This window comes from Monodelphis domestica, chromosome 8 (genome assembly GCF_027887165.1).
Source record: "Monodelphis domestica isolate mMonDom1 chromosome 8, mMonDom1.pri, whole genome shotgun sequence".
Taxonomy (NCBI): Eukaryota; Metazoa; Chordata; class Mammalia; order Didelphimorphia; family Didelphidae; genus Monodelphis; species Monodelphis domestica.
The window spans coordinates 19885290-19948160 of record NC_077234.1 but is presented as its reverse complement, the minus strand read 5'-3'; the positions used below and the strand labels follow the sequence as shown (position 1 = coordinate 19948160).

General features: G+C 45.3%; 2 protein-coding genes, 1 non-coding gene and 1 pseudogene across 4 annotated transcripts; 1 reads left to right on the top strand and 3 right to left on the bottom strand.

The window, feature by feature from the left end:
- The first annotated feature begins 3264 nt into the window (after positions 1-3264).
- LOC100019307 (P2Y purinoceptor 3-like) lies at positions 3265-4221 on the top strand. Its single transcript, XM_001372165.4, has one exon. The coding sequence runs from the start codon at positions 3265-3267 to the stop codon at positions 4219-4221; it is 957 nt and encodes a 318-aa protein (XP_001372202.2).
- Positions 4222-7697: 3476 nt separating this feature from the next.
- MFSD1 (major facilitator superfamily domain containing 1) lies at positions 7698-36372 on the bottom strand. Of its 2 annotated transcripts, XM_007502483.3 has the most exons (16): positions 33710-36372; positions 32935-32987; positions 30775-30887; positions 29852-29894; positions 29052-29119; positions 25829-25937; positions 19550-19652; positions 18615-18713; positions 18064-18175; positions 16399-16455; positions 15935-16091; positions 15118-15215; positions 12210-12322; positions 11737-11784; positions 10602-10662; positions 7698-8491 (listed from the first exon to the last, which is right to left on the bottom strand). In XM_007502483.3, exons 1-16 carry the CDS (start codon positions 33900-33902, stop codon positions 8488-8490), a joined length of 1431 nt encoding a protein of 476 aa, XP_007502545.1. In that variant the 5' UTR covers positions 33903-36372; the 3' UTR covers positions 7698-8487. The 2 variants fall into 2 exon arrangements, with proteins under 2 accessions (XP_007502545.1, XP_056664425.1); XM_056808447.1 differs by having other exon boundaries at positions 7698-10662.
- Positions 11219-11277, bottom strand: MIR12388 (microRNA mir-12388). The gene has a single exon (NR_162959.1). It is a non-coding gene; the product is annotated as a microRNA mir-12388 (primary transcript).
- Positions 30904-32807, bottom strand: LOC130455786 (60S ribosomal protein L13-like; annotated as a pseudogene).
- Positions 36373-62871: the final 26499 nt, after the last annotated feature.

Sequence of the window (62871 nt, the reverse complement as noted above, 5' to 3'; positions counted from 1 at the left end):
TATATGTAAAGGAATCACGTTGGTGCCGCTTCTATAATATTAGCGATGGACAGCTGTAACTGTGAACATTTCGAGATCAGGTCCTTCGATAAGAGCCCGTCTCACTTCCTCCTTATTTAGCTCTGTTCTGGTCCTCCTCCTTTGCCCATCTGTGGGCCAGTCCTAATAGAGATCAATCAGTCGTTCCGGACTGGCTCGTGGGGGGGCCTCTCACCAGACATCCCAAATCGGAACAGTATTTGCTTTCAGCCACTTTGTGCTTCCAAAGGAAAAACATGGCAGGGGCCGATGTGGAATGAGGAAGGTGGATGGATGCGGCTCTTTCATGGAGGGAGGCCAGGATCTAAGGAGCACACAGTTACCCGGAGGATGAGGTACGACGGCACTGGGGACATCCTGAAGTAAGCAAGACAGAGAAGGGAAGAAAACGGCAGCTGGGCTGGAGCTCCAACATCGCCCATGGTTCCCAGGGAGTCTTAAGACATGCACGTGGCCTTAGTGTTCCTAGGCGCACATCCACGTGCACAAACACACACACATGTGCACAAACACACGCACACTGGCACACATGTGCACACACACACACACACACACACCTCCCTAGAGCTGTATCCAGTGATGGATGTCCACTATCCCCGCCTTTGTCCGTCTGCTAGAGAGACAAAGTCGACATCTCGCAGAGAGTCGTGCAAATAATGAGTCCTAAGAAGCGGATTCTTCTTCCAGGGATTCCAGTTCACGTTATTTGATGTCCTAACTGTGTGAAATGCTGTCATCAGTGAGAATTTGAATGATACGACTGACCACCGTGTGGGATTCATTGCGTGTACTAACGGGGATGGAGTGACAGTCATGGATTGCTGGCTGAACAAAAAAAAATCATAGCCGATAGATGAGATGGGTAGACTGGTGGATAAACAGAGAGAGACGGGCAGAGAGATAGAGAGATAAAAATAGGTCAAGAAAGAAAGAGATGGACAGGCTGACAGGGATAGCAGCGATAAACAGACACAGAAACGACGGACAGGCACACAGGTGGAGAGATACGAGAGAGACAGAGACACGTTCAGAGATGCCTCTATTCCGTGGGATTTCTAACCCTAATTCTAACGCAAGCCCACCTGCCCGTCAGCTGGTGCTAATGACACTTTCTTCCAGCCTTGCCTCTTGACATATAATTGATCTCCAATCAAGTGGACCAGGAGGAATTGGATATCTAGACGAAGAATTCCTGAACACTGGGGACTCTGGAGCAAGAGCCTTTGAGATTTCTTTTTTTTTTTAACACAATAACCATATATTAAGCACATACTATTCACCAGGCTCTGTGCTAGACTTCAGAGATACAAAGAAAATAATCCACGCCTGCCAGGGGTCCCCATTCTATCGAGGGTCACCAAAGGAAATATAACCCTGACCCTGGCGTGTGCCTAAGATGTCTCGGAAACAAGAGTGAAGGGAAAAGGAGGTGGTGTCTAGCTTTGGCTCTGGGGAGGCCAGAAGGAAGTGCTTTAATTCATGGTTTCTCTCCATTTGAATCTGTTTATTCTGCATCGAGTAGAAACACCTGGGCTCCTGCTCCAATTTGTTTCTTTTCATGCTCCAGATGTTGGAGAACAAGCAAATGCCCGTCATCATTCAAACAAGGCCTTCATAAAGCCCCAAGCAGATACCAGCCACTGTGCCCAGAGATCCAACTGCCCTGGGCAGGGCTCAGCCCTGGGTGTAGGGATGTCTGGCCACCAGAGGACCGAGAAGCAGCCCTTCGGAGCCGGGTTTACCTGTGGGTCAGTACTTTCCCGCCTTGGCAGCCAGTCGTCCAGTCATCCCAGGACTCAAAGGGCAGAGAAACCTTCATGTCCACCTGAAGTGATCTGAAATGTCCAAGCCTCAGTCTCTGATCTGGGAGCTTCCGCCCATCCTGAGGCAAAGAGCAGGCGAGTGAACAGAAGATGAGCTTCAGTCTCAATGCAAAGACTCCTTTGCTCGCTGCCAGCTTCCCTTTCATTGGGGGTCAGAAGTTCTGGATCCAAATCCTTGCTCAGCCATTTAGAGGCCAATTAACATTGGGTCTCTGTTTCTTGTGGGATGAGAGGCCAGATGAGGCCATCTCTCAAGCCCTTCCAGTTCTCAATCAATGAATGCTGGACTTGGGGTCAAACAGGCTTGAATGAGTAGTTGTGGTCTGACCAGTGCCCCTGCCTGGTCTGTGCCTTGTAGAAGATGGGCCAATCGGCTTTGGGAGAGGAAGCTGTCCTGACCAGGAGTTCCCCAAACTGACAAAAACTCAGGTCTCGTATAAAAATAATTTTTTGTTGTTTTTCAGTCGAGCTGACTCTTTGTGACCCCACTGAGGGTGTTTTGGTGAAGCTACTGGAACGGTTGGCCATTTCCTTCTCCAGCTCATTTTACAGATGGAGAAACTGAGGAAAAGGTTGTGACTGGCCCAGGGTCACACAGCTAGTAAATGTCTGAGGCTGTATTTGAACTTGGGAAGATAAGCCTTCCTGACCCCAGGCCCAGTGCTCTCGGCACTGAGCCTCCTAGCAACCTCCCCATAAAAAAAAGAATTACTGGTATCAGTAAAAACTTGGTCTATTCCAGTTTTCACATGAAAAGTAGCAAAGAAGAGGCCTTTAGGAGTTCCTGGGTTCAATGGCAGCCAAGCCCCAAGTCATGGGTATTCCCTATAGAATTCACTTTTTAAATTTCAGATCACCAGCTATGCCATGAAGCAAATGGGGGGGGGGGGTGCATTTAGATAAGCAATACCATAGCAGCACAAAGAAAATAAAATGAGCTAAAAAAAAAAGGTAAGGATCCTACTTCACTTTCACAGACTGGACGCTGGAGTGAATGGTGGAGGGGGTTGTCTTTCCTTAGCATTGTGGCACATAGAAGTGTCAGCAGATCCACTTCTTCACCCCCTGGCAGATAAGAGTTATTAATGTCATTTAAAAAAAAAAAAACCTTTATCTCCTCTCTTAAAACCTTGGGTCCGAGGCAGAAGAGCAGTCAGGGTTAGGCAATGGGGGTTAAGTGACTTCCCCAGGGTCACACAGCTAGGAAGCGCATAAGATCAGATTTGAACCCAGGACCTGCAGTCACTAGGCTTGGCAGCCCACATGAACGTCATCTCTTGAAAAGCTTCTAGGCAAGGCCTTGGAAGCCCTGAGCTACTTGGCAGCCTCCCCCTTGAACAGGTTGGGGCGACCCCGTGGCGTGACTGTTTCCACTTTGCTCTCCCACAGCAGGTAGGATCCCATGGCGGACGGCGCGGGCCTCGAGGCCAACGAGTCCCTGGGAGAAGAGCGGTGCAACATCGCGGAGGACTACAAGAGGGTCTACCTGCCCGTCACCTACAGCGTGGTCTTCGTGCTGGGGCTGCCCCTCAACGCGCTGGTCCTGTGGCTGTCCTGGTGCCGCACCACGCGCTGGACCTGCTCCACCATCTACCTCTCGAACCTGATGGTGGCCGACCTGCTGTACATCGCCAGCCTGCCCTTCCTCATCATCAACTACTCGCTGGCCGACCAGTGGCCCTTCGGGGAGCTGCTGTGCCGGCTGGTGCGCTTCCTCTTCTACACCAACCTGTACGGCAGCGTCCTGCTGCTGACGTGCATCAGCGTGCACCGCTTCCTGGGCGTCTGCTACCCCATCCGCTCCCTGGCCTACCGCACCCGCCGGCTGGCCCGCATCGGCTCGGCCGCCACTTGGGCCCTGGTGGTCCTGCAGGTGCTGCCCACGCTCGTCTTCTCGGAGACGGGCTCCAGCGACGGCCAGACGGTCTGCTACGACCTGAGCAGCCCCGAGAACTTCGGCCGCTTCTTCGTGTACGGGATGGTGCTGACGTTCTCGGGCTTCGCCGTGCCCTCCCTGGTCATCCTGCTGTGCTACTCGCTGATGGTCAAGAGCCTGGCGCGGCGCGAGGAGGCCGGAGCCGGGGTGGGCACGGCCGCCCGCGCCAAGTCCATCCGCACCATCCTGCTGGTGTGCGGCCTCTTCACGCTCTGCTTCGGCCCCTTCCACGTGACCCGCTCCGTCTACTTCTTCATCCGCCTGCAAGCCGTGCAGAACTGCCCGCTGCTCACCGCGGTCAGCGCGGCGTACAAGGTGTGGCGGCCCCTGGTCAGCCTCAACAGCTGCCTGAACCCCGTGCTCTTCTTCCTGTCTGGGGGCAGCAACAGACTCAGGCTGGTCCAGGAGCTGCGGCCCAATTAGCGAGCCCCCGACTGAGGGACAGGCGGACGGTGAAAGTGAAGCGCTCGGCGCGGGCGCATGCGCGATGGCCACGGGGCCCTCTGAGGCAGAGCCAGGGGAAAAGGGCGGGACTGGCCATCCCTCCAGCGCGGGGCAGGCGCCTCGTTCAGGAGAGCCCAGCCTAGTCCCCATCCAACCCCCGGCACAGCCCAAACTTGGATGACAGAAGTCGGAGGATGACAATGGGGGCAGGGAAGCCCTGGGGGACGGAGAGAGGGAAGGCGGCCCCGGGATGCGTCTGAGGGCAGTTACCGCACTTAGAGGGACCCGAGGAATGCCCCGAGGTAAGAGCGCACCCTGCGGTGAAGCCCCGAATTGGGGCTCTGCTCTGATGACTTCACTCCAGGAAAGGTCTTCCTGAGAGAAGTGACCAAAACATTCGGGCCGATCAGATGATGCTCAGCAAAGGAGGGAGAACCCGATCCCAAACCGGAGGAACAGGGGGGAAAGCTGGAGCCGCTGAATCCCATCCATCCCTGCCCCGACTGCTCCGGACTGCTCCGACTAGAAGGGACAGTCGGGGGGGGAAAGGAGAGAACAGCATTAAAGGTTTTCCCAAGAATTCCAAGGGCAGCATCTATTCACATAGCAGCAGAAGCTGGAGGAGTAAATCTCGATGCCCAAAACAGCAAAGGACGAGTCCAATCTGCCTTGGAGAGAGAAGGGGAAAGGAGAGAGGAGTGGGGAAAGACAGAGGGAGAAGGGGAAGGAGAGGGAGAGGATGAGAGGAAAAGAGGGAAGGGTTGAGGGAGGAGGGAAAGGAGGAAGGAAAGGAGGATGAATATCAGGGAGGACAGAGAAGGAAGAAGGGGAGAGGGGGAGCGAATGATGGAGGAGGAGAGAAGAGGAAGAAAGGAAAGGACCATGCCTATTGAGGAAATGGGAGAGGGGAGGAAAGAAAAGGAACTATGACTTGAGTCTGCAGGACAGTTTACTGCTTTCAGAATGCACAGTAGCTTGAAGAATAAATCCTAGATACAGGACTTCTTAGTCTTCTCATGGAGACAACTCTAAGCCTCCAAGTTGCAGGGCGAATACTGATGGGTATGGATAAAATTGACCTTTTTTAAAATCCTGGCTTATTCTCAAATTTCCCTACAAGATGAAATCACCGTTCCACCAAGGTGACCCAGTTCTGTTTTTCACAGAATTAAGATGGGGGAGGCAAAGAGATAAGGAAAAAGACTTGTACAAAAACATTTATAGCTGCACTTTGTGGTGGCAAAAAACTGGAAAATGAGGGGGTGTCCATGGATTGGGGAATGGCTGAACAACTTGTGGTATATGCTGGTGATGGAATACTATTGTGCCCAAAGGAATGATGAACTGGAGGGACTCCATGTGAACTGGAACGACATCCAGGAAATGTGATGCAGAGTGAAAGGAGCAGAACGAGGAGAACATTGTACAGAGACTGATACTCTGGTACTATAGAATGTGATGGTTTTCCAGCTAGCAGCAATGCAATGACCCAGGACAATCCTAAAGGACTTATGAGAAGGGATGCTCTCCACATCCAGAGAAAGAACTGTGGGAGTAGAAACACAGAAGAAAAACAACTGCTTGATCACATGTACAATGGGGACACGAATGGGGATACAAATGGGGATATAGACTCTAAATGATCACCCCAGTGCAATTAGCAATGATATGGAAATAGGTCTTCATCAATGACACATGTAAAACCCAGTGGAATTGCTCATTGGACTTGAGAGGGGGGTAGGAAGAGGGGAGAGAAAGAACATGAATCTTGTAACCATGGGAAAATATTCTAAATTAATTCATTAAATAAACTTTTTAAAAAATCATAATTATACATGAAATTTTATAGGAGGGACTCAATGGTTTTAGGCACTAAATAAAATGCTTGTTGAATGGAAAAAAAGATGGGGAAGGCCTGATCTGACAATTGTTCAGAAGACACTCTGGTGGGGTCGAGGGACCACAAGCTTACTTGGGCGAGCAGCAAGGTAAAACCAGCCTGGCAAACATCAACAACCTTGGGTGCATTCAGAGGATCAGAGCTGCTGCCAAGATGAGGGAAGGGTCCAGCTGATGGGCCTCCAGCCTCTATCAAGCTCAGCTGTACTGAGCACCAGTTTCACAAGGGCATGGACAGCCTGGACAATGTCCAGAGAAGAGTAACCAGGATGATGAAAGGCCTGGAGCCCGTGAAACATCAAAGGATTTTTGGTTAGCCAAGATTACAGACCACTCTGGGAGGACTAAAGAAAACTCTGGGCAGTCTTTGGGAGAAGGCTGAGTGGCTGTCCCAGAGAGCAGGGATTGGACTTCTCTTGTGCAGCCCCAGAGGGCAATGGGGAGAAGCTGAAAATTGAGACTGTCAAGAAACATGTTCTAGGGGGGCAGCTGGGTAGCTCAGTAGATTGAGAGCCAGGCCTAGAGACGGGAGGTCCTGGGTTCAAATCTAGCCTGATACTTCCCAGCTGTGTGACCCTGGGCAAGTCACTTGACCCCCATTGTCTAGCCCTTACCATTCTTCTGCCTTGGAACCAATACACAGTATTGATTCCAAGACTGAAGGTAAGGGTTTAAAAAAAAAAAAGAGAGAGAAGAATCATGATCTAAGCATTAGGGCTGTCCCAAAGCACAACAGTCTTCCCATTTCTAGAGTTTAGCTTGGAGTGGAGATTCTTTTGGGCATGCTTGGACTGGACTGGACAGCCACTTAGATCCTCTCAACTCTCAAATATTATCTAAATTGTAATAGGAGGATGATTAAAGAGGGAACTAGGAAAGTGTAAACCAAGGTACCAGGCATAGCATTAAACATTTTAAATAAATATTTTAAACAACTTGCAAAGTCTGCCTGTTCTAGAACCTGAGTGACATCTCACTGCTGTTAAATATTTGGAGTTACCAGCACCCACATTAAGCTTGTGAAGGTGTCCTGACCTCCCAGAGCAGCTCACACTGCAAGGGGGCTCTGTAATGGGAATTGCCAACAATATGCTCTCATGGCACCAAGGGTTCCATCCCATCACTGTATCTTTTCTTTAAGATGGCTTTGTAGCTTCTTTCTCCAGAAGCTAAACAATTAAAATGTCCAGAGGGAGATTTATTTCCAAAATTAGTTCAGCAGCTGTAATTCGTTCACATTTTCTTTGATCTGGCTCACCTAAGACAAGAAATGCAAGGGGGCAACTAGGTAGCTCAGTGGATTGAGAGCCAGGCTTCGAGCTAGGAGATCCTGGGTTCAAATCAGACATTTTCTAGCTGTGTGACCTTTTTGCAAGTTGCTTAACCGCCATTGCCTAGCCCTTACCTCTCTTTTGCCTTAGAACCAATGTAGAGTATTGATTCTAAGATGGAAGTGTTTAAAAAAAATGTTGAGTGACAACTTAAATTTCTACACGATATAAAGGGAAAAATAAATGCTCATTTGTACATTAAATTAAAAAATTAAATTTAAGAAGTTTTTCCTTTTATAATTTTTTATATACTTGTAATGGTACACAATTGTCATCTTAATCCATCGATATTTTAGTCATTACAGGAAATGTAAAAAATATTTTGCTAACAGGACTGTTCTAAGTTAAAGAGAGCTTAAGAAATTTTAAAATAGCTTTACTTAGTTAAGGAGATAATAGTCATGATTATTAGTGAATTTTCCCTTAGTAACAATAGCTTTTACCTGCACATTTCCCATTATAAAAACAGAAGTAAATATACACATCAGATTATACTCCATTTTATTTGATATAAAACTCTGAGGTGCTTCTGGTGGGTTGGGGGCTGTTGGATTGTTTGGTTTTGGTTTATAAATAGGTAACCTACTAAAATTTCCAGATCTGGAATAACTTTTGACCTTTTACTACACACAGAATTAAAAAAAATAAAAAACGAGAGGACCTAGAGAAAAGGCCCTTCAGCAGAAGAGCCTGTCTTCTCCCCTATTACTCACTCACTGCCCCGGCAAAGTTTAGGGAGGCTTTCCAAAGTACACTGTCAGACTTGGGCACTGAAGAAGTTATTAGCAAGCGGTTCAAGGGAACTCCTCCGCAGAAGACACGATCTAGGAGAATTTGCCCTCTTACACAAAAGACTTTGGGAGGAAGCTGTGAAAGAGGCAGAAGTTTCTTCCTTTAAAGGTCCTTGTGCACATTGCTAGGCCTCTGCTTCCAGACCATTCCTTCCTTCCCAAGTAGCCAGCTCTCCTGGGCACCATGGACAGCTGCCTCACTCGTGGGTGGCTGCTCTTCAAATTCATCTGCAAAAACACATTAAAATGAGTGGAGAAGAGACCAGCAGTCACAAGGACCCCAAGAAGGACCCTAATAAGCATGAGGAGCCTCAGTCGTAGCGGGGTCCAACACTCCCATTTTCTGTCCTCCTCTGCCAAGGCCAAAGCCCGGTGCACACGAAGAGGCTCCCTGCCTGAGCCGGCAGAGTTCGAACAGCATCCTTCTGGGCTTTCCGGCGGTGGCAGATGGAACCCCACACGGCCCTCGGCTCAAATACCTCTAACGCAGGCGACACTATACAAACGTCTCCCCAGGACGAGCTGCCAGCCCCCAGCCCCTCCAGGCAGCCATCGTTGTACTGAGGAGTCGAGGCAGGACTCGGCAAGCTGGCTTACGTCCAATGGCCACGGGGACCCCTTATCCCAGCACGTTAGTCAGAGCAGAGACGCACCCGCCAAAATGGCCTGGAAATGACTCCAAGTTCTGGCACGTTGTTGTGGCTGCCAGAGAGGCTCCCTTCAGGTGTGGGGCCGACAGAAGGACCCAAGGGCCAGCCTTGCTATACCCAGGGAGGCCACCCCCAGCAGGCTGGCCGCCTACAGATGAACTCTCTGGCCAAGACGACCCACCAAACGAAGTTAAAAACGTTAAAGGCTTAAAACACAACGTCTAAAAGCTGCTCACCAAAAGGTCTGAACTGAGTAACACGCTTGGAGCCCTACCCTCGTCTCAGACTAGGGCTGAAAACGAGCTCCTAGATCAGAGCCCTCAGCTGGTCGTTCAACGAAGTCCACATGAAATCAACTTCCAGGCAGACGGGACTTTTCTGATGGGCTCGGCAGGCCCACGTTTATGTCAGGCCATCCTGAGGCATCTCCGCCTTCCCCAAAGGCCCTCTCAGAATAAATGGCTCCTCCGTGCCCTTGAAGAAGGTCCCCGAGGCCCACGAACTAGAAGTGCAAACCTGCACAGACTACTCGGGAATCTGGGAGGGGACAATCCAGCCTGAGCAGGGAGGTAACCTAGACTGTGTTTCATATAAATGCTGTGAATAATTTCTATAAACTACATAAGCATGTAATTGAGCTATTTTGTAGGGATCCCTGTGTTCTCATGTTTTGGTAAAAAAAAAGCCTTCTTTCAAGAAATAAAATATGAAATTTTTAAAATTAAAAAAAAAAGAAGGTCCCTGAACAGCGAGCTGTCTGGGCCGAGCCTTTCCTCTCCTTCGGAAGAAGGCGGGGGTTGGACAGGGCAGAAGACGAAATGAATGATGGCAGGTCTCGGTCCCCCTCCCAGACCAGGGCCCAAACGCAGGAGACTTGAGCCTCCCCATCAGAGCAAGCTCCCTGCCAGAGAGCCCCGGGACGTCGGCCAGACGTCGCAGGCCCTCCGGACCCCCCGGGAAAGGGGCTCAATCCAGGCCGCGGAGGCGAGGGCCGGCAGCCAGGAGGCAGAGCTGGGCCTTCTTAAAAGGGATGCTGGATCATTGCGGGGGACAGAGGCCGAGCTAAGAGCGGGACAGCAGGACAGACAGGCGGGCGGCTCGACGGAGCATCACGTGCCACGAGACGCCTCTGAGGCAGAGCCGGGGAAAGAGGCCTTCCGGAATGGCCTTTCCTCGTAACTGCCCTGAAGTCACTCCAATGGCCTCTGAGGGTCTCGAGCCCTCCTCGGCCCCGCCATCCAGGTCCATCCAGAGAAGTTCCAGAGCAGCGAGAATGGCGGCCGACGACGACTTCGGGGCTCCCGAGGCCGCTCTCACGACGGGGCCTCGGATCAAAGCTCGGCTTGTGCGCGCGTCTTCGAGGGCCATTTTCCAAGAGAACGTACGGCTGAGCCCGGCGGAGGCCGCCTCGGCAGCGAGGGCGCTCGGAGCCAGCACCCGCGGGCACACCGGAGCTTCCCTCCCTTCCTGCAGCTCAGAGCCACGCCACGGGGCGCGCCTGACGTCCACACGTGGGGTCAGAGGCTCTGGGCTTGGTCAGCTGCTCCCCAGGAAAGCTCCAGGCTCGGGGCTCGCCGTAACAACGGGATGTCCGTCCACGGGAAGGAGGGTCTTCGGGGAGTCGGCCCGAAGGGGGAAGCAGCCGCCGCAGGCCCGCCCCCCACTGCCCCTCGCGCCCCGGCACTTACTCGGCATGCGTCGACTTGGACAGATCCGCCCTCTGCTTGACAGAACAGTTCAGGGTTCCTCCTGGAACACGAGAAACAAGGAGTCGGGCAAACGCGGCACCAGAGTGCGCTCATGCACAGCCCGGGCCAATCCCCCGGCACAGCCGCTCCGTCGGATCGGCCCCGATGGCCACCGCGGCCTCGGGGGGGCGCCTGCTGGGCCCCCACCCGGCGATGCCGGAAGGGCGGCCGTCCCCCTCGCCGCGGAGGGGACGGGACCCTGGCGGGACTCGGCCCCGGCCGGGGCGCTCTTCGTTTCCCCCTACGTGCCCATGTGTGTATACAGAACACATGTGTAAGCGTGTTCACTTGGAGTCAATCCCACCAAGGGATGCAGACATGCGTGAGTAAAAAGGGGGTCTGTGGTGGGGGGAGGAGGGAAGGGGCTGGGGGGGACGGGGCAAGCACAGGAGGGGGGCCTCCCAGGGCTGCACTGAAACACAGAGAATCGGGGCGCCCGCACACAAGAAAGGACCTTCGGGGCAAGGACTCGGACTCTGACGGAATTGAGAGGGGCCATTCAGGGTTAAAGCCGGCTCCAAACGCGCCTGCAGGTCAGGTGCTCACGTGGAACAGACGGACACCAAAGAAGAAGGCCACGTTTGACACGTCCACGAGGCCAACGTTCCCCAGATGCCCCTCAGGGCCACTTCTAAGGGACGATGTCTTCCAGGGGCTCATCTGGCCGGCGCTGGGGGGGGGGGGGGGGGAGTCCACGCTAGATGACCCCAAAAATGGGTGACGTGGGGCGACACAGACAGGAGAATCTGGGCGGGGGAAGGGGGGGCCTGATGCCAACCTCCTGGCAGCGCCTCCATTCTTGGCAGAGACACTCAGAATTCCCAGAACAACAAGGGACAAACAGCCAAAAGGGAAGATGCTTCATGCATCGCCTCCTCCTCATCTGGGGTCCCTACTGAGCACGGAGCCAGGCTGAGGCCACAGGGGTTCGGGAGCCTCAGGAGCGCCCAGGCCCGGCTCTCTACGCACTGAGCCCCCGGCTGCCCCAAGTGAACAGATTCAGAAACAAGACTGAATCGGACGTCCTGGAGAGGCCGGCTCCCCCAGAGACGGCCTCAGGGCCTAGCAACGTTACCTCGAGAGCAGTCCACCAAATACAGCAGAACCACGGACAGGAGGGACACTGGGAGGAAGAAAGAGGGAGAAATCTTTTAGAGAAGCGTCTCTACGCGGTCGCGCTGATGCTCCCAGAGCAGCCTGGAGCTGTGGCTCGGCCTCACACCATGAGAGATGGCGAAGCGGGGGGCCCTTCCACAACGGGACAGCCCGGCACCCCCTCCTCCCTTCCCTGCCCCTCTTCGCCGTTTACCACAAGCTCCTGCCGGCCTGTGCTAAGGGCTCTCCGCTCTGGCACCCCCGCTGAAGGGCTGCCCGGAGGACCCCCACCCTAAACCCCAGAGAGAAGGCGCCCAGGGCGGCTCCACCGCCAACTCCCCGGAGGACGCCTGCTCCCCCCTGCCTGTAGCGGCTACTTCTCAGACACGGGGTGGACCCTACAGTCTGGCCCAGGAACAAGAGAAAGCAAAAGTCTGCAGGTCAAGGACTCACCAGAAACGCAGGCGATGAAGAATATCTCCAGGTACAAATAGCCCCAGTGATCCAAGATTTCACCGGCAACGATGGCCATAATGGCCAGGCCCAGGTTCTGGATGGACTGCATGCTGGGAAAGAAAGATTCGAGTGTGTTTGCCACCCGGAGGCCACACACACGACTTACACACAGTTTGTGCCCAGTGTCCTTAAACACAGTTCCTGGAGTGTTTATGGGCTCAAACCCTTTTTCTCGACTACTCTGACGGCTCTGGCACCTCCTGAGTGCGGGCAGGCCAGACCCAACGTGCCCCCAGGCCTTCCCCGACTGCCGGCTGTTTCTGTGGGCACCCCATCTCCAGAGCTCGGCACAGTGCCTGGCACACAGCGAGCCTTCCTGTCTGACTGGCCAACATGCCCTTCCAGGGAGCTGCAGCTGCAACAAGGCAGATGGACGTCGCTGACTTTCTGAGGAGGGAAAGAAGGAACCCTGGAAGGAGCTGCGAGAAGCCGGAAGGAGCAGGTCAGGGTAAGCCCCAGCATAGTCAGAGGCCAAAGGGTTCAAGATTGTGAATTTTAGATTTTCTCCATCCTGCTTAGTCTTAGAATTCTAGCAAACAGGAATGTCTACACCCCTACTTAAGGATTAAGTGTTGAGAAGGATGGCCTATGGCAGACATGTGCTAGCAAATGACAAATCAGAAACAACTGACAAACCCCCTGAGCTATCCTAAGCCAAGACGTGGGGCTCTTTCAGCATTGGGAGCTCGTGGCAGCATTCTTAGAGTGCTTGGTGAGTGGTTTAGGCCGATTCCTCTTTTCCTTTACCTCCTAAAGTGCTATCCTCCTAGAGGGCCCCTCATCTCAGAGACCTCGTGGCTGGAAGCCGAGCTAGATTGAGAAGGCCCCTTGGCCTAGGCCTCTGAATTGCTATCTGGCTTGCCAGAGCAGTCTTATACCCTTTCCTCTCTCTCCTTCTTCTTAATTTCTTCCTTCTATTGTAATTAAACCACCATAAAAACCCCAGACTGACTTGAGTATTTTATCGGGATTGAATTTTAATCCCTGGCGACCACTAGTATAATATATTCAGTCAACGACCCTAATTTTACTCTTTACAAGATGAAAGAAAGTCTTCGGCCTCCTCTCCTGAGCCTCTGAGCAGGAGGGCTGCAGAAAGAGGGAAACTCAGAGGCAACGATATGCCAAGGGATCCCCTCCAGGGCACCCCCCCCCCGCCATCCTAGAGTTGGGGGGTCTCCTAAGGAGACCCTGTGCACCCCCAGGCCCTGCCTGTGGGGAGGAAGGCCCTTGGGCACAGGCCAGGGAACAGGGAGGCCTGTGGGCCTTAGAGGTGCTAGGGCCCAGAAGCATTATCCAACCAAGTCCAAGCTGACCAGGATGGGCAGTGTGAGGAAAGAGCAGCCAGGAGAGCTTCCCTGCTCCAGGTTTGGTCTGGAACGTCATTCAAGACGCCCATTCTGAGGGATCCTAACTGAGGAGGCAGCGAGATGGGCTCCTTTGAAAATGTAAAAAAGAGAAAATGTTTATCAAACCTCACAGAGGAAGAGCCAGATTTGATAGAGGTCTGAAGAAGGGTCATGGGTGAGTAAGGATAGCCCATGCTGGGCTTGGAATCAGGAAGAGCCGAATTCGAATCCACCCTCAGATAATTCCTAGCTGCATGACGCTGGGCAAGGCACAGAAGGCTGCTTGTCTCCGTTTCCTCAGCCGTCAAACAGAGACGTGCTGGAGGGAGACACATTGAATCATTGAATCTTCACCAAGTCTATGCAGTCAGGAAGATCAGACACAAGGGAACACCAAGCCACGATGGCAGCCCTGAAGGCTTCACATCTTTTTCCACGATCCCTTCTGAGAAAGATTTCTACATCCTGCCTTTCTGAAACAGCGCCCCTGACTACAACTGGACTGTTCCTTGATGACTGTCATTAGCGATGCCGGCCTGGGCTGTTATTGGGCGCAGGGGCAGATGGCATGGGACGAGGGGCCCAATGAATGCCACCCCAATGGCAGGTTCTGGAAGATCACAGGACGCCCGCTGGCCGCTGTTCGGCCTGACACCAAAGTCCGATGCGGCAGAGTCGCCACAGGGGAAGTCCGATGCGGCAGAGTCGCCACAGGGGAAGTCCGATGCGGCAGAGTCGCCGAAGGGGAAGTCCGATGCGGCAGAGTCGCCACAGGGGAAGTCCGATGCGGCAGAGTCGCCGAAGGGGAAGTCCGATGCGGCAGTCGCCACAGGGCAAGTCCGATGCGGCAGAGTCGCCAAAGGGGAAGTCCGATGCGGCAGAGTCGCCACAGGGGAAGTCCGATGCGGCAGAGTCGCCGAAGGGGAAGTCCGATGCGGCAGTCGCCACAGGCGAAGTCCGATGCGGCAGTCGCCACAGGGGAAGTCCGATGCGGCAGAGTCGCCACAGGGGAAGTCCGATGTGGCAGAGTCGCCAAAGGGGAAGTCCGATGCGGCAGTCGCCACAGGGCAAGTCAAGTCCGATGTGGCAGAGTCGCCAAAGGGGAAGTCCGATGCGGCAGAATCACTGTAGGACCTCGGAACAGAGACAGCCCAGCCAGGAAACGAGAGGCTGAATCCTCCCCCAAAAGGTCTCAGCGTCCAGGGAAACCGCATCCCGGCTGCCCTCATCAGCCTTCCATACCTCGTGGCAGCAGCCTTGGCCGAGGCGGAGCCACCACACAGGGTGCTGGTCCAGACGGCCTCGTTGGGTGGATTCTCCGGAACCCCCAGGCTCGTCGGGCCTCCCCTCTATCCCTCCGTGGAGTGAGGACCAGAGATGGTTTCCTCCCTCCTAAGTCGGGCCCAGAACCTGAAGAAAGCCCAGCTCCGGCGGGGCAAACTCCGGCCACACCCGTCCCCCAGCACCTGCAAGGACCACCATGCCACGATACTTACAAGCCGTACGCCGTCCCCAGCTGGTGTTCGGGAATGATAAACGCCACCATCGGCCACAGTGCGCAGGCCAGAAGCGAGTAGGAGACGCCGAGCAGACACTGTGGAAAAACAGCCAAGAAAAGAAACCTTTACATGGGGCAGCCGCGGCACTGTCGGGGCCTGGAGCTGAGCACGGACGGGGCAGCCCTTGGGGCCGGCGGAGGGCACGGCGGCGAGGAACAAGCGCCAGGATGAAGGGGAGCCGGGGAGGCCGACAGAGCCAGACCCCGAGGACAGACAGGGAAGGGCCCGCGGGGGACCATGGCGTGGAGCGGCTCCTCAGCCCGGATGCTGCCAGGAGAGGTGAGGGCGAGCGGGGCTGGGGAGACGCTCCTGCGCAGCCAGTGGTCGAGGGCCAAACCCTGGCGGAGGGCAGATGAGGGAGCGGTCAGCTGGGCCTGGGGCAGGCAGAGAAGGCCAGGGATGGATGCAGTGACCAAGGAGAAGGAAGGCCCAGACCGAAGGAAGAAGGGGGTCTAGTGGGAGAGGAACCCCACTCTGGACGGGCCAAGGCTCCACCCAGAGACTGCCCTGAAGGCCTCAAAGTGGGGGACAAGGTAGACCGACAGCAGCAGTGGGCCTGGGACACCGCAAGGAGGGGGGATGTGGATGAGGAAGGAGAAGCAGGCCAAGGGGAAGTTGGGGCGGGCCACCCCGGAGAAGAGGAGGCACCTCCAAAGTCCCAGAGGCCGCCGGCATAAAGAAAGCCTGGCGTCGGAGGAAGCCGTCGGAGTGCAGGGGGAAACGGGGGCCAGGCGCAGGGCCGGGGCGCACGTACCATGGCGATCCACGGATTCCAGAAGGTGAAGGCCAGCATGGCGTGGGAAGCCAGCGTGGCCACCACCGCAAAGAGAACCCACAAGATGTTCCTGCCCGTCTTGTCCACCAGAAACCCGAAGGCGGGAGACATGGGAGCCGAGATGACGTACACAATGCTGGCAAAAACACAACACCCCGAATGACTCAAAGGCAACGAAAAACACTCGGATGAAACAAAGCCCGTCTTGCCCGTCTTCCCTAGACCTGATCCCCGGACCTCCCCGAGCCCCTCCTACACGCACGCACGCACACACGTCTCTCCCCACAGGGCTGCGGTGTGCTGGGGAACCGGATCGTCCTGGTCCCCCCCCACCGCTGGGCCTCACCCCATGCGGTCTGACGTCCCCACATTTTTCCTGCTTCTTTTGCACCCCCCATCGTTGCACCCAACATTGGCAGTGAAGAAGCCTATATATTCAATACCTGTTGATTGCACTTGCGGTGCGTGGGGACAATTTATATTTCTCTATAAAGAAGAGCCTGAAATTCAAAGGGTGGGGAAGAGAAAAGAAACCAAACTCAGCATTTTTTAGAAAAGATTTCACCTGCCCAAAAAGATAAACAACAACCACCAGCGTCCACCCAGGTGCCATAAGGAATAGTTAGACCAGTTGTAGACTGTCCTGAGAGGAAGGCCAAACAGGCACTAGTACAAACTCTGGGCAGGATGGCTCCCTGTGAGAGCTGTTACTTCTGTGGTCCTTATTAAGATGCTCACATCATGTGACCAAAGAATCTCAGAGTCAAGGGACTTCTGGGATCATCTATGTCATGAATGCGAATCCTCTCAACAATTAACCCAAAAAAGTGGACACAGCCTTAGCTTAAAGCTCTCTAGAGGGGAAACCTATTACCTACTTAAGAAGGCCCATTTCCTTTTTGGACAGCACTGTTGGGAAGATTTTCCACCAAGTTTACATTCAATTCCTTTGTTACTTCCAATCCTGGATTTTAATTGTCCCTTTTAGGGCGAGGAGCCAACTCCCTTGTCTACATGACAATATTTTAAATAATACCAGCCCTTTGCTCTTCCAAACTAATTTCAAAAAACTACATAGTAGGAAGAAAGATATTTAGTAACTATCTGAAACTGTTTACATCATTAAAATTCCCATCTGCCGAGGACAAGCAATTAAGTATATTCTGAATAGAAAAATAATGGGTCCTCCTGTTTCCAAGGTGAGAAGGAAGGATGTGGTGCCTCTTCTGCTGGTTGGGTCTTCTGCTCATTTTTGATCTGTGAACTGGATACATACCTCTCCGGACTAGGTTTCCAAAGACTGAGAGTACAGTGGACACTGGCATGAGCAGCCACTTATTTCTGGGCAGGTGAGTCACAATAAGCTCAAGGGGCTTTAGGACTGAGAATTCTGAGCAAAGGTTTTGTAACTCTAAAAATGTGAGATCTTGGCCCTTCCTGGTCTCATAACCTTGAGATTCACAAAAGAGTTAAAGTACCAAAAGAAGAAGCTGCCAACAGCTCAGGAACTGTGATCAATCAGTCAGACTTCCTATGCAGCAAAAAAGTTTTTAACAAATTTTGGTTTAAACCCTTTTTTGGAATTTGCTTGATGACATGGAGACTGCTAGGTCCAAGAATAAAAAAATAGAAACAGAATATCTAATTACTCAAATGGACTCTAAGATGTTCAAAGATCTATTTTCTGTAGTATTCTTAACAGAAAACAAATGTTTTCATAAAAATGATTTCCTGTGCAATCAGAGCTAAGCTGTAAACTATTCTTAAAATATCTAATTATTTTAAGAGGTGAATAAAGTAGTATTCGGTATATATGAATAATAAATATGATAAAATGGGGGGGGGGGCTTAGAATTAAATGGAAATCGAATATGACAATAACCGCTAGAAAGGGTTTTCTCCAAATTAACACACCAAGACTAACCCTCAGGGCTAACAAAATCGCCTAAGCATCCAACAAGAGCTTACGTTTTCTTAGCTTCCTTTTTTCCCCCATATAAGTATATAATCAACATCTAAGAACACGATTTTACTTCTCAAGTATTGTGTGTGTCCGTTCAAGATGCACACACCAGACACTGCTCTCCTGCAAGGAAGTAGATGCTTACTTGCCAAGTCCAATAAAAGGAAATATGGCCACATAATACCATACACAAATTAAAAATATAATCCACAGGGACAATGAGAAGTCCTTCATGTCTCTTATTTTGATAACTTCACCTGGAGGAACAAGAGCAAATAAGAATGGCATAAGTTTCCAAATATTGGAAGTTTTCTTCCACATTAGGATGCTTTTACTTCTTTGAGAATTTAAATGAGTTTCACATGAAGTGAAATAAACGCTGAGCCAAGTAATTACAAACAGAATATTTGTGGACTAATTAAAATGTGTGGAAGCAGATTGGAAGCTGAAATGTTTAAGTGAGGTTAGCCCCTTGGCAATAATTGGGGGGCTGGGGGTGGGGCAGTATTCTATTCCCAAGAAACACAAGGCTTAATAATAATGTTTCCAACTGAATTAGAAAAAAATATATCGAAGTCCAAATTGAGACAAGAGGAAATCGATTTTGGAAGTGAAAACCAAAAACAACATCACTAATTAAGCCCCAAAATGGTGCACTGAGGAACCTCCCTGCAAAAACGGGGTTTCAAAGCTTACCAGTTTTTCCTTCTTCTTTATGAAGGATTTTCTCTGCTCTCCAGTCCATGAATGCCAGAATCAAGCCACATAATAGTGAAAAGACACAGGTTACACCCCCTGAATCAAAAGCCAAGAAATAACACCAATTTAGGGACTAGGCTGGGAAGTGCCTAAAAGCAGGGACAGAAGTTCACCAAGCGGGCCCCACTACTAACAACCCTACACTAGGAAGACTGTCCTTCTAGAAGGGGCTGGACAGACCAAGTGAAGAGTCAGGGAGGCTCAGGTGGGTCAGGCGCTCGCTGGAGCGCGGCAGAAGAGCTGCTACAGAATACGGAACCGAGCTGAGGAGGTGGAAAGCCAACTAGCCCCACAGCGTCACCTTTAGCAATGATGGAGAGCGAGAGAAGGCCGAGGGGGCCAATCCCTGGCCTGGCTGCTCCTCCATAGAAACACCTGCTGCCAGCCCAGGCCTGCCCCCTCCCTGCGATCCGAACCCCCATTTCCTAAGCACTCGGCAGGGGGAGTTATGGACTGAGCTTTAGGAAAGGGATCACCGAAAAGGGAGGAATGAGGGGAGAACAAGATGGTTTGGGAGGCTTCCGCGTCAGCATCTTGCCTCCTTAGGAAACCTTCACCTAAAGAATCAGCATGGCTGTCCTCCCCAAACCCATCCTTGTCTGCCAAAAAGCCTGCAGAGACCTCCTGAGGAGAGAGAGCTCAGCACAGTCGAGCCTGGAAGCTGCTGTTCCCCAGCCAAGCGCTTCACCACCTTCCCCCCACACTGGGCCCTCTGGAAGGACTGAAGCTGATGGAAGGAACAAGCCCCCTAGAAGAGAGGCCAGGCCAGGCTGACGTCCCCCACCCAGAAGGGGGCCTGACGAGACCCCGTGTCCTCTGATGCCCCGAGCAGCCCCCTTGTAGCACGTCCTGTGAGGGACAAAAGCACTAACCTATCATCAGGGTGACCCCAAGGGTCGTGTGGCCCGGGGAGCCAATCAGAGTGGCTATCCTGTGGTACAGCCATCCCATGACGTTCAGGTTGACGGTACTCCCCTAAAGAGGAAAAGGAGAAAAGTGGCGTCTTCAGTCACGCTCGCCTTTAGAAACACAGAGACCCACGTGTGCCAGGAGCGAGCAATCGCTTCAATTTCTCACGTGGTTCGACGGGGATAGGATCGGGGTTTGGGCATTAAAAGATCCCTCGCAGCAAATGTGAATAACATGGAAATAGGTTTGAACAACGATCCATGGATAACGCAGGGGACTTGCTCGCCAGCTGGGGGAGAGGAGAGGGAAAGAGCATGAATCATGTAACCAGGAAAATATCCTGAATTAACTAATTCTGAAATGGGTTCCGTTTCTTTTCCAACCACATATTATAGGGCTAAGTTTGTGGAGGAACAAAAGAAACTCGCTTTATTCTAGGTCTTTTTAAAGGTTATTGAGAAAAGCTTCCCTTGGCCTAGCCAGATAATGGAACAAATAAATAAGAAGCATCCGTATTGCCTGAAGGGGGAAATATTCACACAAGGGAAAAAGCCTCTGGAAGCAGCCAAACAACCATGTGTGCTCCATGATTCGGGTCTTGTTTGGGAAGCCAAGTGTCCAAGGGCCAGGAGGTCGGGCTTCCTTCCACAACCCTGTCTGGAAGCTGCAAAATGGGCTGGAAAAGAAGCGCCAGCACTAATCCCCACTCCGAGGGGCTTCGGGGAACATCGTGTGACCAGCAGTCCGTCTGGACCCCTATTGGAGGCCATGATAACCGGACATTATGACTGAATGCGATCGTTTCCTGGGGCTTCCCCCTCTAAGCTAGGGAAAGAAATGCATTACCAAAGAAGCCGCCCTCCCAACAAGCTTAGCAGGGGTGAAAACACAAATAAAATCTCTTCTTTAAATCACGACAACGCTGAAACATCTGTACTATGACTGGTGCTCTAGAAGGACTGCCGGTTTTCCTTCTAACAATCCTCTTTAAATAAAGAGCCTCCTGGCTCCTGGAGGCCAAGGACAAAGCCTCCACTTCCTCCACTGGCCTGGCCAACACGAGGGCTTCCCCTGCCAATGAAAGAATGCATTCCAGGAGTCCCTGGACATCAGGTCTGCGCTGGCAGTCCTTCCCTCGGGGAGGCTGGCGCTGCCTGCGATGGGGGCCTTTCCCGAGCTGGGTCGCTCCCCCCTCTCCCAGGGGTCCACCACACATTGACCTCAAGGCTGGCGTGGACGCCCGGGACAGCTCACGCGATGCCCGAGCCTCTGACTCAGGCCCTCTCCCTCTCCCGCCTGTCCACAAATCACGGCTCCTGTCATCAATCCTGCACGATAACTGGGTCTTTGGAAGCCCACCGAGGACCGGGACGAGCTGGGACGGCTGACTGACGGATGCTATTCTCAAGAGCCTCTAAAGAAGCAGGAGCCCAACAAGAAAAGTGTTTGGCAAAGAGAGTTTTCCAGGGGAGTTTTCTGGGAGGACCATCTAGAAATCTGAGGCGGAGAAAACTGGGGACGTGACTTCGGGGACACGCGTGTTCCTGCCTGGGGCAGCTGCCAAACACGTCTGTTGAAAGTGGAGGCCGGCCTCCCCGGGAGAAGAGAGAGCCAGAGGGCCCTGGCTGAACCGAGAAATCACGCAGGAAGGCAGGCAGAGAAAAGGATCCGAGGAGAGAGGAGGTCACTAAACGTGATGACCACAGGGAAGAAGGAGGAACCTGACATGGGGGGAGAGAGGGCCCCCCCCATCCCCAGGCCACTGGGCTCTAAGAGGGACCCCTCCTATCTCTGCTTTACTTCACTACTTCAGAGGCAGCTCCTGATCGCTTCTGCTCTGCAGGCTCAGAACCAGCCAAAGAAAGGAGGCTTCCTACAGAGAGGCTGGGAGGTCTCCCCATCACACACAATAGACCCGTGCCCAGATGCACACAAGCAGGCTTCAAGCACAGACCCGCCCCCCCCCCCCCCCCCCTGCACCTTGTTCCCAGCCCCAGGAAGATGCTGCTTGGAGATCCCCTGCTCAAGAGCACAGAAGGCCCAGCCCGGGGTGGTGGTGGAGACATCTCAGGCCTCTCTGACTGGGGGATCCCATCGGGGGTTTTATCTGACTCTGGGGGATCCCATCGGGGGTTTTATCTGACTCTGGGGGATCCCATCAGGGGTTTTCTGGGCAGAGATCCTGGAGTTCTTTACATTTCCTGCTCCAGCTCATTTTATAGATGAGGAGCCCGAGGCAATCAGGGGGACACACTAGTGAGTATCTGAGGCCAGATTTGAACTCAGGTCTTCCTGACTCCAGGGCTGGTCCTCTATTCCCAAGAAGGAAGGCACAAACAAGGTGTGACAGGGTCTGCCAGCTCAAGGCCCATTTCTACTAAAATGGGGCGATCTGGATGGATTCACAAAGGAGGAGACACGGCCAGGAAATGCCTGCAACGTGTCTGTAACAGTTGCGTCTCCTCCCCAGGCCTTCAAAGACTCGATGACTCTCTCAACATTTCTGTCCTCTGGCTTCTCCGGGCCTCAGTTTCCTCCTCTGTAAAGCCGGAGCTCGGCGAGGTCATTTCGGAGGGCTCTTGCAGCTCTGGGCCCTCCTTCCCTGGGATTCCCTCCTCGCACCAGAGGCCGGAACGTCCTAAGAAAGAAAGGCTTGGGGGAGCTGGCTACGGGAATGGGAGGCAGCTGCTGAGACGCTTCACGGTACAAGAAGGAATTCATTTTTGCTTCTGCTTCCAAAAATATCAGGACACTCAATGTGGGGAAGAAAATTATCCGCCTGAACAAGGAGACCAAAAACTTAAACTTTAAGGGAAAGGGGGAAAGTCCAGATGAGATTACACAACTGCGGAGGGAAATAAGTGTGATGTCAAAGGTGCCAATAATTAAGGAGAAACTAACCTGATCTCAAACCTACCGCTGAAGCTGGACTAAAATGAAGGGCAGAGAGGGGCCAGGGAACAAGATCGAGCTCTGGAGGACAAGGAGCCGAATTCAAATCCTCAGCCGCAGCGACCCGTGTTGCCTCATGCTACAGGTGGCGGTTTTCTCAATCAAAGAGGACGAGGCCGACCCAGAGGACTTCCATGGTCCCTCCCAGCTCTCCATGGAGGGTCCTCGGGAATGAATCCTCGAATAGCAGAAGAGGAAGCCACTCCCCACATCGCAGGGACGTGAGGCAGAGTAAAGACGATCCTCTCCCGACACTCAGCCCAGGCCGCTGCAAGTCACTCCAATTGTCAGCACAGTTTTCCTCACCTGGACCTTCAATCTGGCCCTGAAATTAGAGGCAGGGCCCAAGGCTCGGCCCAGAGGGGTCAAGTGGAACAAGGCACAGGCCGCTTCCCGGAGAGGGTCCTTCTGAAGCCTTCGCAGGGCCAGGCCTCCAGCGCCTCTCTTTTCCAGGCTCTTCCTTCGGTGCGTAATTGTAGATCATGCCTCGGCCATCATCCCAAGATCATCACGATGATCCCGCTGCCTTCCTCTGCAGCGAGTGGCTTATCCGAGCCCCTCCTAACGCGGGGCCCCAGAGCTGCGCCTGGGAACCACACGTGGTCTGGCCAGCGTCCGAGCCCAGGACAGTCCCCTCCCTGCACCTGGCCGCGTCCCGCTGCTGGCTCACACTGGTCTTGGGTCTGGCCAAGCTGCTGCGCGGCCACACCGAGGAGCTGCCTCTTGTAAGCCAAGGGCAGAAGACGGCGTGGAACTCCTCCGCTGTGTTTCATCTTCTTAAACTAGGTCCAAGGGTCTAGCCCAGCAAGACCTCTGGGGACCTGCCCTCGATGTCACGGCTGCGTCTGTGCCACACACATCTCCTAAGCTCGAGAGAACATAACGCGCTCTTGCCTTTCTCGGGAACCCCAGACCCTGGGCCACTCCGTTCAACCTCTCCTGCCCCATCAATAGGAAACCATTAAAAACGCTCTCGGGGCTGGTCATCCGGTGAGTCCCCAAAGTGCTCTTTCTCCCATCCAGCCCGTCTCCTTTCTATCTTTCCACAAGAGCAGCACAACAGGTTCTGCCAAAGGCTTTGCTAAAATCTTGGCCAACGACATCCATGCCATCCCCTGATCTGCTCTTCCAGTAGCCTTGTCAAAAATGAAATGAGGAGGGACAGCTCCATGGCTCCATGGATAAAGAGCCAGGCCTGGAGATGGGAGGGCCAGGGTTCAAATCTGACCTCAGACACTTCCTAGCTCTATGACCCTGGGTAAGTCACTTAATCTCAATGACCTAGCCCTCACTCCTCTTCTGCATGGGAACCAAAACTCCTAGTATCAATTGTAAGACAGAAAATAAGAGTTAAAAAGAGCCAATAAGGCCTCTCTTATTAGCTGGCTTATCTTGAGTTTTGACTCTCCTTTATTCATTAGTTTCTCTTCTTTCCAATCCAAGGACCATCCTTTTTGGCAAAGCAAACAGAAGGGACGTAGAAGGTGAGCACCTCCTAACATGGTCCCATGAGCAGTGGTCTGAGTCTCGCCTCTGGATTCTCCTCTTTTCCCCAGGGCAGCAGTTATTGGAGCCTTCCTTGCAAGCCTCAGCATATTGCAAGCTTGGAAAATGGGTAACCCTTGTGAAATGTGTCCTCCATCACCTTCCTGACATATCTTCTATCTGGCTCTTTTTCTTAACCTCCTACTTCTATCTTATTAGTTCTAAGACAGAAGAATGGTAAGGGCTAGGCAATGAGAGTGAAGTAACTTGTCAAGGGTCCCACAGCTAGGAAGTGCCTAAGGCCAGATTTGAGCCCAGGTCCTCCCAACTCCATGCCTAACGTTCTATCCACTGGGACTACCTACCTGCCCCCTTTCTGTGACTTTTTATTTGTTATTGTTTTTGTTTTTTAAACCCTTACCTTCCATCTTGGAATCAATACTAAGTATTGGTTCTAAGGCAGAAGAGTGGTAAGGGCTAGGCAATGGGGGGAAGTGACTTTCCCAGGGTCACACAGCTGAGAAGTGTCTACGGCCAGATTTGAACCTAGGACCTCCCATCATCTCTAGGTCTAACTCTCAATCCACTAAGCCACCCAGCTGCCCCAATCTGTGACTTTTTAAAAGTTAAGGTGGCAAGTTTCAGCTCAGGTACTTTATCTAATTATTTATAAACTCTGGGCCCATCTCTTTTCTTCTACTAGTGCTTTTAGCGGGGAACAAATAAACAAGTTTGGGGGGTTTGTTTCATTTTGTTTTAAAGAAGGTCGGACGTTTTATTTTCTAATTCAGTTACCAAAGTACAGGATGGGGAACATCTGCTGGCCTGAACCACATGAAACCTTGAAGTTCTAACCGACTAAAAGCAGAGCAGAATAATGCAGGTCAGAAGTACAACTCAGCTGTCAAAGGGGCCAAAGGCGCTCCTGGCGGCCTCCAAATCGTACCCAAGCCAATGAAGGGGCGCTGGCCAGAGACAAGTTAGCCGAGTGTGGTCAGAGCTGAGGACTACAAGGAGAGAAATAATGAGCAACTAAAGCAAAGCCAGAAAGCGCCTGCAAGGGCCTGGGAATCATTGCATCAGCTGAGAGGAATGAGACTGGTTAGCCCTGAAAAGAGACTTGCAGGCATTGTCAAATTTATGATAGCCCTCAAGCTATCGGAAGACAGGTGACCAATGAGGTCTAAAGCGTCAGAATCACGCAGCGAAGCATTCTGGTTGGGGACACCAAAGAACTTTCCCCAGTGGAGTTTGAGGTTTGTTTGTTTGTGTGAATAAAACTGAATAAGCTACTCAAAAACAGGGAACTCAAAACCAGGGAGGCTCAATTACCTCAAAATGTAGGCTCAGCAAATAAAGACTAGAGGAGTGAGTCAGTCAGGGATATCCTAAGAGCAATCACTGTTTTAAGCAGGATGACCTCAAAAGGCCCTCACACACTCTTCATAGGAACTACTATCACTGAGATCACTGGACAGCAGGATCTCATACAATGTTTTCTATGTCTGAAAAATGGTCTCACGCGTACGTTTTATGTCTCTGTGTATGCATAACATTGAAATAATAAATAGAAACAAAATAAAAATGTTGTTATTTTAATGATTTAGTTTTACTTATTAAAACCATACATGTACACACACGCACACACGCACACACAGTTGTCTACAAACCCCCTAAATACGAAATAGTAAAAGAACTTCTTTACTGTCTGCTTATATAAGAGCACACAGCCTAGCCAGAGCAAAAAGGTTGTGCGGCACCACCATTGAAACATTAATACATTGGACGCATGTTGTCCTACTCACAATTCTAGCCATGCTAAGCTGGAGTCCAAATACCAGGTTTAATTCCTTGCCCTTAAACCAACTCACAGCATAGGTATTTTGTGCAACTGCTAGGGACTCCCCACCAATCCTAAAAAAAGAAAATTCAAATCAATCATTTAATTCAACATCTCTCCTGTGCCAACTATGTGCAATCTTTCTTATAAAGTATTAGGAATAGATACAAAGATGAATGGGACAGAGGATGGGAGAAGAAACCTAAGTTTACATAGGATACAAATGACAAGTGCATCAGAAACAGTCACTTAACCCAGATTGCCTAGCCTTACCACTGCTCTACCATGGAATCAATGCATAGTATTGATTCTAAGATCGAAGATCTATGAGTGATTTGAGGAGAAAGAAGGAATACAGTTGATCTCAAGGAAGAATTCTTAGAAGAGAAAGATTTCAAAAAGGCAAAATGTAACAAGCTGATGGTGAGAGCAGAGGCAAGAAGGTAGAAAACTGCTAGAAAGGCAGTATGGAGGCCAGCATCAGCAGTACCTCACTATTTGAAGACAGAGGCTCTGCAGAGGGGCACATATCTACTTAGAAAATCACAAATGGCCATTTTCTATGTTGTACTGATTCTATTTTTGTTGCTGTTGTTAAAATTTCCCCATTCCACATTCATCTGGTTCTGTACTAGGGAGTTCTGATGGACCAGTACAACACCTGGAGTAGAGAATCTTTAATAAAAGTCAAGCTGAGAATTGGGTGTCTTTCAGTAATAAGGACCTGATGACTCTTCGGCAGAAAAGTGATGAGACTAGAGTATTAGGAAGATGTCTGGCAAATATGTGAAGGAGAGAATGGCAACAGGAAGAATAATTAGGAGGCCACTATGACAATCTAGGGGTAAGGAAGAATAAGGAGTACCTAAACCAATAGTACTGACAAAGAAGGCTAGAAAGGCTTGGAAACTGATGGAACAGCAATGCAGACCAATGAAAGTTGAGCTCCAGTAAATGGCTCTCCCCAAAACGCAAGGTTATTTGCCATCAATGACTTCCCTCTACTTAACTCCAAAACAAAACCATCATCACCCTGAAGGTTCAAGAGAACCTTCAGTTCTCTTATTCTCTCCAATCTCTCATTTCTGTCCTTTTGCCACTAGCACCCCAAGACTCCTGTCTCATCATGAAAGCAGCCCTAGGTTCTTGATGCCCCAGAGGCCTGAATTACTAAAGGGTCATTAAAAGAAATCTGGCCCCATAAACACACATTCTTAGTCCTTGCAACACTGAAGTATTCTTGCTATTGGTTACTTTTCTTTCATCTAAATTTTTGCAGTGCTTGTGTTCCATGATGCTGGCCAAAGAAATTTTCTTAATACATAGGCCTAACACCCTCTTCAGCTCAATTCCTTTCATTGGTCCCTACTACCAATCTCCTCTGTCTGGCCCCTTTAATGTTCATCCCTCTCCTTCTCTCCATTTCCCTCCTTTTCTCCTCCCTTTTGTTTTATTTCTTGTTCCTGGGCCAAACAGTGGTCTCCATAGGCAATTTGGTCTCCCCTAATGGCCACTCACACCTGAATCTCTACAAGTTTTCCCTAAGAAATCACACACTTCTGGGCAGGTCGACACTGTGATTATGTACACATACAGATTAACATTCTACTGTTCTCTTTGTTTTCAAGACTTAAAAAGCAGATATTAGAATCATTCCTTTATGCAACCATGCTCCAATGGTTGATGTCATCATGATCTATCCAGCATAAGCCTCTCTAGTATCTGAAATGCTAGCAAGCCCTGCCTATCATCCCATGAGCCCATCTGAGAGGGGCACATGATCTGAGGTTACTACATCCCTCCAGTGAGGCCTCAGCAAGCCTTCTATGACAGTGAACCTGCTGTCTCCCCAATTCTTGCTTCAGGGAAGACAAGATCAGCTCCTGATCCCAAACAAGCAGGGGATCCCAAATATGTCTTACCTGGTCCTAACATTTCTGAATCCAACCAGTTGTCCTCCCTTTGTCACCTCAGATAGGTCACTTCTCACTGGTGGGACCGTTTCCTCCTCTGTGAAATGAGGTTGAACTAACTGGCCTCTAGGTCTCCATCCAAACTGAATACAAATGATTTTTAACAAGTTCTGCCCAAGTTCCTCCTCAAGAAGAATTTTCACTTGCTTTCAATTCTTCCTTCTACCCACTGCCTACAAAATTCTCTCACTCCCTCACATAGCACATTAGAATTGTTCTTTAGTCCCTTACTTTCTGTCTCATTTGTACAACTGGCCTGTAAAAGCCACAGCAAGGCCACAGGCTGCCCTCTGCTTCTCCCTTTACATATTCTGGCTCAGTCAGCTGCTGATGCACTCATTGCCCCCTGAATTCGGTGCTCAAGCTCAAGCCCACTTCTTCCAGGAAGCTTCTCCTGATGCCCTCCCAGTCATGGCCCATGCTTTCTCCAATTCTTTGGTGTTTTCTTATCTGTCTATACATGTTATAAAAAAGCAGTCCAGCCTGTCTGTGAGGTGCTGGGAATCAGCCTACACCCACTATCCCTGTGGCCCTGGGCTAGTCCCTCCCTAGGCCTCAGGCAGCTCTCTAGGAAGCCACAGACAAGATGTGGCACTGGTGGATTGGTGGACAGTTGTCTGTGCTGGTAAAATCCTCTTCTTTCCATAGAAGCACATGGCTTATGGGCAACAAGATGTAAGTTCCTTGAGGATAAGTCCTGTTTGGTTTTTTTGTCCGGGTACCCCAGCACTTCAAACAGGGCTTTGCATCCAGTAGGTGGTGCTGTACTGTACCCTCCACCTTAATTCTGCCAGTGCTGGGCATACCCAGGCTTCTAAACTTGCAAACTAAACTGGCCTCTCTCAAGTCCTCTTAGACTCAATTTCTTCAGCCTCAACAATGGAGCTCTCTACCAGATATTCCTGTATGGAAATGAGATCCCAGTGAGTGATCAGCCTATATCAAATGGCTGCTGCCTTATGACAGTACTCTAGCAGGAAAAAAATGGCTAACTACAACCAGGGATGGGGAAAGAACCTGGTCATACCCTGCAGAATGAGCCACCATATTAATATTTTATCTATTCTTTTAGAGGGAAAAGGGGGGGGGGGGGCCTTAAACAATTCTCTTAAAGGAAAAAACTAACAAATATTTTAAAAAGACATTTTTAATAAAATTCACAGGAGGAAATTATAATTAGTTTCTGAGGAATAAATGAAATCATGTCTAACTTACCCAAATATAAATCTGCCCAACTGCATCAGCCAAAAGGCATTAAGTATTGCACCCAAGGCAAAAACAACCTGTAAAAGAAAAATTCTTTAGCATCCAGGAACAAGCAAAGTACAGGCACCTACCTGCACCAAAGAGAATAAAGAAATGCCCCAACATCTGAGATGGACTGAAAAGATTGAAATTGAATGCAATCGGAACAGAAGCCTATTTTACAACCTGTCTTGGCAGGTCAATCCCCAGGAATTATCTGAGACAGAGAATGTAAGTGGCTTGCTCGGAGTCACACAGCTAGTATAAAGGGCAAACAGTTTTCCTGACTCCCAGTCCAACCCTCATCCAGGCTGTGCAGACCCAGAGAAATTTATTAAAATAATTAAAATTTGGGGGGCGGAAGGGGAAGGGGTGCACAGCTGAGTGGCTCAGTAGATTGAGAACCAGGCCTAGAGATGGGAGGTCCTGAGTTCAAATGTAGCCTCAGACACTTCCTGGCTGTGTGATCCTGGACAAGTCACTTAACCCCCACTGTCTAGCCCTTACCACTCTTCTGCCTTAAAACCAATACACAGTACTGATTCTAAGACAGAAAGTAAGAGTTTAAAAAAAAAAGATAAGTTAAATTTTAAAATATCAGTCCTATCATCTTCAAATTTAAGGCAGATTTGACACATACCTATTTCAATAAACTTCATTAAGGGTATTTATCCATAGATCACATACAGCCAGATATCTAAGTATTCATTACATTCCAAAAATTCATTTATTCAGGCAAAATTTCTAATGCCTCTCCAAGCCAGCCTTACCTGTCCAATACAAATAATGAAGCTAAATATAATGGAGCCCCACCTAGAATGAAAGAATTTAAAATCCATTACTACAATCCAGTAACCAAGTCATCTATAAAATACATTTCAGTTTTCACTACCAACAGTCTCTCCACTCTCTCGAAGAATGATCAGTGATTTCAAAAAGAGGCAAAAGGTTCTCAGAAGCCAAATTTCTCTAGAAAATTCCAAAGGATTCAAGAATGTCAAATTTTAACTTAGTTCACTCTAACTTCTTAAGCAAAATTATGAGATGAAAGTCCAAAAGTTTTCACTAACCAGAGCCATTCTTACAGCAAGATCTGTGTAGTAATGACAGTGGCAGACTTGTAAAAGAGTTTTTGACAATGAAAGGTCAGGTGATGCTAACCTGTGGCTCTAATCTAGAATCAACGCTGTAGCTTCTAGCTACTTCATTAATGCAAATCAAATGCCAAATTATCCAGTATGCAGAATCACTCCCCACCCCAAATTTTGGTCAGATCTAAAAATTGGCAAAGGTGGTCAGCTGAAACATCACACTCTCACATTGCCCCCTTTCTCGTTTTCTGTGAGAAGTGGCAATGACAATTAACCAATAAAAAGCCAATTTATAAGGAAAAAGGAAGCCATCTCTCTAGACCAAGTCTATATTACATCATCTGTCTACCAAGTGCAGATGGTTAATTCATCAGAAGCAACATTTTTGGCATTAACTCACCTTAAACTATTTTAGGAAATGAACAGGAAAAATTCAAAATCCCACCCCAGAAAAATACAAGGAAACTCTAGTCAGACTATTTCTGACTCCAGCACTGGAGGCTTTTCAAGAAAGTTTGAATTCATTCCTTCCTTTTCATTGATGCCAAGTGTTAAGAGTTTACTAACCCCCTTCAGAGGATATGCTGTGACTGTGGACTTACCGGATTCCAAATACCCGATCTATTAAAAAGCCACCAAAGAAACACAGAATCACATTGGGCCAAGAGTACCAAGAATACAGAAGCATGAATTGTGCAGTGCTCAGGTGCATGTCCTATATGGAAAAGATGAAGAAAAAAAAGGGCCTTCATTACATGTTAGACTGCAGCTTGGCAACATGTCACAGCCTCCTAAATCTGAGGAGGTTAGACTGCATTTCTTTGCTGTGTAAAGAAACACATGCCAGAGCCACTCCTTCCCATGTTCCAACTAGGACTGCTCTTCTCTCTACTAAAGGCCCCGTTTATGAATTTTTCCCCATGCAAAAATCAAGTTTCCATGAGAAACATAAATATCTGGGGAAAAGCAGAAAAGCAATCATTTGACTGAATTTAAACCTGCAAAAGATAAAGAGCAAATGAAGCATTAAAATGTGTTGGGAAAGTTAAAGACAAGCAGCAAAATTACACATATAAATATATGGTTGGAGATGGTCTCTATGCAGCAGCACAATGATTAAAGAACTGGGCCTGAAGTCAGGAAGGCATGAGTTCAAATCCTGAAGACACTGTCACAAATGACACTGGACAAATCACTTATTCTTTCAGCCTCAGGTTCCTGATCTGTAAAATAGCACCCATTTCACAGGGGTGTTGTTGCAACAATTAAATCAGATTTTATACACATGCACACACATATTTCCACATTCCTTTTTTAGGGGGTTTCTTTTGGATTATTTTATTGAAAGTTCTCAGAAGTTGTTAACTTTTTTTTTCCCCTCCATATTCTGCTCTGCAGCCTCCCTGGCTTGATTTTGCCTGGATTCTGAAAAGACAGGCACTGGCCCAGGTCATTCAGAGACTAGCAAACATCTTGAAATTCTTCTCATTTTCAGTAATGACATGAACTTTCTTTCTCATAGACATTTCTGAAAGGTATAAAAGGTTCTGATAGCTGGGTTGCCAACTTGAGTTCTTCAGGAGAGCCATCACCCTTCTTATGTACAAATGGTTTCTTGCGAAGAGGATTAGTTTGGAAAAATATTCTTTTAGCCACTGCACATTTGCCTGGAGATTCTGTAGACTTATTTTGGTGGCAAGGATCCACAGAGATATCAATGGTCTGTGCCACCCTTTTATGGATACTAGGCACCCCTACCCTCTACCAGCACACCCTTTGGTGTTTCAGACAAAAGGACACCTCATTATTGCCAAGGAGAGGACCAGATGCAAGGCAAAGAGCAATTTGACAGTTTTTTGCTTGATGGGCCTTCAGGCTTCTGATCTTCCTGGTTAGTTAAACCATTTGGCAACTCATCTTTGCCAGTCTTTGAGAAATGTATATTGAAAAAAGCTTTTTACAACCCTTAAAGCAGTATATAAAATGCCAGCTATTACTACATACACATAGAACAAAGGAAATTCTTAAATCGTGCATTCAGTTAGAATTTTCTAAATTGCCACACTTCTGTTCCAAAGTGACTTCTAACCCCAAAGCAATTACTTCCCCAAAATCCCTGGCATTTGTATTTGTAAAATTTGTATTAATAAAAAGATTTCTATTTAAAATGCCCTGCTCCAACCTCCCTACCCATAAACCTCCCAAGGAAAAGTTCCCCAAGGGGGAACTATCTATTCAAAATAGCTCAAACTTAATCCAAAAGTTCCCAGAACTGAATATAGTCAAGTGAAAAAAAGAGTAGATCAGGAGGGAGTTCCTGGGTTTGCCTTCACGTCCAGCTGTCACTAAGTCCTCTGGGGCTTATATCTCATCTTGAGAGCAAAGTCTCCACAAACAGGTTAAACAGGTTTTTGGATTAAATTAAGTGAAGGCTAGTAGTATTATTGTGACAAGTACTACCAACATTTCACATAAGTTTAATTCTTCACATGATGTGTTAGGGAAAATAATTGGGATTCTTCAAAATGTTATAGAAAAGGTAAGGTCCAGTGCACTTCTAAACAATGTCAGCTCGCTGAGGGCTCCAGAACAACTTGGGGCTCCCATCTTCCATGTACTTACCTCTCTCTGCCATGAGAATTACAGATTACAAGTTATGGTTATCTCCATGGTCATTTTTTGGACATAGAATCTGAGCCATGAGTGCCTCAGTGAAGCTTCAGAATAAACAGAAAAAAATTGAAAGGAGAATGGAAACTTACATTTTGAATCTGGATCTGGAGGGCTGCTGGATTATCATAGCAAAAATAGCTGCCTGGAAGAGGACCAAAGGCTAGTTGAAATCTCTGACATACTACGTTTTCCAACATTGACGATTTCAACTTACATTCACTAGCTTAAATGGCCACCTCTAAATCTCATTAAAAGTCTATCTCACACTCTCATGTTGGGCAAAATAATAACCAAAGAGTCTAGAAAGATAAGCAGGGCAGGCTGTGGTAGACATTAAAAGGCAAATAGAGGGGACAGCTGGGTGGCTCGGTGGATTGAGCACCAGGGCTAGAGTCTGGAGATCTTGGGGTCCAATCTGACCCCGGCCACCTCCTAGCTGTGTGACCCTGGGCAAGTCATTTAATCTCCATTATCTAGCCCTTACTGCTATTCTGCCTTGGAACCAATATACAGTAAGACAGAGAATAAGGTTTTTTGGTTTTACTTTTTAAAAAGGCAAACAGTTGATATTTTATCCAAGAGGCAACAGGAAGCCAGCTACCCAAGGTGGCTGAGGGAAGTCACAATCAGATTTGTGCTAAAGGGAAATGACTCTGACAGCAGTGTAGAACGGACTGCAGGGACTGAGCCCCACATCCGTGTCATCTTCCCGGGTAGACTGAGCCCTGGATCCCCTGGTCCCTTCCCTCCGACCTACAACCAGGCCTGTCTGTGCCAGGGAACCCCCGGGTTCACCCCCTCCCTCAAACCCAGTTCCTGCTTCCACTTCCTCTCTCACTGCTCAGGTCAGCCCAGTCCACTCACCGAAGCCCAGGAAGCACATGAATACCAGCGCCAGCAGCCGATGCGCCAGGTGGGCTGGGTCGCAGATCGCGAGCTGGGGGACGACCCTGGCCCCGGCCTCAGCCTCGGCTTCGGGTCCGGCCCCGGCTCCAGGCCCGGGGGCCGAGAGCTCCGGCTCTGCTTCCAGCAGAGCGCGATTCACATCGTCCTCCATCGCTCTCCTACAGCTGCCTACTGTCACATGACTTCGCGTGCCGGTCGGAACTCGGTCACGTGATGAAACCTCTCACGTGAACCCAGGCTTCGGGAATGGGGAAGGAGGAGGAATCCGGGTGGGCCTGCGTCATAGCGCCAGTAGAGGTAAAGGCCGAATCCGAACCTGCGCCGAAGTTATGTGTCAGAGCCTCAGTGCCCCTCTCTGCCAAACTACTAATTTTTCAGTCGATTATTTGTTTAATGGTTAATTGATTTAATTAACGTCTATCGTTTTAATGCTTAAATCAAAAGCATTTAAAAAGCGCCTCCCAAGCACTGAGATTGCAATTCGGTGGGAGAGAAGCGGGCAGGACCAGCAGTGCGCATGCGCACATAGTTCAGGGCCGGCGCCCACCGGAGACGATTACCAGGAGGAAGTACCAGAGTGAAGAGGGGCGGGCTTTGACCTCAGACTACCTGGCTGAGTGATCTTTAACAAGTCACTTGACCCCCATGGCCATGCTGTTGCTGCCATTCTGCCTTGGAATCAATACATCTTATTGATTCTGAGACAGAAGGAAAAGGTTGAAAACAAGAGCGGGCTTAGAGAGCCCCTGCCTTCGGTCAGCGACCAGCCGGGCTGCACATTCACTACTCTCGTCAAGGCGTCTCCCCGGGCCTCAAAGTTCTTACAGGAAGTCAAAGGACCCAGCTCCCTGGCCTACTCCCCACGTGACCTTGAAGAAAGGGCTGGCCTGGGTGACCTCAGAGATCCCCTCCAGCAATGGCCCTAGAATAGGAATATAATTTATATGGGGTCTGAGGGGCTTTACCAGTGTCTTCTTCGCATTCTACCCTCACTACAGAGTAGGTGCTCTCATGATCCCCATTTTACAGATGAGAAAACAGAGGCAGAGAGGATTTGCCTGAGATCACAAAGCAAGTGGCTGAAGCAGAATTAAGCCTTGGCTTTTCTTGATCCCAAGCCCAGCACTCTCTCCAGCTCTTTCCACTGTGTCTGACTGGCCAACTGTAGCCCCTGAGGGACCAACCCTTTCATCTCTGACATTCTATCTGTCCCACATCAGCTGTCGTTGTGGTATAATTGACCGGGAGACAACAAGGTCTGTATTCAGGTCTCCTCTGGGTGCACAGCACACAATTAGCGCTTAATCAATGCTGTTTGACTTGACCTGAATCATGCCTCATGCCCTTGGGACCAAGAGCATCCATTGAGCTTCTCTGAGGCTCCCTTTTCTCATTTACTGTTTGTAAAATGCTCCCAAGTGCCATTACGAATGTCAGCCATTATGATCCACCAGTCCTTCCAGATTTCCACCCTTCTTAACAGACTCAGCGACCCAAGTGGAAATGAAAGAGGATTTCTGGTCCTGCAACCAAGATCAATAATTTTGTGCCTTCTGGCTGCAACCAGTCAACTTTCTGTTCTTCATTCATTTTGACTTCTTGGACTGACCCAACAGATGCCCTCTTGGCTCACCAGGGGTGAATTCATTTTGCTCTCAATGAAGTCATGTTTTAAGTGCTGGCTGTTTAAAAGCTGGCCCTGGCAGACCACTCTTGTCTTAAATTGAGCTGCTCTTTTAAGGCTTACGGTCATTTGTCAGCCTTTCCCATCAGTCGGTGATTCGATGCCAGGCACTCTCCCATTATCTCTCACTTTTGCCTCATAGCTCTTCTCTGCTGGCAGTCTTACTGCATGGCCACCCTCCAGGCCATCAGAGTTTGTGCAAACTGCTGTCGGGAATCCTGATATTCATAGGCATGGCCTGGTCATGCTCACTGGCAATGAGCAGGGCAATTATACTGATGAACCATCAAAGGTCAAAAGGAAAGCAGTCTTGATTTTGTCTTGCCACAAGTGTAAGAAGCCACCATGATCCCCCCAGAATTTGAGATATGAGACTGATCATAGGAGGCCTTGGAACTGCACAAAGTAGAGGCAAACCTCAGAAATACAGGTTTGGGAAAGAGTCTTACAAGGAGATAGAAAAAGGAAGGAGAAAAAAGATGAAGGAAGAGGAAGATGGAAGCTTCTCCAGCTCAGTGCCATTGACCAGCATTTAGGGTTTTCCTTTCTCCAGTGAAACACCAATGTGCAGACATTCAGTTTTGTTACTATGCCCAGCAAAGAAGGATTGTATTCAAGAGAGGAAAGCTTTACCCTCCACTCTGAGGGACTTCTCCCTTTTCAAAATGGTACCAGTGGCTGCAAATCCTTGGAGACCCAACATGATTAGACAACAGATTGCTAAAATGGACCATTTTTTTCTGGTCCTCTGAGGGACATTCACTGTGCCTTGCTCCCAGTCAATAATAGCATGAAAGGTCCAGAACTGGACTGGATTCCCATCCCTTTGAATGTTTACTATTAACATATTTTTCTAGGGATGGCTAGGTGACTCAATGAATAAAGAGCCAGGCCAAGAGATGGGAGATCCTTGATTCAAATCTGGCTTCAATCACTTCCCAACTGTGCTCCTGGCAAGTCTCTTAACCCTGGTTGCCCAGCACTTGGTATTCTTCTTCCTGGGAACCCATACACAGTATTGATTCTAAGATGGAAGGTGAAGGTTATTTACAAATAAATAAATAAATGTATTTTCCTGTTTTTATCTTTCATTGATATTTTAAGTAAATTGTTCTTTTACATACCTCAATGTGATGTGTTGTTGCTGTTGTTCAGTCATTTTTTCAGTCGTGTCTGACTCTTCATGATTCCTTTTGAGGTTTTCTTGGCAAAGATACTGGAATAGTTTCTCATTTCCTTCTCCAGTAGACATCATGTGCTAAATATAGTTTGCCAAATGAGATAATTTGCGTAAAGAGCTTTGTAAATTATCAAGCACTATATAAATGGTCACTCTCATTGTTATTATTAATTGTAGCTAGTTATGGGGAGGAAATAGGGTTGCAGGGCATTAATTCAAGTAGATATTAACAGGTTCAGGACCAGGCTTTAAGAGGCTAAAAAAAGTTGGGGGAAGGGGATGAGAATTATAGCTTGTAGGTGTTACAAATGCAAATATCTGATGGCAGAATGTGAAGTCCTATAATATGTCCAAGCCTTTTGCCTGCTTATTGCCTTGGGTTGGCCCAGAGCATCATTGTCTAGACCAGAAGTTCTCAATCTTTTTGGTGTCATGGACTCCTTTGACAGTCTGGTAAAGACTATGGATCCCTTCTTAGAATCTTTTTGGTTTTTAATTTATGATTGAAAGAAATACTCAAATTCATTTAGAGGCTAATAAAAATAAACATGCTATGTTTCCTCCATCCAAGTTTTCCCGGAAATCTCTCTCCAAATTAAGAGCCTATCATGGTCTAGATAAGTTACTTCAGCTGTCAAGGAACTGAGACCATACAATGACCCTGCGTCAAACTCACAGGATCATAGGTATAAAGCTCAAAGGTACAGCATAAGTCATCTAGTACAACCCCTTCATTTTATAGATGAGGAAATCAGACAGGTTTTATCATTTGCCCAAGAACACACAGGTAATAAGTGAAATGACTGGTTTTGAACCCACGTCTTATCATCATAGAACCAACATTCTACTACACATAGCCAATTTCTACAACCCATAAGATTTTATTTTTTAGAGACTGTGTTGGCTACAGAGCCTTGGTTTTTTGTTTTGCCCCACCCCTCGGGACAAATAACACCCATACCCTGGTGCAAAGCCCCAATCACCACACTAGTTATGGTTCTAGCAGAATAGGAAACATTTCATCTCTAAAGGCAGTAGTTTATCATCATCATCATCATCATTATTACTGTTTGTTGAACATGTTTATTGAACACAATTTTCCAGATAGATGCCATCTGCAGTGTAGGCATCCACAGATAAAGTAGGGAGGGGAGCACTCTGAGACCAGGATAATTCCTAAAGGAGATCATGGATTGGTAATCTAATAAAGGGTCTCTGAAGTGAGTTAGTACAGTGATGATGTCAAGGCTGGAGCTCAAAACTGCACAGAGGAGGCATCAGAACCTCCTCAGGAAGTGGGAGCCAGAGATCCCCCAGCTCTTGCTGCGGAGATCTCAGTTATTGGGAAACTTCTTTTTATTTTGTTTTGTTTCATTCTCAACACGCCTGGAGAGACCCTCAGAAAATATCGGCTTTGTTTTTGTGGAGACAAGATTACAAAGACCAGACCTTCAAAGTGAGGCCAAGGAATGTGGCAGAAAGGGCCAATGTGCAGTGTTGGCTGAATTCCATCCTCAACTAGTCAAGCTGCTTCTCTTGGCTCCAATGTGAACTTGAAAGCAAGAAGTTCTGATTTGGTGCTTGAAAACAGAAGTTCCCCATCTTTCTTGGGGTTGAAGCATCTTGGCTCTCCAAAGGGGTTATGTTCACAGAAAACATCGCCATCTCCCAGTTCTTCTGTGAAAACGTCAATGAAACCACACACTAGATTCACCTACGATAACTCCTCAAACCCTTGTAAGCCTCATTTTCTCCATCTACAAAATGAGCAGCTTAGCCTCGATGACCGCCCAGGTCCCTTCACAGCTCCAACAATATCACCTTATATATTGTACTAATAAATGCCATCAAGACATACACAGTTCCTGGAGTCAGAAAAGCAGATGTGTGAAAATCAATCACTTTCCTGACATGGAAACATCGAGTATGTTGGCATACAGAGCAGGGATCTAAAGAAGGTCTCTTCTTCCTTCCTTGTCTGAGAATCAGCAAAAGCAAATAGAAGAGAGAATCACTAAGGTGGTTTTGCCAGAGGATGTCACTCTAGTCCTACTCAGGCTCAGAGATTCTGACGGAAGCCTTTTATTCCTTCAGCTCTTCTGTTCCTGTAGCTGAAGACAGCAGTTTTCTTAAAAGACCACCTCCTCGGGTCTTCAGATAACATATGCCCACATTTCCACAAGCTGTGGCCTTTTTGAAAACCTCAAGAGTGATCTGCGTACTAGAAAGGGCAATTTGTAAAGACAAAGGAAATCAATCCAGTGTGTCCAATATGAACCAAAGTGTGTTTTTCGTTTTGATCTGGTAACAAAGATTGGTTAAATTAAGAACAAGATTTATGAGCAACGTGAACTAAAACATAACCACATGGTGTCTGATTTATATAAATGTTAAAGGTTTAGCCCCTTTAATGAAACTTCCTACAGCTGTCAGAAGAGTGAATGCTCACATCCACCCAAGAGGGGAGGAAGATGAGGAGCAATTACTTTGACATTTGGCATCTAATAGGAAAGGTACTGAAGCTCCTAGCTTCACATCACAAACCGTCTCTTAATATTTCCTTCAGAACCTTATTCTTTAAATTAATTCCTAAAAACTTTGATGTTCAAAGAAGATAGAAGATAGTCATTGGGGGGACAGCTAGGTAGCTCAGTGGATTGAGAGCCAGGCCTAGAGACAGGAGGTCCTAAGTTCAAATATGACCTCAGACACTTCCCAGCTGTGTGACCCTGGGCAAGTCACTTCACCCCCATTGCCTAGCCCTTACAACTCTTCTGCCTTGGAGCCAATACACAGTATTGACTCCAAGATGGAAGGTAAGGGTTTTTAAAAAACAATAAATAAATAAATAAATAAATAAATAAATGAATGAATGAATGAATAAATAAATAAATAAATAAATGAATGAATGAATGAATGAATGAATAAATAAATAAATAAACAAACAAACAAACAAACAAATGAATGAATGAATGAATAAATAAATAAATAAATGAATGAATAAATAAATGAATGAATGAATGAATAAATAAATAAATAAACAAATAAACAAACAAATAAATAAATGAATGAATGAATGAATGAATGAATGAATGAATAAACAAACAAACAAACAAACAAACAAATAAATAAATAAATAAATGAATGAATGAATGAATAAATAAATAAATAAATAAATAAAAAGAAAATAGTCATTGGAAGAGAGTTCTGAGGGGTTCAGAATCCTTGAATGTGTTCTCTGAAATATGTAAAAATAAAGAATTCTTTTAACAAATTGTTTTGCATCAGATAGGTTGGGTTTTTTTTAACAAGGTATTCCTCCTTTGTGTTTAGAAAAATCGATTTTTTTTAAACCTGGACCTGTAATTTCTTTGGAGGGGAGGCATCCCCAGAACTCCTGATATGGACATTTCTCTTGTCAATGATATTAGCGATTCTGCTTAGAGCCTTGGAGTGATGCCTGGGACACTGAAAGATTGAATGACACATCCAGAGGTCACAAAAGCAAAACTTGAACCCCAGTCTTCCTAACTCCAAGGCCAGAACTCTACCCACTACACCACAAGCTGGTTAATCTTACTCATTAAAGGTCACATTTTTTTATTGTATTCTCGTTGCTGCAAAATGTAGATTGAATTTCAATCACAAATATTTAGTTCAAATGGTGAGCTTAGATTTTTGGTGGCATTAGGGATGGAGTTTTTGGTTTGTTTGTTCTTTGCTTGGGATTGAAGTCCTACTCTTGGGCCATATCATGGAATAGAAGTAGTCCTGGGTTCTCAAAAGCTATGTCCATATTCTGTAAGCTCTGTCAGGGTCTACCAAGCTGGAAATGTCTCTGGAAGAGGTCCAGGGATGGGTTATGTCTCTGCCATCTGTCATATCCAAGCTGGAGAGGCGATCCTTTCATTTTACAGATGAGGAAACTAAGGCTAGAAGGAGTTGAGTGATTTTCCCTAGGTCACACAGGTAGTAGCAAGCAGCAAGATGGAATTTGAGCCCTGCTTGTACTTATCATAGATGCATTCACACATGACACTTGTCTCAGTTCTTACATATTATCTGAGGCCTTAATTTCCTTAAGTGCAAGCCATGAAAACCCTTGGCTTTTTGCCCTTCTCGGTGTGCAATATGAATACAGAGATCTATTGTTTCTGCCAATCAGTAACTAGAAAGGAGATATCAGGCAATGATAAATGCAACATTGATTGCTCAATGTAAATCTTTCAGTAGCCATCACATGCTCTAATGGACTTTTGGAAAAAAACATCCCACTTGGGTATGGGCTATCTTCTTGGCTGCAGAGGACTTTCTAGAATTTTTCTTGCTAAAATAGTCTAAAGGCCAATAAAATAAATGTTTCCTACATGTCTTCAAGATATCCCATTCCTGGGGGCAGTTAGGTAGCTCAGTGAATGAAAAGGCCAGACCTAGGGATGGGAGGTCCTGAGTTCAAATTTGGCCTCAGACACTTCCCAGCTGTGTGACCCTGGGCAAGTCACTTAACCCCCATTGCCTAGCCCTTCCACTCTTCTGCCTTGGAACCAGTACACAGTATTGATTCCAAGATGGAAGGTGAGGGTTTAAAAAAAAAAAAAGATTCCTCAATGCAGTACTTTCCAGCAACAAAAGTCCTCCTCCTCTTCCAACAAGTTTGTCCAACTAACATCATCAGGGCTTAGATTCAGGGTTGTAGATTACCTGTTCAGCAGTGATTATCATTCGAGAAATGAGCTCCTAAAGCATGCCAACATTCCCAGGTTCATCCACAATCCATCCATTTTAACCCTTCCTTTAAAAACCTGAATATACAACTGACAGATAAGTAAATGCCTACATGGCTGATATTTTTGTTGTTCTGAAACTTGAAATCCCTATCTTGCCCAGGATGGAAAGGCAGTGACCACTCTCTCACCTGACCTTACTACTGATTAGCATGGAAGATCTGACCAGCTCTTTCCAATCTGAGCTCCTTCGGTAGCTTGGTGGTCCCAGGGATGCACCATGTTGGTGCCCAAATTAGTGGGGACATTCAATCTGCTTTAGCTCTACCACAGCTCAGAACTTAGGAGTGTAATTGGTCTATCAGCCTCAGCAGAGCTTATAGGTATGTGCCACCTGGCCCAGCTCACGCTCAGTTCTGAGAAGAAATGTCAAACCCAAAATATCCTGGCAGATTGTTGAGGTTGAACTTTTTTTTAACTCTTACTCTCTTAGGATCAATTCTAAGACAGAAGAGTGGCAAGGGCTAGGCAATGGGGCTTAAATGACTCACACAGCTAAGAAGTGGCCAAGGTCAGATTTGAACCCAGGTTCTCCCATCTCCAGACTTGGCACTCTATCCACTGAGCCACTCATCTTCCCCTGCACCATTTTGATTTAAAGCTATTTCATCTAACAATTATTCTTGCCCAGGACTTCTCCATATCTTCTGTCACTCCAAGAAGTTTCTACCAATCATGCAGCAGAGCATAAGGATTAAATTGGGGTTTAGTGTAAATAATAGAGTTATAAATCCAATATTGTAGTCACCGAATTCAAAATATTATCCCTAAGCCAGAAAAAAAAAAACTGTTAACAGCCTTTATTTATAATGAGAAAGAGAAAGAGTTGAAGTATGAAATGTAGAAGGGAAAGAGGCAAGGAGTTGCCTAGCCTACCCTAAGTGCTGATCCTATGAAATTCATCTCACTCCCCGAAAAAGTTCCAATCTCCATGTGGAAGTCCAAGTCACTCACCAGCAAGTAGATTCAGGACCCAAGGAAAAGAATCTCTCCACAGAACTCACGCTGAAGGGAGTGTCCCACCAAAATGCCAACAATCAGAGAGGGTCTCCTTGCAAAGACACCAAGGCAGGAAGTCCCAGTGGTGTCTTCAGCCAGGGTTCCACCAATGGAGCCTCCTCCAAAGTCAAAGCAGGAATCTCTGTCACCAATCTCTCCAGAAGCCAGGAAAGGAATGGCCAGAACCAATCTTACCAAATGCCAGCAAGGGAATAAATGCTAGACCATGTTGGTCTCTTTTTATATCCCTTTTTCCACATCATTTCCTATTACTTCCTGTCACTCCTTCACAGAAACCAATAGCAGTCTTTCAATTTGCCTAGCACTGCCCAAGGGGTATGAGGGGAGTGGCCTTTGGAGTTGTCACTTTTTCTAGTAAGTGACTTGTGAACTCTCATACTTAATGGTAAGTAGAGGTACTTTTAGTTCTTGATTTGATTAGCTAAAAATAAGCAAGGGGAGACTTAATCCTATCTTCACAATCCCCTCATTTAACATAACTAGCTTAAACCTCTAAAGATCTTCTAACTAAGGATACATACAATATTGCACTTTCTAAAAGGAAACTACAATAGTTAGAGATAAGAGGGAAATAAGAGAGAAAGCGCAAAACCAATGATTGGCAGGCACATTGACAAAAAGTCAATTAGGGGGCAATCCCCTTTGGCATAAGAGTTTACATTCAGAATAAATGATATGTTCAACCCCCTTCAGTTCACTCAATACATCCCAAAGTTCATTCTGGATCTTCTGACGCAGTGTAGGTTTCTTTTAGATTTCTTTATGGCACCTTCTCCAAACAGTTCATTTTCTTGATTTGGGTAGTTAACAGTCTTCTTTTCTGGATTTTATGAAAATTATACAAGAGAACTGATTTGTTGAAACATAGGAAATAAATAAAAGCATGACATCCATGGCCTGTAGCTCTGTCTTGTCTAGCTCCAAATCAATGACCCCATGAGCAAAGAACACGTGTACAGAACTTCTACAGACACTGAGAGACTTTGCTGTTACCAACATGATTCTCCAAGTAGAGCCTCTTTCAGCAAAACAGTATCCCTTTGCTAAGGACTATGCGGGGCACAGATCCCAGGGGTGGAAAGAACACCTCACCTACTCCGAATTCTTTCTTGGCTCAGGAAGCAAATCTGTACAGAGTAGGATATGCTCCTGGGGAAGCTGAGGCTCACCCCAGGGAAGTGTTGCTTGACTGTATCCCTTGTGCTTTGTGTGGAGTTAAATAAAGCCCGTCCTTCATCCAATGCCTTCCTAGCCTGAGTATTTGCATGGGCACGGAGAGCCCCCTTTATTTTGCTAGAGACTTTTAGGTACAGGCTAAATTTCTAATGTTCCCAGGTGAAGCCCTGGGTTTTATCATTTTAAATTTATATAAGTATGTATGTATTTTATGTATTATATAGATATATAATATGCATATATATGTCATGTATATTATTATCTTGTATATGTATATAAAAACTATTCATTTTATTTATAAACTAGTTATACATATATAATTAGTTAATATAGGTTATATATAATATATACAAGTATAGTTAAATATATAAATATATGTGTATATATACTTATATATAACTCATTAACATTAATAATAATAATAAATGATGCATTGGGGGAACTTTATCCCAATTTGTATGAATTCAGAGTTGCAGCTGATTCTGAGCCATGAGTTGCATCATGTAAGTAATTGATATGAATTTCCTCACCAAGGATACCTCCTGGAAGTCCTCCCAAAGCTCCACCTGCCCCTGCAGGTCCCAGTCGGAGCTTGCAGGGTTTTTGCATTTCTTCCAAGGTTTGTTGTAAGGATTAAATGAGATAACAATTATAAAGCCCCTCAGCACAATGCCTGGCACATAGTAAGTGCTCTATAAATGTTAGCTGTAATTTTAATATTATTATTAGAAATTAGAATTTCCAACTCCCATCTGGTTTGGTCCTCAGGGTTTTGTAGGGTCCATTTTATAAAATGTATCTTTTAGGGAGGGAGAAGGTATAGAAGTGGAACACAGTACAGACGAATGAGATATTGGCTAACTCATAAACCCTTTAGAAATGTAGAACTCATCAAAGAATTGGAAATTGATTGTCCATTAAATGGAGACTGGCTGACCAAGTTGTGATCTATGATTGTAATGGAATACTATCATACTGTAAGAAATTGCAAATAGGATGACTTCAGAAAAACCTGAAAAGACTTACTTGAATTGATGCAAAGCAAAGTGATCAGAACCAGGACATCATACACAGTGACAGCAATATTTTTTGATGAATAACCACAAATGTCCTAATTGGTCTCAGCAATGCAGTGATCTAAGATAATTCCAAACATTCATGATGAAAAATGCCATCTGCCTTCAGAGAAAGAACTGATGGAGTCTAAATACAGACTGTGTTTCACATTCTTTCTTTTTTTGTTGTTTTTGTTTGATATCTCTTCCACTAAATGACTAATATGGAAAAATGATTTGCATGATTGCACATGTAAAATCTAGAACAGATTGCTTACCATTTCAGGGAGCGGGGGAATGGTAAGAAAGAGTGACAAAAGGAGAATGTGGAACTCAGTATTTTTTAATGAGTATTAAAATTGTTTTTATGTGTAATTGGGAAAAATAAAATAATATTTTTAAAAAGCGATTCTAAGCATATAGATGTTCAATATAACATACGTGAGGTGATATGAGAAACAAAACTAAATAAGTAATTAAATATTGAATAAAATAACTCCAAAAAGTGTAGGGCTCATGTTCTCAGTATTGAACTGAATTATTACAGAAAGAAAAAAGAATTCAGAGAAGATTTTACATTCAAATCATCAGAAAAACAAATCAGAGTTACCCAAGTGAGTTTCATTCTGCTCTTGCCAGAGGCCATATCTCCTACGAGTCAGATAGCTCCATTTCAGAGTTGGATGGCCATGGAGAAGGGGAGGGACAGAAAAAGAAATCCTCTTCTCTCTTCCTGCAGGGATCTGCTCCACACAGCACACCAAGCCTGAGATTCCTTGAACCTACACTACAATAGTAATTTTGAGCCTACAGAGTCAGTGTCTAATTTTTGCTCATCAAATAAGTTTACTCCCTTTAATTCTACTAGAGAAAGATGTTCACATGTCATAAAGAAATCAGGGAGAGTAGCCAAGTGATTTGGTAGCTAGAGAGCCAGACCTGAAATCTGGAGGACCTCCTTAACCCTAATTGCCTAGCTCTTTCCACTCTTCTTTCTAAGAATTGATACTAAGATTGGAGATAAAAATTATAAAAATAAATAAATAAAAATAAAGGAATCAGGGCATAGACTGCGTCAACTAACAAGTATTTATCAAATTGGGGTTGTTAGGTGATGCAATGGATAGAATGTTGAGCCTGGAGTTGAGAAGACTCATCGTCTTCCTGAGTTCAATTCTGGTCTCAAATACTCACATACTAGCTGTGTGATCCCAGGTACATCACTTTTAACCCTGTTGCCCTCCGTTTCCTCATCTGTCAAATGAGCTGGAGAAGGAAATGGAAAACCATTCCAGTATCTTTGCCAAGAAAACCCCAAATGGGATCACAAAGAATAGGACATGCCTGAACAATAAAGCTGGTCAAGAGTCAATACCCTCTCACATGGATATGTTCCCAGTTCCCCCCACCCCAATAAAATGTAGGATCTTGAGGCCAGGAATATTTAATTTCAGACTTTTGTCTCTCCAGACCCAGCACAGTGCCTGGCACATAGTGGGCCAATACTGTAACAGATACTGATTTGTTACAAAAAAAGAGGAGAGAGTGATGGTGATGACAGAATGTATTTGGAAACGACTGCAAAGCATAAAGACAAATGCATCAATAAAAATGTTTTTTTTAATTTTTAAAAAGTTTTAAAATAATAAAACAGAACCTATGGTGCTATGAGAAGAGCATGAAAATTAGAGTTAGAGAAAGCTTCTAAGCCTTGCATTGTTACTGTATGAGCTAGGGGAAATGGCTTGCTCTCTCTGAGCTCTGGGTATAAAATGATGGAGCTGTACCAAATGGTTTCCTCTCTGCATTTATGTGATAAAAAGAAAATAACTTTTTGTTTGTCCCACTTCCCCCCAAAAAAGTTCTTTTTCCCAAATCTCCTTTCTTCTGGCCCTTATTTCCAATGTGTTTGAGATTAGGCAATCTTGCCTAATTTGAGCTAGTTTTAAATGAGTTATGAAAGCATATAACCAAAGCAAAAAGACCTGCTTACTGGAGTCTTTTGAAAATAAAGCCTTATTTTTCCATTAAGTAATTTTACACAGAATTGCCCTGTGGGTAAGAGAGCAAATCAGGCCAAATTTGTCTCTGGCATTCTCTTACCTCCCTCCTAATGGGTTCTTGTTGCTCTTGATGCTCTTGCAGCAGGTCTCGCCTTCCCCCAGGAGTACAGGGCTCTCTGGAGGCTATTCTCCCTCTTTTTGCCCAACTCTATGTCCAGGGTCCTTAGCACTTGGTCCTCTCTGAGCTGGACCACTGTTTCTCCCATCAAGACTAACTTCTCCGACTTCTTATGCCCAACAACCAAATTTAGGGCCCCCACTCTAAACCAACTATCATGGAAAATCAACCTGCTTTTGAAACTAATCATGGTCAGACCTAGAAGAGGTCCTGGCTTCCAATCTGGCCTCAAGACACTTCCTAGCTGTGTGACCCTGGGCCAGTCACTTAAGTTCCATTGCCTAGCCCTTACCACTCTTCTGCCTTGGAACCAATATTCAGTATTGGTTCTAAGACAGAAGGTAAGGGCTAGATAAATAAAGAAAACTAAGCATAGAATTTTAGACCTGGGGAGATCCCAGAAATCATATAGTTTTCTCATTTTATTTTTGAGGTTCAGTAGGAACCTCAAATCGTTGCCTATTGGCAGCATCAGTATTGGCCATGTCACTGCTACCCATGTAGATATCATAAACAGAAGCCAATACAAAGCAGGGGGAAATGCTGTAGATTTGCCATATGGAAAGAGCTTGGTTCTTCTCCAATGATAAAAAGTACTTGCTGTGTAGTACTGGACACATCCATTCACTTCCCTGGACCTTTCTTCTTTCGGTTTCTTCCTTTATAAAATGGGCATGACAATAACTACTTCATAGGTTTGTAGTTGGGGAGGGATTTAAAGACTATAAATCAGAATTGTTATTATATGGAAAGAGCATTAGGCAAGGAGTTGGTAGAGCTGCCATTTCATTTCCTGCACCTCTGGACAAGTCATGCCACCTCGGTGGTTTTCATCTATAATATGGGGATAAAGTCTGCCCCACCTGCCACATGGCTTTGTTGTAAGATAATGTGATGTGAATGGCTTGGGAAACTTGGAGCACTAGGCACATGCAAGATATTAACCGAACTGAGTCATGTACTGAAGTGGGCATCACCCATTCCATTATTACCCAAGATGCTACATCAGCTAATGGATACAATCTTTTTAAAAAATTAATCTTTTCAAAGTAGATCTCTTGCCACAATGTTTGTCTGCAAAAGCAAAGTTTAATGGTAATCTTAATCTAAAATTAAAATACATCAATATAAGTCATTATCTTTTTGGCTCACTGCCCCCTGACAATCTCATACCTGATATGCAAAAGCATTACCATAATTCTAGTACTTTTGTGAACAGTGTAATCTTGATAACACCCAAGCTTGGGGCATTTTTTTCCCCCAGAGAAAGTCCCATAACCTTCATCCCACATAAACAGATGGAGATGTGATCTCTGATCGACTGAGAGAACAGGCAGTATATACCTGGGCAAACCATCTGTAAGAGAGAGAAATCTGGAAACTTTGGGAATAAGCCTGGAAGAGCAACCATTTTGGCACATACAGCTAGAAAGAGGACTGGGGAGTCCTCAGAGATGCAGGCATGTAGGGAAGTCAGGCAGCTCTAGAGAGTGGATTCCCCTAATGAGATCTTCCCTTTCTCCTGGTTTAAATTGAGATCTCTTTTTGCTCCAAGTTGAAGAGTTTACTTACTCTTATATATTCTAATCTATCAAACTTGCTGTGAGATGGTGGATGATTTCTGCTTGCTGTTTTGATCAGATAAATCAGTTTACTCACTATTCACTATTTGTGTGGTCTTTTGTGTAAACAGCATTGAGGTAGAAAGAAACCAAGCTGGTGACTGTAAGGTAAGATCTACCCTATCTTTTAAAAGAGATCAGGGGGAAAAGAAACACAGAAGAAAAACAACTGCTTGATCACATGGGTTGATGGGGCTGTGACTGAGAAAGTAGACTAAATGATCACCCTGGTGCAAATATTAATAATAAGGAAATGGGTCTTGATCAGTGACACATGTTAAATCCAGTGGACTTGTGCGTCAGATATGGGAGGGGGGTGGAGGGAGGGGGAAGGAAAGAACATGAGTCTTGTAACCATGGAAGAATATTCTAAATCATCTAATTAAATAAAATTTTAAAAAATAAAATTAAAAAAAGAGATCAGGGAAGCAGCTTTTTTTCTGAACCCTGTATGGGTTCAGGCATATCCTCAGAAGTACTGCCGATGAGTAGTAAGATCAATATGCATGAGTTATCTAAACATATAAAGATATGTATCTAGTAGGAGGCACAGAGAGATATTTGGTTTGCCAGGATCCTACTAAAAACCATTTTTAGACATATACTCTTCAGTTTACTTCTATGGGTCTCTGCCACTGGGTTCCATTGAGCTCAGTCAAAGCTATCTCAAAAGTAAAGACTATCCTCTTAGAGTTCCTATGTATCACCAGGGATTTAGGGAATCTCTTGAGTGAAGATCTGATAACATCCTTAACAAAGGAGCCCACTCCTGTTTTCTCCCTCATGCTACATCTCAATGGGCTCCTTGCAGAGATGCATATGCAGAAGCACTCCATTTTTCACTCTTGGGATCCACATGTCCCCACAACAACTGTGCTTGCTTCTTCCTCTCCAAAATTTTAGGATGATAGTCCTAAACCAAAAGGAAATTTGGAAGCCATCTAGTACAACCTGTTCATTTTATATATGAGGAAGCTGTGGCACCGAGAGTTTAAGTGACTTGTCCAAAATAGGTGGTATGAACTTAGGTCCATTCCAAAGTCAGTGCTCTTTCCAACATATCATGCTACCTCTTACCCCCCGCCTCTCCCCATATCTCCCCCTCAAAGGATTCTTGTGAGGTTCAGATGAGATCATGCATATAAATTATTTTATAAGAAGCTTTAGATCAGTCTAACTGTTCTGGAGAACAATTTGGAAGAACTGCCAAAGGGTTATAAACTGTGCATACTCTTTGACCCAGCAATACCAATTCTAAGTCTGCATCCCAAAGAGTTAAAAGGATGGGGCTGGGGGTGGGAGGTCTATTTGTACAAAAATATTTATAGCAACTCTTCTGTGGTGGCAAAGAATTGGAAACTGTATAATTGAAAATCTGTTACCCTAAAAAAAAAAAAAAGAACTACATTTCCCAGGAGCCCAATGACTTCCTGTCATTACATACTTGTAGATAGGGGATATAAGGCAGGGATGTGGAAGGTCCTACCTCTTTACTTCCTGTCCCAAGCTTGGTGGTGGTAAATGGGTTTTTGAACTAGCTGATCAGCCATGGACAACTGGTCTTTATTTTGTATCTTCTTTATTCCTTGATTTCTAATGATCTTTAATAAACCTCTAAAATATCATATTTTTATTAAGATGTAATTCTAACTTTTACAAAACTGAAAGAATGCTCATCAACTGGGAATGACTGAACAAGTTGTGGTATATGATCATGATGGAATACTATTGTGTTTAATGAAATGAGAAGTGAGAGGATTTCAGAAACATCTGTGAAGAGTTATATGAACTCATGCAAAGTGAAGTGAACAGGACCAGGAGAACATTGTGCCACAGGTACAGAACCTTGGGGTTACTCTGAGTGCCTCTATCTTTCTCACCCCACATTCCAATCAGTTGACAAATTGTCCAACTTCTATCTCCACAACTTCTCTATGCCAGTCAACAACCATTATTAAGTGCTCATTGTGTGCCAAGCACTGTGCTAAGCATGATACAAAGAAAGGCAAAAATGCAGTACTCGAGGAGTTTACATTCTAATAGGGGAGGGGGACAAATAACTAAAATCATGAGAGTGACAGAGAGAAAGAGAGAGAGAGGGAGTAATTGGACTTAAGTTGAGTTTTAAAGGAGGCAGAGAGGAGAAGGGAGAGCATGCCAGGAATGAGGGATAGCCAGGACAATGGCAAAGCACTGGGAAATGGAGTGTCATGCACCAGGAACAGTACCTAGGCCAGTGCAACTGAATCCTCAAGCATGTAAAGGGAAGTAAATCCTAAGAAGCCTGGAAGAGTAGAGAATGGTAAGGGTATAAAGGACTTTAAAAGCCGAACAGAGGGTTTTATATTTGATCCTAGAGGTAATAGGGAAACATTGGAGTTTATTGATGAGATGGCATGGTCAAACTTCCACTTTAGGAAGATTATTTTGGCAGGTGAGTTGAGGATATATTGTAGTGGGGAGAGCCTTAGCAAGGAGGACAATTTAGAAGCCATTGCAATAGTCCAGGCATGAGGTGATGAGACCCTACACCAAGATGGCAGTTGTGTAAATGAAGAGAAGGGAATATACATGAGAGATGTCATGAAGATAATATATTTGCATCTTGTGGGCCTCAAAGAAGCAGAGGTTGCTGGGCAAAGATCATAGAGGGCAGATCTGGCAATAGCCATGGGGAACAAAAGGTATGCAAATTCCTGTACCTAACCCAGTAATTCTTGGGTTTTGAATGAAATGTGTAGCCTGTCCTGTGTGAGATTAGAATTCACCTCCCTTTGTTTTAATTTAATCAATCAAGGATTTGGAATTCCCCTCCCTTTTAATTTAATCAATCAGAGACCTGGAGGTCCTTTGAGATGTGCAAGGGATACACACACCCAAGTGAAATGAAATTGAAACCAAAGAGGCAGGAAATTGATCCCACAGACACTGACCCAGTGCCAGGCAAATTAAGGAACTATGATTGGTTCCTGAGATGTGAGGTGGGAGAGTTAGTGGGTAGAGAATACATCTTATAAAGGTGTTTTCAGAGGGCTGAATACACTTTCTTGCCTTGGTGACACTCTTGCTGGAGACACTACTATGCTGGTGACTCTTGCTGAAGAAACTCTCATGGACTTCTGACTGGAGATTGGAACTGAAGGAGCCTTTGTTGGTATTGAGCTTCATTCCATTAGAACGGCAATTAAGGCATTTAGCTAACCTGCTCTCTACCTCTTTCCTACATTTCCCTTTTTTTTACTATTATTACTTTGATGTAATAAAGCCACTAAAAGCCCCATGATTTAATTTTAATTATTGTAATTTGGCAATCTTTTAATTATTACAATTTGGTGACCTTTTAACTATTGCACCTGGAAATGAAAGGTAGGGAGGACGTGTCATTAAGAGGGTTCCAGATCTCAGTGAGTGCCAGAAGATGGAAGGTGTGAGAATGGAAATGTTTAATGAAAACAAGTTTGTTAACTACGGAGCAAGCATTCCAGAACATATAGAGGAAAGAGTGGTTAGTAGACCCAGTCAGTGGGATCCTGAAGGAGTAGAGTCTAAAGGGAGAGGAGTGGGTAATGGAGAAATGGGATCTGTGCCAAAATAACCAGGGTGCAGTAAACTTAATCAATGTATTAATCTGACATTTTAGGCAGGTTTCCACGTCCAAGTCCCTCACTTCTACAATGAATGGGGAACAGTGGAAGGTACATTTTCATCTCTCATTTCTTCCCCAGGTCATCATGCTCACACCACCTTCTGGCAGCACTGGTTCTCCTCTCCTCCTTTTTCTATACAGTGGTACCTTGATACATGCGCACCTTAAGTCTGAAAGGAAGAAAGAAACAAACTTCCATGTGTAAAGATTAAAATTTAGGGGAGATGGGGAGACTGAGGCAGGTAGAAATTAGTTTCTCTCTGCAAGGAGTATTATATTTTTTAGAGGTTTATTAAAGGTTAAAGATTAAAAATATACAAGTAAGAAACATGTGCCTAGGCCAGAGGCCTAGGCAAAATAACCTCACATCACGCAAGAGACGCTCCTGCTGCAAAATGGCCGTCCACAAGACCGAGAGCCTTTTCCTCAGTTTAAATCCCTTCTCGATCTCGGCCCAGGTGAGATTACAAGGCATTCTGGGGAAGTGGAGCAAAGGCTCATGGGGATTGTAGTCCTGTATTCGAGTCTATTTTTTACACATGGAAAGGTTTTTGTTGAAATGGCCTCAAAGTGAAATGGAGGAAAGTGTGGCAAAATTCAATGAAGAAAATGATGATAATTAAGTAAAGTAAAAAAATAGAAAATAAGTTGAGCAATAAAGTTACATATCATAAGTAATGTGTAAGGTCAGTTTTGTATTTAAATGTAGTGTGTAGAGAGTAAGTTATGTTAAGCCATAGCACAAAATGAAAACCTTCTCCACCAGTATCTTCACCTGACCTGGAAGGTAAATAACATTTCATAAACAAGTTTATTTCTTTAGATTCTTTCTTGTTATTTATAAATATACTTATTTGTTATTTATAAAGTACATTTTTTATATTTAAAAGCATATAAAACAAAAAATGTGGTTTGGGGGGGCCAGAATGGATTAGTTGCATTTCCATTAATTTAAATGGAGAAATTTTATTTGACACACAAGTAAATTGAGTCACGAGCTTGGCCATGGAACAAATTGAATTCATGTGTCAAGGTACCACTATATCTACCCATTGATGAGCCAGATCAACACTGTACTACTTTCTATCTAACATTCCTCAATCTCTTTTCTGCATCTTTATCCATGATATCCCACTAACTGTTTCTATCTAACAAGTTTCTATCTGGGAATTCTCTTGTCACATCTCATTAGCTCCCATAGATTCAGCTATCATCTCCACACAAATAATTCTCAGATCTATTTACTCTTTCCTGAGCTCTTGACTCACATCAGCAACTACTTTATGGATATCTCAGATTGGGTGTCCCATAACCATCTGGAAGGCCAAAACAGATCTCATTATCTTCAAACCCTCCCATCTCCTAACTCTCCCATTAATGTCAAGGGCAATATGATGGTCCCACTTGTATAATTTTCATAAAATCAAAAAAAAATTTTTTGAGAGTAATTTCAGGAAAAGAAACTCACTAACTCCCCAAATCAAATGAACTATTTGGAGAAGGTGGCATAAAGATGACTGCAGAAACCACACACTGCATCAAAAGATCCAGCATGAACTTTGGGGTGTAGTAAATTGAACTGAGGGGGTTGAACACATTTATTTTGAATGTAAACTCTGATGCCAAAGGGGATTGCCCCCTAATTGGCTTTTTGTCAATGATCCTACCAACCATTGGTTTTATTCTCTTTCTCTTTTATTTCCCTTTTATCCCCAAATTATTATAATTTCCCCTTAGAAAGTGCAATATTGTATGCAACTCTAATAAGATTTCTTTAGAGACTTAAGCTGGTTATTTGAAATTATTCACTGGGGAGAGTAGGCATGTAAACCTGGGAGATTTCAACATGCTTGCTTCACAATGGAATCATAGGGGGGATTGTGAAGATAGAATTCACTCCCTAAGGCTCGTTGACCCAGCTTGTCTTACCCAGCATCCCATTTGCGTGCTTACGCTGCGCTGTGTGAATGGACATACCTGGGGGGAAATGGAGGATAAAAGTTTTGGTGTGGCACCACCCCTCTCTCTCTCTACTTCCCTGAACAAGGTAGAAGAGTCTGGCTGAGGGCCAAGCGGGAGAAGCCACACACATGGTCAGTTAGGTTAGAAAATTAGACTTTATACTTCTGTGCTTTTTTTTTCTACTTCAAGTAATTATGAATAAAACTCTATGGAAAATAAGAACCTGGAGTTATTGATATTGATTTAAATTTAACACACTCACTGAGACTCATGACTTTGATGGCATCTTCAACTTGCCACTCTCTTTTTCCAAACATTCAGTCATCACTCATACATCCTGTTTTTTCCACTCACGCCCCCATTCCTTTTCACTTGGACTATTGTAATGGCCTTCTAATTGGTATTTCTGCCTGTTTCTCCTCACTCCAATCTATCCTCCACTTGGCAGCCATAATGATTTTCCTAAATTATGAATCTGACTGCACTCTCACCACACCCAGTAAATTCCAGTGGCTCATTTTTATCTTCTAAATCAATATAAAGTTCTTCCTTGGCCATTTAAATCTCTTCCCATCATGGCCCCTTCCTTCCCTTCTTTCCAGGATTCTTACACATTACTGCCCTCCATACACTCCTCAGTCCAGCTAAGTTGGCCTGACACACGACATTCCATCCCACATCTTCATGCTTTTGCATTGCCCACCATCCTCACACCCCCCCAGAATGTTCTCTCTCCCTTGTTTCTCTGGCTGTCTTCAAGATTCAGCTTTAATTCCATCTTCATCAAGAGGCTTTTCCTCCTCCTCTCACCTGACAATCCCTTCCCTGCTAGATTATCTTTCATCTGCTCTGTATATATCTTGAATGCACCTAGCATTTAACAATTTGTCACATCCATGTAAAATCTATATCAGATTGCTTACCATTTCCGGGAGGGGGAAAGTGAAGGAGGGAGGGAAGGTGTGAATTTGAATCAAACTTTTAAAAAAAGGATAAAAATGTTTCATATAGTTGAGGAAAAAATAAAATATTTTTAAAAAGAAAGAATAATTTGTTATCTCCCATTAGAATATGAGCTTCCTGGGGGCACTTTGGAACCAAGGGTGGGCATTCTAATTTCACAGCATTCAGTTTCTCTCTCTCTCTCTCTCTCCTCTCTCTCTCTCTCTCTCTCTCTCTCTCTCTCTCTCTCTCTCTCTCTCTCTCTCTCTCTCCCTCCCTCCCTCTCTCTCTATCTCCCTCTCTCTCTCTCCCTCTCTCTCTCTCTCCCCCCTCTCCCTCCCTCCCTCCCTCCTCTCTCTCTCTCTCTCTCTCTCTCTCTCTCTCTCTCTCTCTCTCTCTCTCTCTCTCTCTCTCTCTCCCCTCTCTCTTTTGTAACCCTTAACTTCCATCATAGAATAAATTCCACGTATTGGTTCTGAGGCAGAAGAGAGGTAAGGCTAGGCAATGGGGGTTGTGACTTGCCCAGAATTACAAAGCTAGGAAATGTCTGAGGCCAGATTTGAACCTTGGGCCTCCCATCTCTAGGCCTGGCTTTCAATCCACTAATACACCTAGCTTATTGTTTTTCATTCATCATAATATAGCTATATTTCATTTTTCCCTGGTTCATAGGAGTCTTACCATATGTTCATATACTTATCATTTCTTACAGCATATCAATATTCCATTAAATTCATGCATCACAATTGTTTGGCCATTCTCCAGTTGATGGACATCTACTTTGGTTCTGCTTTCAACTATCTCTAACCTATCTAAGATGAGTTCAGGACTGATATAGGTGCACACAGTGTCTTTTCATCTTCAACCTTTCTTTAGCTTTGATCATACCTTTGTTTCAAGCTGTCGATGAAGCAGATGGAACAGACAGTGGATGAGACAACTCAAATGACTGTTTGATGAATAAGCTGCCATTTTCTATCTGTTTCATTTCATTTTCAATGACTCGCTTTCATTTTTTGTGACTTTTATTCAGTACTTGCCATATCAAATACCTCCCAACTCTCATTTGAAAAAAAAATAGACAAGCATAGATCTTCTGAGTTGTCTTTGTTCTTTCATTTCTTGATACCAAACTAGATCTTCCAAAATATTTTTGACTGCCCTTCTCTGGGTGAACCTTCACACAGAAGTCAGTAATATCCAGGGCACCTAGGTGGTGGCTCAATAGATTGAGAGCCAGCCTTAGAAATGGGAGTACTGGGCTCAAGTCCAGCTTCAGACACTTTCTAGCCCTTTGACCCTGGGCAAGTCACTTACCCACCATAATCTAGCCTTTACTGCTTTTCTGCCTTGGTACCAATACACAGTACATTTTTTTAAAACTCTTACCTTCTATCTTAGAATCAATACTGTGCATTGGTTCCAAGGAAGAAGAGTAGTAAAGGGCTAGACAATGGAAATTAAGTGACTTGCTTAGGGTCACACAGCTGAAAAGTGTCTGAGACATGGTATTGATTCTAAGATGGAAGGTAAGTTTAAAGAAAAAGTCAATAAAATTAAAATAAAGACCATTTGGGGAATGTTTTCAAGTTCCTGATAGAATTTCTCTACTTCTTTGCCCTCTGTAATATATCTTAGCATAGAAGCTGCCATTATCTTCATGGTGGTCCCTGCTCATGCTCATCTTCAGGATTAATTCAGAAGAAAATGATGTTTCTTGTTTCCTTTGGGTCCAAAAGAAAATCAATTCCTTTATTTGCTTCTCTGAAAAAAATCTGTGAGCTATCCTTCCATTTAACTACAACTTCCTTATGTCAGAGGATTTCATCTAGAGCAAGAACATCAATAACGACGTGGCCAAGCTCTTCCAGTAGCATGTCAACTCATCTGTCAGACAATGATCACGCATTAAGAATAACAACCCTGGGATTTGTGTTTGCAAATGGTCTTCCAACAGCAATTCTTTATTTCTTAACATGGTCCAGTGATTATAACGCATGTATCATGGCTAAGAACTGTTTTGAATTGGCAAATCTCCATTCTGGCTCATCTTGAAGTCATTCTGGAGTTGATTGAATTATACCACCAAAGCGCAAACTGTCTCTGTGTTAATAAACACAGAACAATCCACATTAGGATTCCACAGAAAAGACACGCTTCACTGGGGAGACATTCCAAGAGGAAACAGCGTCCTCTCTTTCCCTTCAGCATCTCCTCGTTACTCCGCTTCGATCTTTCTTCTTCCTCGAGAATTCACCTTGATCATGACCTTGCCGTGTGGGAAACATAATGTCCTTAATACAGGAGTTAAATCTAAGCTGCTTCTCCGGTGGATTGCAGGTAACTGTTTATGTCACAAATAAATACAGCAGATTACGCTTAAAACCCATATTCAGGAGCCTTTATTGCCCACGCAATTGCGGCCTTCCCATCCATCACGGCACTTAAAGTGCCAAATGATTCCAAACGTTTAGTTTAACAGCGGGAAATGGGGCAAAAACCGAGCCTGGTGCTTTATGGGGGCTATAAAATCCCAATGCTCATGGCCTCCCTCTTTTGCATTGCCCTGATCAATCAAGGCCTCGGAACATTTTGGATAGTAAATACTCCCGGGGAAACAACGATTAGCTTTCAAAGCTCAGCTCTCTTCAATTATCCCCATCACAGGGGGAGACAGCCACCGGTTCATGATATGACTTCAGGGCAAAGAGACTAGGCCTGGAACCACGACGAACCTTGGACTGTCGAGTCCATTTCACATTTTTCATCAGCCTTTCCTGTTAATAACCCACTCTACTGCCTGCAGCCCTTTTCGACTTTGGCGGCTCATTCTATCATATAGGTCATTTGCATTTAATTGGGAAAAATCCCTCCCCCCAAAATTAGTTCATCTTTCACCCATGAGAAAAGGCATTTTGAAATTCAATTTGCCAAATATTATCAAGTACCTACTGTGTGCACGGCACAATAAATAAATAAAATGTATGAGATAACATGCATAAAGTCAAAGTGCAATAGAAGTGCTAGTTTTTATTATTATAGATATTTCTAGAGCCAAACGGGAGTGCAGATGGAGAACGTGAGCCCAGGAAAGGAAACAAATCGTGATTTGTCCTGGTTCTATACTAATCCTCTAAATGCTAGGAAAAGGGAAAAGAGAAAGGGGAAAAGGTATTCACACGTTATCCTCAGGATCAGCCAGTTATTGAGGTATTAAAAAGAAATCTTATGTTTCCAACCCGGAGGCACATCCTCCTTCAGATAAGAGGTGAAGAAGGACAACTCAAGCCAGTGTCTTTCTTCAAATTAATGGATCCGTTGTCTACCGACAGAGGCTACATCATCTAGCAAAGTTCACTAGTCCTTCTTCTAGGCTATTTCACCTATGTTGCACCAAACCTCAGGATCAAACGGATCGAATATAGTCAATTCTTTTTTGTTGCTTTTGTATGGATGTTGGGTTTTTATTTTATACCATCACACACATACCACACACACATATAACTTAATAAATGTTCATTGAATTGGATTGAATCTCCCCACAAATACAAGAATTCCACTTATATTATTCCTAATGAATTTCCTCTAATCTCTACTTGAATACTTCCAGTGACCTAAAACTCATGACTTCACAGTTAAATCTTTAGTTCCAATGAGAAGTAATTCTAATTCTTAGAAATTTTTCTCTTACGTGAAGGATCAAGAAACTCCTCTGATCAATTTGATGAGCAAACCAGGCAATTTTTGTGGGGGACTTTCAGTGCAGGTTATTCAAGGATAAACATAAAAAGGAGGTAAGTTTTTTTTTATTTTTTTGCATCTTTTGATTGCACCTCCCTAAATAGGATATGTGTATACCACCTGACCATCCTCCTGAAGCAAGAACTCTAATGAATATTATACATATAGATCATTTCTGTATTTTATGTTCCATTTACAATATAGTAATTATATATTTCATATATTATAATATACTAGTTATATAAATTATATTATAATAATGTGCTTATTATATAATAATTGTTTATTATAATATTAATATAATATCTATAATTATTCATGTAATTATCTAAATTTTTATTTTAATATTTTTAAATCTTATTCATTTTAATTTAATTTATTAAATTTTTATTATTTATTAATTTATTTTTGTGAGTTTATTAAATTTTTATTATTTATTAAATTATTGAATAAATTTCCATTTATAATTTTAATAGAATTGTTTTCCTTTGTAATTCTATATATTTTATCTTGTAAATTTAAACACATTATTCTGAGAAGGCTTTGTCCATGGACTTCACGAGACTGACAGAGAGGTTATGATACAGAAAAAGGCAAAGAACCCGGCCCTGCCTTAGAGAGTGGGTTTCAGTGACAGGGGGTGCTTGCGAGTTGAGCTAACTGACTAAAACTCTTGGAAGGATGGATCTCTATCAGGGATACATTTCCCTGTTCTAGTCTATAAAAGAGACCTGAGCGGCCATCCTCAGCCACTCTTTGACTTTTCCTCCTCAGCCTTTATTCTGGAGATATTTTGAGAATGCAGGATATTGGCAAAAGGGAAGGCTGTCCCCTCCTTTCCAAGAGCCACTCTTTGGAGACATACGTGGCCAAGGAAGACGTGCTCGCGTGGCCCAAGAAGAAGTCTTCTATGCATTTTTCATCCTGAATGCCAGCCTCCCAATGTGAGCAGGTGAGATTTCTCAAGGCTGGCTGACCCTGAAATCCATCCTTGTATCCCAAAGAGGGGAATTTCTCAGGTCCTTAGCGGGAAGGGGAGGCTACCCCATGAAAAACCTCCATTTTAAGGGTACAGGAAATGTGCCCCTTTTGTCTGTGAAAGGGGAAATTCCTAGGCAGTGTACATCTTGGGGAGAGATCATGCTTGGAGTTCCTAATTCTGGGGAAGGCAGAGGCAAAGGGACAGAAGAAGGATGAGACCCAGACTTTGCAGTCCAGTGACAGTGAAGGTCCAGGGGGAAAGGGGTTCCCTCAGACTATTTCCCTTCTGGGTCAGTCTAAACCACACGGTGGCACTGTGAGTCTGGAAGGGACCCTTTGGAAGAGAACTACTGAGCAGAATGTTGTCGTTCAAGTTCAGTATTCCTTCTAAGGTGAGTCCAAAACAAGGAATAGCGTTCGATATGGAAGCTCTTAAGACTCATTGGGAACATGGGAGCCAGAAAAAAGGGAGGAGAATTGTGTTGATTGGCTAGCATAGGTGAGGAGTCCTTTTAGGTCAAGTCAAGTCAATGAGCATCTATTAAGTCCTGATCAGCTTAGAGGATCCCAAAAAAGACGAAAACCAATCCCTGCTCTGGAAAGGCTCGCAGTGCAATGGGGGGGAGGCAGAATGAGAATAAGTATGTCGGAACAAGAGAGAGACAAGATGAATTAGCAATCATCTCAGAGGGAAGGCACTGAGATGAGGGAGGATGGAGAAAGACTTCTTGCGGAAGAGGAGACTTTGACCCTTAGGTAGCTTCAAGGAAGCCAAGAAAGAGGCAGAGATGGGGAGGGAGAATATCACAGGTGTCGGAACAGACAGTGATATAGCACTGAGTCAGTGTGTCCAAAGGGGTCGTGGTCACTGGATCACCAAGTATGTATCCCAGGGCTGAAAAGAGAGATGATGAAAAGCTCCAAATGCCAAATGGAGGGTTTGGGGTTTTATACATTTGTGGATCTTTTGCTTTTGTTTATAGATTCCTCTGAGTCCTTCTTACATCTGTATTTTCTGTACAGTAAAATGAAAGTTGTCCTGTGCTAAACATGCATCGATCCCCTGATTGCTCATTCGAGAGCTGTGAGCACTTTTGCCTATATGTATTAAGGACTAAATGTGTGTTTTTTTCCATGTAGGAGTTCATTAAATGAGACAATATTTGGAAAACTCTTTAGACAGTCCCCGATATACAGTAATCACTTAAAAATGCTTATTCTCTTCTTTTAATCTGCAAGAATATTTGAAAAGGATAGATCCCAGTTCAGAAAGAGGTTGCTCTATTTAGCAAATTTCCCAAAATAAACACAGGTTAGGCATATAATCAAACACAGACAGATCAGAGTGATTTTTTGAGATAGTGCCAAGATTTTTTCCTGATCCAGACAAGCTCAAAGCTGGTGGTCTTTGGACCATATGACTTACATTTATACTGAGCCTAAATCTGTCTGCCCTGACCCAGCAAGTATGCAGGGTAAAAGATGAAATAACTGAGGAAACAAAGGTTCGAGCTTGTGAGCATTTTGATTTATTAAGCAATGTACAGCAATTGCCTAACAAATCGGGACCAGGCTCCTTCCTCAGCTTAGGACTGGACCCCAAATACAGGGGGAGGCAGACTTCTGTACCTTAAAAGTTAATTAAATAAGTCCAATTAATTAAAAGCAAACAACACATTAGGTGGTCTGATTTCTAATTAAATGAAAGATTAAAGACAAGTATACGTAGATATATATGCAGATACCTTTATTTCTTCATCAAAAATGTCAGGCTCTCAGGGGATTGTGGAATCTTAAGGAATTAAATAATTAATGATGTTAACATTATGTTTTAGCTCATCCATGGTATTTTTTTCTTCCAATAGAACAAAAATATGTTGTTACATTTATAATTGATGCTATTTGGATTCAGGGACTTTCTGAGATTGGAGATGATCTATTTTCTAGACTACAAACTCAGTTCCTTTAACCTTTTCTCAAAGCAACAATTTTCCTGCTTTTTAAATATAGAATGATGTGACTAGAGGGAACATCAAGAGAAGATTCAGCTTAGTCTCTATCTTCAGACCTCAGTCATTGCCGTGGCTATTTATTTTGGCCAAGTCTCATCATGCATTACTTGTGAAATCCAGAACCCATCCTCATGGAAATGCTCCATTCAGGGTATTCTGATCCAGCATCAGACTTAAATATATGGGAATAAGGAACAATGAAAAGGCCTCTGAGATCCACTGAGTGGTTTCTATAAGCAAAGTCAACATTAAGACTTTGAGACTAAGTCAACTTAGTCTACATTAAGACTATGAAGAAAGACTTCTTTCCATTGACTGCAGAGTTCCATGAAGCCAAATGTTGACTTGTCCCCAAGGACTGTTTGGCCTTGACAATACTGGGAAGCAGCCAAGTGGCTGCCTCATAGCCCAGGAAGAGCTATCTTCCATTGCATTAACTCTCTACTTCAGAAATAAAATTTTTATGAAGAATCTTGGGAATTCTCCCAAGTCGATATTTCGATGTTATTTCCCAAAGTATATAAACAAATTCAAGTGGATCCAACAAGCATTTGTTAAATGACTATTACATACCAACCACTGTGCTGACACTGAGGAGAAAAGGAGAAAAAGGAAATGGGTTCTGAACTCAAGGAACTTATATTCTACTGGAGGAAACAGCACACATACAGATAAATACGAAGCAAATAAAAAGGAATTGAGGACTTGAGAAACACTAAATGGGGAAAGTAAAAAAGTAGTAACCTCCTCTAGTAAGAGTTTAGTCTTCAAGGGAGTTGGAGGCTCAAGAGGTAGATATGAGGAAAGACAGTATTCCAAACCCTCGCTCAACTTTTTAAATTATTCTTCATCAAAGGATCATAGATTTGGTGCTAGAAGGGACCCTAAGGGCTACCTAGTCCAACCTCCTTATTTTACATATGAGGAAACTGAGACCAAATGCACATACATAGTAAGCATCAGAGGCAAGATCTGAACCCAAGTCTTCTGATCTAAGAGCTCTTTTCTATGTACCACATTTCCTTAGTGCTATCAGATTACCCAGAACATCCCATCTAGAGAATCCCATCCTCAACCTGAGATCCCCGGTTCCCTGGCACTATTGGAGATTTGTAGCAGGACTGTTCTAGTGCA

Coding starts and splice junctions, on each gene's coding strand:
- LOC100019307 (XM_001372165.4), top strand. CDS start 3,265: ATGGCGGACGGCGCGGGCCTCGAGGCCAACGAGTCCCTGGGAGAAGAG.
- MFSD1 (XM_056808447.1), bottom strand. CDS start 33,902: ATGGAGGACGATGTGAATCGCGCTCTGCTGGAAGCAGAGCCGGAGCTC. Junction 29,120..29,851: donor TCATTATTTGTATTGGACAG/GTAAGGCTGGCT, acceptor TTTCTTTTACAG/GTTGTTTTTGCCTTGGGTGC. Junction 12,323..15,117: donor CTGGGGACGGCGTACGGCTT/GTAAGTATCGTG, acceptor TTTCTTTCCCAG/CATGCAGTCCATCCAGAACC.